This window comes from Argentina anserina, chromosome 1 (assembly GCF_933775445.1).
Source record: "Argentina anserina chromosome 1, drPotAnse1.1, whole genome shotgun sequence".
NCBI lineage: Eukaryota > Viridiplantae > Streptophyta > Magnoliopsida > Rosales > Rosaceae > Argentina > Argentina anserina.
Window position 1 is genome coordinate 12,980,624 of NC_065872.1, and position 72,089 is coordinate 13,052,712.

At 37.9% G+C, this 72,089-nt stretch overlaps 5 protein-coding genes, 1 long non-coding RNA gene, 1 other non-coding gene and 2 pseudogenes across 8 annotated transcripts; 3 read left to right on the forward strand and 6 right to left on the reverse strand.

Moving 5' to 3' along the window:
* Positions 1-1,305: 1,305 nt before the first annotated feature.
* Positions 1,306-2,822, reverse strand: LOC126797530 (polygalacturonase-like; annotated as a pseudogene).
* Positions 2,823-17,856: 15,034 nt separating this feature from the next.
* On the reverse strand, positions 17,857-17,930 carry TRNAV-CAC (transfer RNA valine (anticodon CAC)). Its single transcript has one exon. It is a non-coding gene; the product is annotated as a tRNA-Val (tRNA).
* A 1,213-nt stretch (positions 17,931-19,143) lies between these two features.
* On the reverse strand, positions 19,144-21,396 carry LOC126797509 (pentatricopeptide repeat-containing protein At4g38010-like). Its single transcript, XM_050524141.1, has one exon. The coding sequence runs from the start codon at positions 21,356-21,358 to the stop codon at positions 19,463-19,465; it is 1,896 nt and encodes a 631-aa protein (XP_050380098.1). The 5' UTR covers positions 21,359-21,396; the 3' UTR covers positions 19,144-19,462.
* A 419-nt stretch (positions 21,397-21,815) lies between these two features.
* On the reverse strand, positions 21,816-22,766 carry LOC126802080 (transcription factor TCP19-like). The gene is made up of 2 exons (XM_050529625.1): positions 22,750-22,766; positions 21,816-22,620 (listed from the first exon to the last, which is right to left on the reverse strand). The coding sequence occupies exons 1-2, from the start codon at positions 22,764-22,766 to the stop codon at positions 22,029-22,031; spliced, it is 609 nt and encodes a 202-aa protein (XP_050385582.1). The 3' UTR covers positions 21,816-22,028.
* A 68-nt stretch (positions 22,767-22,834) lies between these two features.
* On the forward strand, positions 22,835-27,295 carry LOC126802090 (CLIP-associated protein-like; annotated as a pseudogene).
* Positions 27,296-34,263: 6,968 nt separating this feature from the next.
* LOC126797558 (uncharacterized) lies at positions 34,264-36,900 on the forward strand. Its single transcript, XR_007672441.1, has 3 exons — positions 34,264-34,406; positions 34,671-34,815; positions 36,229-36,900. It is a non-coding gene; the product is annotated as an uncharacterized LOC126797558 (long non-coding RNA).
* A 2,902-nt stretch (positions 36,901-39,802) lies between these two features.
* On the reverse strand, positions 39,803-41,238 carry LOC126797540 (transcription factor TCP19-like). Its single transcript, XM_050524184.1, has one exon. It carries the CDS (start codon positions 40,961-40,963, stop codon positions 40,016-40,018), a length of 948 nt encoding a protein of 315 aa, XP_050380141.1. The 5' UTR covers positions 40,964-41,238; the 3' UTR covers positions 39,803-40,015.
* A 4,249-nt stretch (positions 41,239-45,487) lies between these two features.
* LOC126797518 (UBP1-associated protein 2A-like) lies at positions 45,488-50,356 on the forward strand. 2 transcript variants are annotated; one of them, XM_050524153.1, is made up of 2 exons: positions 45,488-46,858; positions 50,201-50,356. In XM_050524153.1, exons 1-2 carry the CDS (start codon positions 45,513-45,515, stop codon positions 50,274-50,276), a joined length of 1,422 nt encoding a protein of 473 aa, XP_050380110.1. In that variant the 5' UTR covers positions 45,488-45,512; the 3' UTR covers positions 50,277-50,356. The 2 variants fall into 2 exon arrangements, with proteins under 2 accessions (XP_050380110.1, XP_050380118.1); XM_050524161.1 differs by lacking the exon at positions 50,201-50,356 and adding an exon at positions 47,816-48,032.
* Positions 50,357-57,156: 6,800 nt separating this feature from the next.
* On the reverse strand, positions 57,157-59,633 carry LOC126797549 (uncharacterized). Its single transcript, XM_050524196.1, has 3 exons — positions 59,472-59,633; positions 58,869-58,982; positions 57,157-57,922 (listed from the first exon to the last, which is right to left on the reverse strand). The coding sequence occupies exons 2-3, from the start codon at positions 58,962-58,964 to the stop codon at positions 57,458-57,460; spliced, it is 561 nt and encodes a 186-aa protein (XP_050380153.1). The 5' UTR covers positions 58,965-58,982; positions 59,472-59,633; the 3' UTR covers positions 57,157-57,457.
* Between the last annotated feature and the right edge of the window lie 12,456 nt (positions 59,634-72,089).

Here is a 72,089-nt window from a genome sequence, read left to right on the forward strand (position 1 = left end):
AACGGCGGCGGGATGGCCGGAGTGAGGGTAGGGGTGGTGGTGTACGGCGGCGGCCATTGAGAGAAAGGGTTTTGATAAGAACCAAAAAAATAAATGGACCTAAAATTAAAATGAAAATAAATGGATATAAATAAATTTCAAAAATAAAAATTTTAGAAAAAAAATTCGGTAACAAAGAAATACTATAAATATCAAATATTGCGACGACCAAAGTTTGTTGCTTAAGCTCTAAACATTCGTCACTAAAGTCTTGAGGTGTCGTCGTGTAAAGTAAATAGGTTCATCGGGAGAAATTTAGTGCGACGAATTTTGATGTTGTCGCCTCATCAGGTTAAAGCGACGAACATTGATTTTGTTATCGCTTCAGACCTGGAGGGATGGATTTTAAGCGACGACCTTTAAGCGATGGACAGTTGGTCGCTTTAAGCTCCTAGCGACGCTATTCCTATTTTATGCGACGGGAAGTGTCCGTCACTTAAACATATTATGGGCGTAGTGTATGATATATACTAGAAGGTTGTCATCCATTGCCTGAATTCGGATGCTGCTCCTCCCTGGCATGGAGACTTCTTCCTAGGAGCGTGTCTCAGGCATTTTACTTCGACCTCTTTGGGGTCGTTGTTCCAGAGGCCCATCTTTGTATTTCCGTTCCTTTCGTATCGAAAAAAAAAAAACTATGATACTAGAAACTTTCTGGATATCTGTTACACGCATCTGCGGTAATGGCTCGTGATTTGTGAATCATAGATCGAATGTATATGCGTTCAGTTTGCTAGAGGGTACAGTTTACCGCCTTAGTTAATTCGATATTTTCCCTAGTTGCTCCTTTAGTTCTTTACTTCTTTTCCATAGTTAGTTGACGCGACTCAACCTTTACTTTAATGTAAAACGAAGTAATAACATGAACAATGATGTATTATGTTAGTAACGAACACTCGTCTCAAATCAAGAGGTTTTACATTACTATTGCACGTATAGTGAGTAAACCGTCTTCAACAACATTACTATTATACACTAACTTTGATTCTCTTACTACATTACATGATACAGACACCAACTAGCTAGGGTTACGTTTATCTCTTTGGGACTAGACAATTCAAATCGAATAGCAAATTTGCAAGGCATGGCCGGTGCCACCTGCTCAAGCTTTAACAGTGTAAGTATTCATATAGGCCATTGATCGACTTACTACAGTAGCTAAAATCTGCCTATACTACAGGATAACCTTTGTTTTTTATATGGAACACTTCCGTCGATACTTCATGATAATCAAACCAGTATACGACCTTGTGTTTGCATCGTATCCTACAAACAACTTGTAGGATGAACAGTACCCCTCAGCTGTTCCACCGGCATGGCTACATGAAGCTTCGGCTGCTTCGTTCTTGTAACTGAGCTTCACATCATCCAGTGTGATCTTGCTACAAGGGTATTTAGAACTGCAGTCGAATTTCACAGCAACTTCTGTTGCTGATGTGCCGTGGATGTCTTGATATGTCACGTCACTAATTTTAACTCCGGAAACCTATTTGAAACAGAAAAATAAAATCTATTATCAAATGACTGAATGAAAAAAAGGAATGACAGCAGAGATGAAACAATAACTAGCTAGCTGGTTGGGAAGAGAAAACCTAATTTTTTGTGATATCCATCTATAATAGATATAAACAATATCTGACCTGACCGGGACACCCTTTTTAGCCGGGGCAATAATTTTGATCAATAATGATCGGATTTCGAACATTAACCATGACAGCGTGTTGGAAAAGAATGTTTTTAGCAAACCCAGTACTAGGTCTTCCCCATGACTTAATTCTTAGACCATTTTGAGTACCGGTAAATGTAACAGTTTTGACCGTTACATTTTGCACTCCATCCTCCTGCTGGTCTTTGCCTAGACTCCCAATGCTACATCAACCAAACCATTAAGTGTTAACATATTAGGAAATAATGAAGCAAACCAAAAAAGTATTCAACGTTTAGCTAGCTTAATTCGCTTGCATATTCGTATCTGATTCCATGGCCAGGTCCGCAAGCAACGTTTTCAATCCATAGGTTAGTTGTTCCCGGACCAATTGAGACACAGTCATCACCGGTTGAAATCTTAGAATCGAGAATGGTGACGCCGGAAGACTTTTGGACGTGGATTCCATCCGTGTTAGGGCTATTACCCGAGGCAGAAACCTTAACACCTTGCAATTTCACATTGTTGCAGCCGTTGATGACTATATGGAACATTTGGCTGTTTAGGGATGTCACTCCGCTCACGACAATGTTGTTGGAGTTGGAAAACCCTAGTGTCTGCAAAAAAATGTCTGTGCTTACAGGATTGTATAAGTAAACGCTCGTTCGACTTCTAAGATTTCTCACGATTAAATGAAAGAATATACAGTGTGAGTAACTTACAGTAGCTCCGCTGGGGCAACCCTTGCTGGAGGCCTTACAATCCCACAGACCTGTGCCTTGTCCGTCAAGAATTCCACCAGAGATGGTAACCCCGTTTACATGCCTAAAGAAAAGCCAGTTGCAGGCATTTCCTATGACCTGGTAATCCGAAGGGGCCACGAGTGTGCCGGCAATGCGGAACGTAATGGCCCTGTTATTGCATGGTCCGTTGAAAACCGCACTGCGAAGCAAGAACCTTCCAACCGGAACATAAATGACCGAGGGCTTGGCCGAGGCACAGGCTTGGTTCCACGCAGAAAGGAAGGCTTTGGTTGAGTCTCTCTTGCCACATTGTAAGTGACGTCTGCAGTTGATACAGCTGAGTTTATGAAGACAATAAGAAGTGAGAGAAAAATGATGCTTCTGGGATCTTCCATTGAGAGAGAGAGAGAGAGAGAGAGAGAGAGAGAGAGAGGAGTTGAAGAAGTGCAGGTTGTGGTGGTGGGGAAGTTGAAACGGTATGAGCTGTATTAATAGGCAATGAATTGCTGCTGGTTTGGCTTTCTTCTTCTGTCCATCTCATTATCTAAATGACATGCAATAACAGAAACATAAGAAGTAAAACGGAAGGAAGCGGCACCGCAAAGACCCTAGCCTGTACTTAATTAGGTTATTACTGTGTAAATGCTTTTCGTTATTTTCATCAGCAGCAATTCTTGCTCTTGCTTGGATCAGAAGACATTGCTTTCACCTTTCATATATTTATTTGTTTCGTGTTGAATATTCCTCCCAATAGGTGCTTATATGTTATTGGCGTTCATGCTTATATATTTGATCTGTTGAACAACTTAAAGCGAGATCAATGCATTTTTTTTTTGTGAACTCAGAGACGGAAGCAAATTTATAGCAATCACAACTACATATCCAAGAACTTTCACAGTTTCACTCTTTCAGCCTCATCGCTTTTAAAACGGCAAATGCATCAAATTTCTATCTATAACGTTTCATTATCAGCCACCAAATTCTACTAGCTATCTGATGGAGTTAGATATGTTAAGTGGTGATCGAAAACAAGATATTAGGTAAGAATTCGACTAGATTAAAGTTTGATATACTTCGATGAAGAAATATGGAATGAAATGGAACTGAGATGAAGAAGAACTTTGAATGATTGAATTTCAATCTATATTGCTTGATAGAAAAACAGTGGCTTCACACATCCTTTTAAATCAGAGAAGAGAAAAGCTAAGCTAACAACTCTAACAACTACACCATACAATCTATTGTGTAAAAGCTAGCAACTAAATCTAATCACTGTACAAACCAGAATTTAGGAATAGAGATCAGATTAGGGCTGTAAACGGTTCTAAAACCGACAAAATACACTGGAACCGTAAACCGAACCGTGTTATTTAAACAGTTCGGTTTTTGTGTTTTTCAGAGTATGAACCGAACTAAACGGTTCCGGTTCCAAAACGGTTCTTGCAAAACCTGTAGCTAATCTAGACATTGAATACCTGCAAATTGCAATCAGTACATACAAATCTCAAATTCTTAATATAACAAAACACAAGAACAAAAAAATGGGCTTTATCCACAACAACTTGTATATAAAACTATCAAAAGCAAAGTCCAGACACAATTACATATCAAATTAACCAATAATTCAATACGAAGAACAAAACTTCAATCCAAACCATCATTATTGAAACCAAAAGCCACAAAATGCAGTTCAAGATCACAATTGGATTTCTCAATCATGCTACAAACACCAAAATTGTAGTTATAATTGTTAGACATTGAACTCTCTGATTAATGAGGGGATGCATTAAAAGTATGTAAATGAAGAATTGCAGAATTTCATGATTGTTAAGCCTACGACGGAACAATCAAATAATGTGTTTGGTGTTAAACTTGATGAAACTGCATATTAGAAACAAAACAATCGAATTAGACAGATTCAATTAACTGACAGATTCAATTGTTTTTGTGTTTAACTTGATGAAACTACAGAAGGCCCATGAACAAGACTCATCGGCCTCTGATGAAACGTAATCTGTAATCCAAGTCTTTAACTTGATATTAAAAACCTAAGAGACCACCTCTTGTGTGTACATAGAAAACTCAGGGCACTCACAAATATGATGCCATATACCGCCAGACTAAGTTTCCTGAAGCAGTTTTTCAGTTTAAGCTATCGTCAATCAAAGCCAACACTCTAAGGCTATAAACCATAGCAGCAAGGTTTAACTTTGAAGTTAAAAATACAAATCACCACCATCTATCAATGAACACACACATGCTCACACTTGGCTCCGTCCATATTCTCACAAACCCAGACAATTACAAGAATCTATTAAAACACAAACCTTCTCTTGTCCCAATACTAATCTACAAATCAAATACCAAAGCCCCCAAATTGTCGGAAATGAAGCATAAACCTATTAAAAGTGAGAATGCAGTACCTCTGAAGTAAAATGGCTTCCTCAAGAGCACAGTGGAGACTGGACTTCTGGTGGCCGAGTCCCTCACAGGATTGACAATGCCTTTTGGGGCAGTTGATTCGGCTCCCCAAGTGAGTTGATTGACAGATTCGAAGCACCAAAGCTCAACGAGACCAGCAAAATCTCCACCTTCAGGTTGCTGGGTAAGTCGTGGTTTGGACTTTGGAATGTGGAACAAGAATGGAGATGATAAGCAGTGGCGAACTGAGCCGCCGAAGCGCAGATCCGGCCGGCGCAGAGAAGTTGAGGGAGGGAAAAACGAATGAAGACGAAGTCAGTTAGACTGTTAGAGTGAGAGAAATCGCTGACGAAGACGAAGACGAAGTGCAGCTGTGTGAGAGTGAGACTAACTGACTAACTACTTACCCTAACATATAAATCTAACGGTCAAGAATACATATCTATAGATCCAACGGTTCATGTCGATTTATATTATGCTAAACCGAACCGAACTATTTAAAATTTACACGGTTCGGTTCCACTGCTTTGTGCACTATTTTGTAATAAAAACCGGACTGAACTAACCTTAAACAGTTCGGTTCCAACGGTTCTTTCTGGAACTGGGACCAATTAACAGCCCTAGATCAAATTGATTTCATAGAGGGAGCCTGTAATAACCCGATTTTTCGGAGTGAGTATTGGATTGTTTTAAGTTCATAAATTCGTGAAATTAATTCAAGACGACAATTGGTGGTTCGCGACATTTCGAAATGAAAACGGAAACGTTCTCGGATGGTTTAATTAGAAAACGTAACGTTACCACAACGTATAGATCGACTTTTATTTCGTCGCTCGGTTGCGAAAACGTTCTTCACGAAAGTTGTAGAGCTTATTGATACGAGTTCGTGAGTATGTGACGCGTTCTAATCGGACGCCGGACGTGGAAGTTATTAACGTCGGAAACTAATTTCCGATTTTGGAAACGAGTATATAAAGAACTTTTTCTGTTTAGGGTTTCCATTTGTGGAAATCCCTCTCTCTCCGCCTCCCTCTCCCTCTCACCAGAGCTCTCCTCTCTCTCTCGGCTCTCACCTTCGATCTCCCTCCTCCGAGGGAGGTGTTCCTCACCGCCGGCTCCAAGGCGCTCAGCAGCTCGACGTGTCGTCCCACCGAGCATGGCACGAGCTCCAGCGTTGTCGGGAAGTATCGTCGAAGCTCAACGAGCCCAGCAATGACGGGTTCCAGCCCTCCGCCGTTCGAGCAGTCCTCCGCCGATGCGAGCACTCAATCCTCACCCCTCTCCTCCCTCCGACGCCGCAGGTGAGCGAACACAACGCAACTCGAGCCGAGGCAAGCCCTCCTTGAGGGATCGAGCTCCGCCGACGACCCATCCCTCTCCGATGAGGTTCCAACGGCTCCACCATACAATCTAGGTATGAAATGATGAATTTGATGTTTGTTTGTGGTTGTTGTGATGATTTTTGGGTGTTTGGAGTGACATCGGAGATTCAATGGAGGAGGAGCGTTACCGCCGCATAGAGGCGGCGCGTGGGGGTGCGTGTGTTATGCTAGGGGTGGTCTGAGACCGTAGGAAGGAGGATGAGGAGGAGAGGAAGGGTTTTGGGGCGGAGGTGACGTGATACGCTCCGGTGTCGGAGTAGGCGTGTGGGCCCCACGCGCGGTCGCCAGCGAGTGGCGCGTGTACCCCACGCGCCGCCATATGTGGCGACGCGTGAACAGTGAATCGACACAGTAAATTGTAAAAATTTATTTTACGACGGTGAATGTAAAAAGGTGATTTACGTATGGTAAATGTAAATTTATTTTACGTACGGTAAATGTAAATGTAAATTACTTTCAGTAAATATAAAAAGTAATTTCAGAAGGGTAATTCAGTAATTATTATTTACTAAGACAGTATTTACATTTGAATGGTATTTATACGTACAGAAATACGTAAACAGTATGTACTCGTACACGAATACGTAATGGATGTGTATTTGTACAATAATACGTGAATAGTAAATACGTGAATAGTACACATTGAATAGTACTCAGTGAACAGTAAATTCGTAAACCCAGAAATTCTTGAACAGTAACAGATTATTGTTGTTTCGGCATTTAAAGGTTTATGTAACGATTCTAAACTCTTTTCTTATCTTTTCAAGGTGATCGTTAAATCAAAGACAGGAGTTATTTTCGGAATTGTGGAATTACGCACGCGTCTATAAGGTGAGTAAAATCTCACATATTTACGAATCTACCCTTGTGGAGATTCAAGATGTTGCAAGAGTTTTTAATATTGAATTACGACATGTATACGATATAGTGGATTACATATATATTGTATAAAATGGTAATAAGTACATATATATATAGTTTGTTATATTCTATACTGTTATGAATTCATTGGAATTGGTCATTTCGATGACGAGAATTAAATATTGAGCATGTGATTTAATTTGTACAATATGAGGTGTGATTATTGTACGTGGTTTTAACATGGTGTTTGTTAAAACGTTTTGTCTTCGGACGTGTTTATGAAATATGACATGTATATGATATAGCAGATTATATATATATTGTGTAAATGGTAAATAGATACATATATATAGTTTGCTATATAATATACTGTTATGATGGTATCGTGATGATGTCATTTTGATGATGAGATTGTATATCGAGCATGTGATTTTGATTTGTACAATATGATGTGAGATTATTGTACGTGATTTTAACATGGAGATTGTTAAAATGTTGATTTGTTTTCGGACTTGATTTTTGTACAATATGATGTGAGATTATTGTACGTGATTTTAACATGGAGATTGTTAAAATGTTGATTTATCTTCGGTCTTGATTTTTGTACAATATGATGTGAGATTATTGTACGTTTTTGGCAAGTCGGAACCTAGCCTTTGGCCGGGCGAAAGTTACGATACAGTTAGAGCTCTAGTCTGTCTGCCGGAGTACTGCATGTGAGGTAACAGGTGGTTATCGGCTCATGAGTACTCATATTGATTTGATGTTAGGTAGCAGGTGGTTGCCCAATATCGGCGGTGTACTACGTGAGGGGTAACAGATGTGTACCAGCGTTCATTAGTACCTGTATTATAAATGCATTTGGGTAACCAGAAGGGTTGCCCGATTTCTCATGAGGACTTTCGTTTTCATATTTTGGACAACCAGACGGGCCGTCCATCGACTCATGAGTGCATTTATATTTGATGTTTTTGTGGATTTTCATATATATTGATATGTGAGTTTTATTGTTGTTTTTACTCATACGAGCTGTAAAGCTTACCAGGTTTGTGTTTACAATCCCGGTGCACCAATTTGATGGTGTAGTGGATACTCCGCAGGTGTGGATTAGCGGGAATTGACGGACCGCTCAGATGACTTGAAGATATTTAGTTCCAGCTTGTGTGAGGATTATACATTTCTATTTGTTATAACGTCGAATTATAATTTGGTATGTAATAATCAGTTTGACTGAGTTGTATTTTAAACTCAGAGATGATCCGCTGTGGCATTTTAAATGATTTCGATTCATTGAGATTGTTTTGGTGTTTCACGACTTTGGAATTTTGAGTTTTTACGCTCGAAATTTCGGGGTCGTTACAGTTGGTATCAGAGCCTAAGTGCGTATTTGGCGATTATCAATATCATCCGGGAGCGATGATCTGACTGCAGGCGGGCACCCATCACATGCTCCTCGGTATTGATATGTTGTCGGGTACGCGAGAGTGTTAGGTGCCATACCATATGGTTTGGTTCTCTAGGGAGTATCGTGATGATACTTCGATGATTCATCTTATTCTGAAATTTCATGTTGATATCTGTTGATATCTGTTTTGGTTGAATTCGAGACTTCACTTGTAGTGACTAAGTGTTTCAAAGTGATGAATATAGAAAAGGGTCGTGGACAGGGTCGAGGACGGGCGAGAGGTCTCAGCCGAGGTATGGTTGTAGGCGGAGTCCGCGATGAGGAGAACCTTTGCATGGAGGCTGCTCCACGCAAAGAACAGTTGACATGCTGCTGTCATTAGAGATGATAGTCATGTGATGAGTTGAACAATGACTTTAATGGTCTATCAGCGCCGTTATTTCATGGAGGCCTGGATCATATGGTAGCGGACCACTGGATCGAGAACATCAGAACCTACTTTGAGATGATTGAGTACTCTGAGAAAGAGAAGAAGATGATATCGACACTCTTTTATTGTTAGTTCGGTGGAGGAGATGTTAGGATTGATTCCTACATCTATGAGAAACTCTTTATGTGTCACTTCGCGTTTGGACTGTTCCTCGAATTGGAGACAATGAAAAGCTTGTCCTATTGTGATTAGAAGTGGAGAGTTCTCAGCTTATTTGATCATGATTCCGGATCACACCTATGATGTGATCATAGGAATTGATTGGTTGAGTCCGCAGTACACGGTGATTGATTGTTTTGACATGGTGGGTTCTTTCATAAACCCAGGAAACCAGTGTTCGTTATCTTTGCCTCAAGTCGGATAATGCCATGAGAGCTTGAGTCTTGGCAATGGGGAGTCTGTGGATCAGGAAGTAGCTATCACTGACATTGTTGTGAGATCCGAGTACATGAGATACTGAGTTTAACTTCGGGAGAGTTGTCGATTCTTTGTTAATGGTGTAACTATTATAACACCTGTATCGAAGGCGCCTTATGAGATTGGGACATAATGAGTTTAAAGAATTGGAAGCACGGATAGATGGTCTCTTAGACCTAGGTTTCATCAGACCTATTGTCTCACCTTGAGTTGTGCCGGTGTTATTCGTGAATAAGAAAGTAGTCTCATGCGGTTGTGTGTGGATTATAGGGAAATGATTATGGTGACCATCAAGACTATGTATCAATTTCTTAGGATTGATGAATTGTATGATATGTCCTTAAGGTGGTAATACAATTATTGAATTGAGATTCACATTTTGTCGACGTGGCATTCCAACTTGTTTTGGTTTGGCTATAGACAATTGATGTTACGCATTGTTCATGGCCGAGCAAGAAATCTAAGGTGATGGAGAAATCTCAACGTGGCGACATGAATTAATTATTTGCTAGATGAGCATTAAATGAAAACGCTAATCTCTCAGGATTTAATCATTTTGGTGTTGGGGATTGGAACTTCACAATACCACAGGTCCAAACGAGACGCAATGGCGGTGAAGTAACTCTATTGAAGGTAAGGTATGAGATGACCTTAGCTTAGTGGTGTTCTAACGAATTTGTCGTGACAAGCACCTTCCAACTGGTAAAGAAATGGTTGAGGACCAAATTTCATTTTCGAGTGCAAGTGGTGTTAGTGTTGGAGACTTAGAGGTTCTTTTCCCTCTATGCATCAGATTTTTATTGTTGGATAAGGCGAAGTTGACTGCAATGTCAACAAGGGATAAATTTTACGATAAAGAGTAATCAATTATATTGCTGCTTGCAGAGAAGTTATTTTGGCCGAATGCGTTGGCCATGAGAGTTCTTAATGAAAGTAAAGAAACAACGGTTTAGAGTAGTGGTGTAGTAATCATTTTGGGTTAGTTTGAAGAGACAGTGGACCCAATATCCGGCTTCTGTTGTTGAATTGATTGCAGAACTTATTAGTACTACAACGGTTGGGGAAACCAATACTTTAGATGATGCCACTGGGGCGTTGTGTGGGGCTGTATGTCATGCATTGAGGCATGTATGAACCAGGGGGTAAAGTATATCTCAGTTGTGGTCTTGTTGGATTTTGCGCTGTAAATTCACTTAATTTTCATGTCCCAGCGTTGGGGGATGAATACCTCCTTTGCTTGACACGTAAATTGTGGCACATCACTTATGGAAGCAAGAAGCTGAAATTAATTTTTGACGGTAAGTTTTGATGAGAGTGGTAGGATGCGTGATGCAACACTCTTGGAGTGGCGGTAGAGGTTCTCTACTGCCTTGTGATTATATTAATCGATACTCTGGTGTGCTGATCGAGAGTAATTCTTAGTCCAAGGTGGTGTTCTGTGGTGGTCGTGGACTTGATGAGTTAAGACTTCTTTATCGTGTTGCCAGTACAAATATGGTACTTAGATGGGTATCATGCACGACAACTTTTAATGGTTTTAATAAGATAATTATGAAAGCAGATTGTTTTGTGGATTGGAAGGAATGGTAGGTTCATGGTTCTTGCGATGTATTGAGGCGAAGTCTTAAAGAAACTGATGTGGATAAAGCGCGATTTCATTGAAAACCAATGAGTGTGAGGTGAGAAGTATGCATCTGTTAATCATTGATTTGACTCATGTAGATGTCGAGAGTTTTTTACCATGCTTAGTGGTGGGGGCTAGTTCATGACACTGGTATTGTCAGATTTTCGCAAGGGAGTGGTGAACTAGAATAAAAGAGGGTGTCGACACCTCCATGTTGAAAACATCATTATATTTTGGATGGGTCACAGGTGGCTATTAAGGTTAGAGCATGTGACAAATTGTCTGTTGGGAGAAGTTTGAGGTAATGGAGGATATGTTGAGAGCTTATACGCTGATTAGTAAAGGTAGCTAGGAAGATCATTTGATCATCGATTGAGTTTGCATACAACGACAGTTACCATTCTAGCATCGGCATGGTACCTTATGAGATTCTCTATGGAAATTCTCGAGAAGGTGAAAGAATTAGCATATCTACTAGCCTTGCCTACTAGCATGTCGGGCGTTCACAACGCCTTCCACATTTCCATGTTGTGAAAATAGGTATAAGATGAGTCGCATGTGATCGATCATAGCACCATTGAGATGAAGGAAAATGCAACTTTTGTTATTAAGCCGGTTTGTATTTTGGATAGATCCACAAAGAAACTATGGAGGAAGGAAGTAGAGCAAGTCAAGTGTTGTAGAGCTATCATGATGAAGATGATGAAGATTGGGAACTAGAGTCGGATATGAAGACAAGATATCCACAGTTGTTTGTTGAATGAACTTGAATTTCGGGACGAAATTCTTTTAAGGGGGATAGAAAGTAATAACCTGATTTTTCGGAGTGAATATTGGATTGTTTTAAGTTCATAAATTCGTGAAATTAATTCAAGACGACAATTGGTGGTTCGCGACATTTCGAAACGAAAACGGAAACGTTCTCGGATCGTTTAATTAGAAAACGTAACGTTACCACAACGTATAGATCGACTTTTATTTCGTCGCTCGGTTGCGAAAACGTTCTTCACGAAAGTTGTAGAGCTCGTCGATACGAGTTCGTGAGTATGTGACGTGTTCTAATCGGACGCCGGACGTGGAAGTTATTAACGTCGGAAGCTAGTTTCCGATTTTGGAAACGAGTATATAAAGAACTTTTTATGTTTAGGGTTTCCATTTGTGGAAATCCCTCTCTCTCCGCCTCCCTCTCCCTCTCACCAGAGCTCTCCTCTCTCTCTCTCGGCTCTCACCTTTGATCTCCCTCCTCCGAAGGAGGTAATTCAGTACTTATTTTTTACTGAGACAGTATTTACATTTGAATGGTATTTATACGTACAGAAATACGTAAACAGTATGTACTCGTACAAGAATACGTAATGAATGTGTATTTGTATAGTAATACGTGAATAGTAAATACGTGAATAGTACTCAGTAAACAGTAAACTCGTAAAACCAGAAATTCCTGAACATTAACAGATTATTGCTGTTTCGGCATTTAAAGGTTTACGTAACGATTCTAAACTCTTTTCTTATCTTTTCAAGGTGATCGTTAAATCAAAGACATAAGTTATTTTCGGAATTGTGGAATTACGCACGCGTCTATAAGGTGAGTAAAATCTCACATATTTACGAATCTACCCTTGTGGAGATTCAAGATGTTGCAAGAGTTTTTAATATTGAATTACGACATGTATACGATATAGTGGATTACATATATATTGTATAAATGGTAATAAGTACATATATATAGTTTGTTATATTCTATACTGTTATGAATTCATTGAAATTGGTCATTTCGATGACGAAAATTAAATATTGAGCATGGATTTAATTTGTACAATATGAGGTGTGATTATTGTACGTGGTTTTAACATGATGTTTGTTAAAACATTTTGTCTTCGGACGTGTTTATGAAATATGACATGTATATGATTTAGCGGATTATATATTTATATATTGTATAAATGATAAATAGATACATATATATAGTTTGCTATATAATATACTGTTATGATGTTATCGTGATGATGTCATTTTGATGACGAGATTGTATATCGAGCATGTGATTTTGATTTGTACAATATGATGTGAGATTATTGTACGTGATTTTAACATGGAGATTGTTAAAATGTTTATTTGTCTTCGGACTTGATTTTTGTACAATATGATGTGAGATTATTGTACGTGATTTTAACATGGAGATTGTTAAAATGTTGATTTATCTTCGTACTTGATTTTTGTACAATATGATGTGAGATTATTGTACGTGTTTGGCAAGTCGGAACCTAGCCTTTGGCCGGGCGAAAGTTACGATACAGTTAGAGCTCTAATTTGTCTGCCGGAGTACTGCATGTGAGGTAACAGGTGGTTATCGGCTCATGAGTACTCATATTGATTTGATGTTGGGTAGCAGGTGGTTGCCCAATATCGGCAGTGTACTACGTGAGGGGTAACAGATGTGTACTAGCGTTCATTAGTACCGTATTATAAATGTATTTGGGTAACCAGAAGGGTTGCCCGATTTCTCATGAGGACTTTCGTTTTCATATTTTGGACAACCAAACGGGCCGTCCATCGACTCATAAGTGCATTTATATTTGATGTTTTTGTGGATTTTCATATATATTAATATGCGAGTTTTATTGTTGTTTTTACTCATACGAGCTGTAAAGCTTACCGGGTTTGTGTTTACAATCCCGGTGCACCAATTCGATGGTGTAGTGGATATCCGCAGGTGTGGATTAGCAGGAATTGAGGGACCGCTCAGATGACTTGAAGATATTTAGTTCCAGCTTGTGTGAGGATTTTGTGCGACTTTCTTATGAGGATTATACGTTTCCATTTGTTATAACGTCGAATTATAATTTGGTTTGTAATAATCGGTTTGATTGAGTTGTATTTTAAACTCAGAGATGATCCGCTGTGACATTTTAAATGATTTCGATTCATTGAGATTGTTTTGGTGTTTCACGACTTTAGAATTTTGAGTTTTTACGCTCGAAATTTCGGGGTCGTTACAGAGCCCTTCACACAATCTGCACTTAATGGTCAGTTTTGAGATCAAACGACATAGAAGCAAGCAAACGACCACAAGGCAATAAAAGAAAAACGACACCAAAATTGAGGAACGACAACCAAGACCTACAGTCCCTGTGAGCTCTCTGCCTACAGCTCTCTGCAAACCAGCCCTGCAGACCTGCATAAATTCCATAACTTCAATACTCCCCCTCAAGCTGGGTCAAGGGAGTCTCTTGAACCAAGCTTGAACAAAAGACGATCAAATTTAGCAGTAGGTAAGATCTTTGTGAACACATCTACAAGCTGCTCACTAGAATTGATATAAGCAGTGGAGAGAATTTTATATTGAACTTAATTGCGAATAAAATGACAATCCACTTCAATGTTGTTGGTTCTCTAGTGAAACACATGATTTGCACCAATATGCATTGCAACCTGGTTATCACAATGCAAGATAATGGGTGAAGAGAAAATAATGTCAAGGTCACTGAGAAGAGTTTTCAAACAGATAAGTTCACACGTAGCTGAGGCCATGACCCTATACTCTGCCTCTGCACTTGATATAGCAATCACTCACTGTTTTTTGTTTTTCCATGTAACTAAATTTCCACCAACAAATGTACAAAAATCAGTTGTGGACTTTCTATCAGTGACATTTCCTGCCCAATCCCAGTCTGTATAACCTTCAAGATTAAAATGACCATGTTTTTTAATGAGAATGTCTTTAGTCACAATCCCTTTAAGATATCGAAGGATACGCTTAACAAGTTGCATATGGTATGAATGAGGGGAATACATGAACTGACTAATCATGCTAACTGCATATGTAATATCAAGCCTAGTAATGGTAAGATAAATTAACTTTCCAACTAATCTTTGGTAAAGTGAAATATCAGTGAGTGCCTCACTCTCAGTATCAAGGCTGAGATTGCTTGGCAGTGGAGAACAAGCAGTTTTGGTGTCTTGCATACCGGCTTCTTCAAGCAAATCACAAATGTACTACTTTTGATTTAAAAATAAACTACCCGGAGCTTGATCCATTCAATGCCAAGAAAGTAGCGCAGCTGACCTAAATCCTTGATAGTAAAAGTAGAATGAAGTGATGTTTTTAGTGCTTGAATCTCAGTAGCACTATCTCATGTGATACTGAGGTCATCAACATACACTAAAACAATCAATCTTCCCATTGTTCTTGTACGCACAAACATGGATGAATCACCATGACATCTTTTGAACCTTGAAGCAAAGAGAACAAAGCTCAACTTCGAGTACCATGCCCTTGGTGATTGCTTCAAGCCATATATGGCTTTATGTAACTTGTAGACCATTCCTGCCTCTTTTTCTGGTTCATGGCCTGGAGGCAGGCTCATGTACACATCTTCTTCTAAATCTCCATGCAAGAAAGCATTTTTTTTACATCCATTTGGAATAACTTTCATCCATGATTCACTGCAATAGATAACAAAACACGAACAATGTTCATCTTAGCAACTAGATCAAAAGTCTCCTTATAGTCAACACCAAAAGTTTAAGTGAACCCTCGAGCAACTAATCTTGCCTTGTGTCTCTCTGTGGTTCCATCCGAGTGAGTCTTGCTTTGCTTCTGTTGAAGAAAGGAAGCAAACTCATTGAGAAGAGAGGAAGTGAGATGCTGAGAGGTGTTGGTGTCAGCAACCTCAACTTTGGAACTGGAATTTGAACCAGACCCAGAAGATGAAGAGGATGAAGTAATGTTACCTCCAGCCATAATGAGAGCAGTAGAACAAGGAAATTATGGAATGAAAACAGAAGCAGGTCCTATAAGGATTACTGCTCTGATACCATGAAGAAATATGGAATGAAATGGAACTGAGATGAAGAAGAACTTTGAATGATTGAATTTCAATCTTTATTGCTTGATAGAAAAACAGTGGCTTCACACAGCCTTTTAAAACAGAGAAGAGAAAAGGTAAGCTAACAACTCTAACAACTACACCATACAATCTACTGTGTAAAAGCTAGCAACTAAATCTAATCACTGTACAAACCTGAATTTAGGAATAGAGATTAGATTGATTTCATAGAGGGAGCCCTTCACACGATCTTCACTTAATGCTCAGTTTTGAGATCAAACGACATAGCAGAAAGCAAACGACCATAAGACAATAAAAAGAAAACGACACTAAAACTGACAAACGATAACCAAGACCTGCAGTCCCTCTGTGAGCTCTTTGCCTGCAGCTCTCTGCAAACCAGCCCTGCAGACCTGCATAAATTCCATAACTTCAATATTCGACGTATACATAACCCAGAGCAGAAGAAGAAGAAAGGCTTGCATGCATGGCTGGAGGCTAGGGTAAACACATTAGCCCCTCCGCATCGGATCGGAGCTTAATCAGGTACTTAATTAGCGGTGGACATTCTTGATCTTCCTTAAAACCAGGCTTCTCCCTACCGTCTTCAGCTTAATCGGGTATAATGGAACCAATATGTACGTACATTGCGTCCTTCACTTGTGTAGGTTTGCGTTTGGCTAAAGTTGATGCACGCGGTCATTCTTTTCCAAAAACTGCCTTACGATAACATCAGGCAAGTGAGCAGCTTATTGCTTTTTGTCACTTTTTATTTGAACGACCAGCTAGATAGATTTGCAAGAAATTATACAGTGGAAGCAACTAAATGGGTCTTCCAACCTTGTTTGGCCGGTTATATCTGCACAGTTTGATATGGAAATATGTTGTCCAGATTATTGAGATTAATAGTACGTACATATATAGCTACGTAACTGAATTATATATGTCGTAAATTTTTCAAGGATTTGAATTTGAGACATCTACAAGAAGATTTTCTACATGTATATACTAGGATCGATGTAAATTGGAGGCATATATAATGTTTTTCCGGGTTAATTTTAAAAGCGTAGTACGTCAGATCGATATATATATCTCAAAACATATCACGGACCATAACATATACCGTATATCCTACTTGTACTCATGTAGGCCACGTACTTGGTTATAATTCTACATATAGTAATTCCATTATAATCGTTTGTTCTATCATATGCAAGACTTCCTGCATGAAGTAATTTTATATATAGTCAAACCTATCAGTACGTAATTTGATTGTTTGAATTATCAGAATCAAATTGGACCCTGAGGGTTTATGGGAATTTTGTCACCGGCCTACTTAAATATTGCATATACAATCCTCTTTCCAGTTCCCCGAAGACATTATTCTTAAAATCCGGATTTCGTGGTCTGCAAAATAACACTACCGTCACTACGCACCCAAATTCTTTGTTCGTCGTTAACACAAAAACTTGAACATGCAATCGTATCAAAAAAATTAAAAACTTGAACATGAAATCGTGCATTCATGCGTCAATAACAGACTAAAACAATTATTCTCTCTTTTCGGCTCTTCGCTTAGGTTATACAGGAGAATAATATAATCATTTTGTTGGATCTGCACCACTCGTATAATTTGACTTAGCTATTATTATATGAACTTCTAAATCATTCGACAAGCTAGCTAGCTAGTTTGGCCGGGGACGTATTGAGAGAAAATCATGGCTCTTTATGTAATGTCTAAGTGGTCTCTGTTTAGAATTTAAATCATAAAATTACGCTTCAATTTGTAGTTTATATGGAAAAATCTCCACATAAGAAACAGTGCTAGCTAGAGTAAGGAACAATTTGAAACTTCTTATCGGGTTGTTTCTCAAAACAGTTTGGATGTTTCAAATTCTCCTTCATGAGTTTCATCAACCTTTTCAAATAGAACCTGAAAATGAACCAAAAAAGTAAAGAACAAGAAAGAGAGAGAATGGATGAAAAAAAAAGTAAAAATATGTCTGAACCCAGGTTCGAACTGGGGACCTCTAGTGTGTGAGACTAGCGTGATAACCGACTACACCATCCAGACTTGTACAATTGATAAATTACAATCTTTTTATCATAACAAGCTTTGGCTAATACAGATCTAGTGTTTTTTTGGAATGTACTGTATCTTGGCATTTCGGTATAGTTTTTCTGTGTGATTAAGTTTGAGCGTTACCATCTTATGTATCTGGTTATCCATCTCTAGAAGTTGGATGCCAATGCTGGTGATCGAGTGGTGAAGGTTTTGTATACATGGTTCTCATATTATGAGGTGCATCAGTCATAATCATATTATGAGGTGTACAACAATAGTCATTGGTTTATGGTTAGGACTAGAGATCGATGCAGACTTCTTAGTTTGAATATAAGGTTTTCAATTCTCTGTGGAAACAAATCAATGGCCTTAATTGATTTGTACAAGAGTTCAGATGATGTCTTTGTCCACCATTTTCATGGGGCAACAGTGCCCACCTGCCCGGCGACCTACCTAGATTTCATGTCGCCTCTTAAACTTCACAAAAGTCTGACATGCAATTTTCCATGTCCACATTATCACCGTCAATTTTAGGTGTCTGTTACGAAAAGAGGGTAATATTTTCACCAGATTTGTTGTGAAGGTTCTCCTCCTTATGTTTCTGAAGACACTTGTTGACATACGTTGTTGATGAAATGCAATATCATACATCAAAAGTTGTGTCCTCCTTTCTCATTTCATTGAACTTCCATTGTATGAACACTCAGTCATGGATCAAAGCCAGTTACCATTACACTGGTGAAGTATTCCGTCTCTACTATAGATTCGACATTGTTCACTCATCTTATATGTGGTTTTGCCTAAACTCTTCCACTCACCAGCTCTCAATCAACTCTCCACCCAACAAAAGTTCTCCACTTTCACAACTGTTGTCAAGCGCAAAAACTCAGAAGTCACAACCTTGCTATCCATCTGGGGAGGCAGAGAAGACTATTCAGTCTATTCAGTGTTGTTTTCATTGCTGAACCAGTCTTCTTACCGGAAATCTCTCATTGAATCTTCAATAACAACAGCTAGACTTTATGAGTTTGATGGCTTGGACCTTTGTCGGGCTGTACCAAGAACAAGCATGCACGTCTAGTACAAAATAAGGATTAGAAAAATGATGATCTGATTTTTATTAAACATGACATGATACCAATGGTAAAACTTTTGAACATTGAACAACTTTGATGATCATTGACAAAAGATACAACTGGTAAACTGACTATGTATTCTGGTAAACTGACTATGTATTGAACGAATTTGATGACAATTAGTCACATTTTCCTAAGATATGTTGGCATCAGTTAAGAGCTTGAAGACTCGCCATCTTCCACAGTTGGCAGGGCATATCGACACACAGGGCACAAGTGACTTCTCACCAACCACTGATAAATGCACTCAGCATGAAAATGGTGTGCGCAAGGTTATCTGACTTATGAGACAATATTATATCCTAATATATAGATATTGAAAAAAGAAATACAGGAAATGTACTCAACTGTGAAAAGTTAAAATCTTATACTTATCTCATCAGGAATGGATGTAGAAAATCCCTTTTAAGACTGACTTGTATTAGCAAGGATGTCTAACACTACATGTATATGCTCATTCTGAGGGTGGCTAGAATCCCCAACTAGAAACTCGTGAGCCTTACCGTCCACCTCTATGACACTTGAGCCGGGGGCCTTTTGTATACCTCTCTTCTTCATCAACCTCCTTATTCTAGTTGCATCAGCCCATCTCTTATTAGCAGCGAAAATGTTTGATAGAAGCACAAAAACCCCACTATCTTGCCACTCAAGTTGCACGAGACGGTCTAATATTTCTTGAGAAAGCTCAGCATCATCTTTGGCCTTGCAAGCACTTAGAAGAGCTCCCAATATCGGCACATCAGGTTGCATAGGCATGGTGTTTATCAATATCTGAGCTTCATCCAAGAGCCCACCTCTACAGAGCAGATCAACCATGCATCCATAGTGTTCTAATCTTGGATAAAGACTATGAGGTGGACTTATCATCTGATAAAAGTATCCACGACCTTCATCAATCAAACCGGAATGGCAACAAGCTGTCAAGATGGCTAGAAAAGTAACTGCATTTGGTCGGATGCCAGACCTAGTCATTTCTTCAATTTTTTTGAGTGCCTCATTCCCATGTCCATGCATGGCTAAACCACCTAGCAATGCATTCCAAGTAGAGACATTCCCACAAGGCAATTCACTGAAAGTATGCAATGCCATGTTTATACAGCCGCACTTGGCATACATATCGATCAGAGCTGTTCCAATATGCACATCCCATTTAATACCCTTGCGATCAATATACTCATGCACCCATCTACCATAATCAAGAGCCCCAAGACTGGCACAAGCTGAAAGCACACTGGATAGTATAATCTTATCAGGCTCTATTCCTACCGTCTGCATTTCACAAAACAAATCCAGTGACTGCCTCGGACGTTTACATTGCACGTATCCACTTATCAAGCTAGTCCAAGACACAACGTCTCTTTCAGGGAGCTCATCAAAAACCCGCTTTGCGTCACACAGATTCTCACACTTCACATACATATCCACAACAGCATTGCCCACCACCAAATCCATCCCCAATGAATGCTTCAAAATCAATCCATGAACCCCCTTCCCCAGATTCAAATACCCAATCCTTCCACACGCCACAACCACACTAACAAAAGTCGCCACATTCGGCTTCACATCCATCCTCATAAACAAAGACACAGCCTCACCATACAACCCTGCCTTCACATGCCCGGACAACAAACCAGTCCAAGACACCACATCTCTCACACGCATTTTATCAAACACCTTACAAGCATCACCACACTCACCACAAACACTATAGAAATGAACAAGCGAGTTCTCAACATACACATCCCACTGAAAACCCATCTTCACAACCACACCATGAACCTGTCTACCCTGGGCTTTCCCCAAAAACTTGACACAAGATTTCAACACAGCAGGAATAGTATACATATCAGGCACAAACCCATCTCTAACTATCCTTCTATAAACCAAAACCGCCTCCCCGGACCTTTCACCATTAGCATAGCTAGAGATCAACATGTTGAACGGAAAAGAGTTCACACGGCAATCAACTTGTTTCAGAAAATCACAAGCGTAATCGAAATGGGTTACAGATTTTCCCAAGAACTTGACAGCATTGGTGGCAACCAAGTCATCGCAAGCCAGACCTGAAGTTACAATCTTTGCATGGATTTGATTGAAACAACTCAAGGTTTTGCATTGACCAATCAAATCCAACACAACCCATTTCAGAGAATGCATATTACTACTTGTATCAGCTATAAAGTTTTCATTTTGAGGGAGTTGAAGGGTTAGTGAAGCTGAGATTCTGAGAGAAACTTCAAAACTGGACACTAATGGTGAAACCGTGAAATCATTGTCTTCATTTTGAGGCATTGTTACCATGTGACATGTATGATCTATCAAATCTTGCACGGGTCGAATGTGAAGGGAATTTCATACTAATTCGTAAACCTTTGATAATGGAAATGAATTGATGATTCAAGAGTCGCAATGTGTAATGGTAACATACAAATGGTACTTTTGAGTTTTGATTGAAGTTTTGAGTTCAGTTCGAAAGTAGAGAACTTTAATCAAACTCTGCCTGCTCTGAAATCTAAATTAGCCAGTACAAGCAATATGGCCCGCGCGGTATTGCCTAGTTTCATTGCCTAGCATAGAGATCTTAGTCATCTTACTCTCTTTTTATATACGAATGGTAACATCTCTTTGAATGGGGTTGGTGGAACACCACTTTGACCCAATTCACACGTGCAACACAAGCTATTCACTCAATTGCCAATGCCACTAGCTTTGCCAATCAGAAAGGTTTGTATCCGAAACTGAAAAACAGATGAACCAAAACTGAACCAGCACATCAGATTACGAATTGGCCTTGGATTAGATTAGTATAAAACATAACCAGTTCATGTGCTTCATTACAAAATGGCCAACAAAATCTAAAACGCTACCACTAAAACCTTAGATCGTCGAGTCAAAACCTCAAGGCCTTGAATACAAAAAGGCCTCAACAGGCTTAAACCCTACTACCCCTAAAAGCTAAAACCCTCCTTGTCTATTGAGCTTGTGAATTTCCACACAGACCACCCAAGAACTGAAGCTCCTTCTTATCCCAAGTATCCAAAGACAAGTCCCTCCGCAATTGAGTATGACTAATCGGAGCAGCTGTAGTGGCGCTAGTGTCACTACTAGTAACCGCATTACTATTACTGGCACCCAAACTAGTCGAACAGCTCCCACCACCACTCGAAATCGAACCAGAAGTGGCCTGCACATCACCACCACAAGTACCTTCAACTCCAGATTGCAAAACTGTCACCGGGAAGTTCGATAAGGGCCTCCCCTGCAAATCGAAAATCGTCTGCCCCGAAACTGACTCCGAAGGAATAGCCCAACCAGAGTTTGGGAACATGAAAAACGGCACAGCCAGAACATTGCTTCCAAATTGCCACATAGGCACCAAACCCCCACCACCACCGCCATAACTCACCGGCGCCAAACCACTCGAAATCGACCTCAAATCCTCAAAATCAACAAACTCACTACTGCAACAGTGCCGCCTCTTCTTCCTGGGAAGCTCAGAGACCTCTCCATTCGGTTTCGCCAGCGAACTCGTTGGAATCTTGAGCGCTCCACCAACGGAGAGCCTATTCCATACACGGACCGCTCATATACACGGTTCAAAAAATCTGACGTGTCCGTTGAAATTGAGCCAAATGGAAGAAAGTCTTCCGTTAGTGGATAGTTACGCCTAGGATTATTATTTTGTTACCTGCATGGAATAAGCTCTCATTTAGCTCTCTCCTCCATCAAGTCTGCAACTATTGAATCCCGATCCAGAATGGAACTCATCCACAATCGATGTCGAAGGCAGTAAGTCCACATAAATGGCGCTGCAAGAATCTTACCCAGTTTGTTGAAATTATAATTAATCGGAGAGCTTGAAAGGTACGAATTAGTCCTAAAAATGGCTGTTGGATTGGCCAATCTGTCTCTGCGGGTCAAACTGGGTTAATTTTGCTTTTACCAAGTGGAGATAAATCTGAGGAATCCCCCGACACCCAAACTCCCATCAACCCAAATTTCTTCCCTCTACCAAGCCTATGAGATTTTGGCGAAAGGGCGTTCGCTCCCTTTGGAGAGATGATCGAACCAGGGGGTGGTGGCGTGGAGGCGACATGCACCGCTTTGGCCGTGCTCCCTATCGAGGACGCCGTATTCGTAACCGGAAGAGCTGGGAATCTCGGCTAGGATGAGGAATAAGTTGAGGTAGGGATTGGCGGAGGGTGGTGTCAGTGGTTATGCCGGTACCATGGTGGCGAAGATGATGTTGGATGATTAGTTCCAACAAAAAGGCGACGGCTGCGGTTGCGGGAGGAAGAGTGTGGAAGGGTTTGTGGGTACATGGTGGGGTGAGGTCTGGATCCTTTGGCTTAAGGTTAGTGCTTGTTTCTATAATATGATGGATTCATGTTGGTTAGCAATCGGAATTTGGCTTTCTGAATATCTTTATTAGACTTATTTGCTTATTGATATGGGTTTGCTTGCTTTTTTTCAGCTTTAGAGTTGATAATGTGATGATTGATGATAATATAGCAATTGCAATCGGGATCGCGTTTGTTTTTTGTATCATATGTTTGTTCGATTCATGTTAAATACCGACTGTGGGCTCTAGTGTTGATTATGCCATAGATTTGTGTTAGAGAAACATTAAATTGGGAAGAACAATTTTGTAAAACATGTTGTAAAACTTATGCCAGAAACATGTTTTCTGGAACATGTTATAAGACTCGTGCTGAATGATTTGGGAAGTTGGTGGACTGATATCGTATTGCATTTAAGTTGGAAAGAAACGTGTCTTGCCTTGAATCATTTGATACAATTTCAGATTTCGATAAATATTTTTCAAAGACAGCCTAAAAAAATCCAGACTTTACAAACTAAAAGAGCAAAACAAAGTGAGACAGTTTTGTCTTTGAAATGTGGGTATTGAGCAAAAGCTCCTCCTTTTTCTTCATCCATGATGGTGGCTAATTCACTCAACCTTCATTGAAGCAGACAAAATTTATTGGGAAAGCTTTTTAGCAGGGACAAATTTGGTCTTTGAATCAATCAGGTACATGGGTTTTAATTTCTTGCTATTGGGTTTGATCTGCTGCAATTGATTCTGGGTTTATCTGATTTTGATTTTTTGGATATTGTGTCAGATTAGGGTTTAACTTCATGTCTTTGTGTTTGTGCATTGTGTCTGAGATCCCTGAATATAAAGTTGAAGGTCAGTTATTGCAGTTAAAGATTCAATTGGTTTATTATTTGGTCAAGAAAATTTCTGTCAATCCAAGTGACAAGAAAGAATAGTAAAGAATTTAATTTTTAATAGAAGTTATATGCGTTTATAGTGCTCTTAATGTAAAAACAGTGATTTGACTGCCAAAGGCACTATTTCTTGTGGTCCATTTGCTCTGATATTTTGTTTTTTATTCCTATAGGATAATGGATTCTTATCACTAGTTTAATTTGTTTCTAGGCTTGCCATCTGTTATGCTTTTTGTCGAAGGAGCTATTGGGAGATTTTGAGGCATATGCAGAGATTTTCATTCCAGTATGTTGATATTATCTTACCAATAACAATCTTGATCTGGTCACCAAATAGGAAGGAAAAAAAATTAAAATCGTCAAGTGAAAAGGTGGTACTCTAATTTTATCATATGTAACCAGGTCCTTTTCAAGGTGGTTGTGATAACTGTACTTGTAATTGCAGAGTCTGCAGATAACTGCATAAAAACGGTAATTTCAATTCTATTGACCCTTTTCCTGCTACCTTTACCTCTCTCTCTCTCTCTTTTTTTTCTCTTTTTTGTTTTACATAATATTCATTTATGAAAAGTATCTTTCTGCTTTCCAGATGTTACGTAACTGTAAAGTTGCTCGGGTGCTTCCTTGTATTGTTGATTGTGCTAAGAATGACCGTAATGCAATACTTCGAGCAAGGTATATATATGACTCCAGTTTATATGTGGCCGCTTGTCAAACTTTTTTTCTATTTGAGTCACTAATATGTCTTGTATTGTAGATGTTGTGACTATGCACTGTTGATATTAGAGTATTGGGCTGATGAACCTAAAATACAGAGATCAGCAGATTTATATGAAGATCGAATAAGATGTTGTGTTGCAGATGCAATGAGCGAGGTATTCATATAAAAAATCCATATATTGTATTTTCTGACTGAGATGGAATGGTTAAATGTTATAGATTTCATATGTGAACCTTCCTGTGTATAAATTGACAGGTCCGTTCAACTGCAAGAATGTGCTATAGAATGTTTTCAAAAACTTGGCCAGAGCGTTCCTGACGATTATTTTCACTCTTTGACCCTGTTATTCAATGGGTATGTGCTCTTAATCTTAAGGATGACGTGATTCTATCTTACAGTCAGGTTCTTATTTTTATGTTAAAAAAAATTTGCACCAGTTAATCAATGAATAGGATGGGGGGATACATAGGCGACATGCTTCTCCTTCTGTTTGTGATAGGGGTACACCCGTCTCATTCACTCCCCAGCCATCTGCATCTTCAAATCTACATGGATATGGAACTTCTGCTATTGTCGCACTGGATAAAAGTTCAAGTTTATCCTCTGGGGCTTCTTTCTCTTCAGGACTTCTTTCTCTTCAGGACTTCATCTTTGACAAGTGAAGTCAGTTGCTAAAGGTACTGAGCGTAGTCTGGAAAGTGTGTTGCATGCAAGCAAACAGAAGGTCAGTGCAATTGAAAGCATGCTTAGAGGTCTGGAGTTGTCCGGACATAATTCTTCTACTCTCCGGTTATCTAGTCTGGATCTAGGTACCTTATATCTTGCTTTCTTTCTTTTTTTTTCACCTTGATTTAACTTATTGATTTTTAGTATGCCAAATTAGATAATCTATGTATGTAAATTGTTAAATTCCGGTTCGTTTGTGAGCGGCTAAATTGTTCTTTTTTTTTTCCCTAGTGCAGGAGTTGACCCTCCATCATCTCGTGACCCACCATTTTCTGTTGCTGCCTTAGCTTCTAATCATCTTTCAAAGTCTCTAATTACAGATTCAACTACTATCAAAGGTAGTAACCGCAATGGTGGCCTGGTTTTGTCTGATATCATCACGCAAATTCAAGCTTCCAAAGATTCTGCTAAATCATCATATCGCAGTCATTTGTCAGCTGAAACACTGCCAACGGTTTCATCCTACACCATGAAGAGGGCTTCAGAGAGAATCCACGAAAGGGGTTTTATTGAAGAGAATAATGAAAGCAGGGAGGCTCGGTGAACTCTGAATCATCAAGCTGACATGCATTATTTGGACTCATCTCACAGGGATGGAAACTTTAGGGATTCACATAATAATCATATTCCCAATTTTCAAAGGCCCCTCTTAAGAAAGAATGTGACAGGAAGAATGTCTGCAGGCAGGAGGATAAGTTTTGATGATAGCCAGCTCTCACAGAAGATGGCAAATTATGTAGAAGGTCCAGCATCACTAAATGATGCTCTGAGTGAAGGGCTGAGTCCTTCTTCAGACTGGTCAGCTAGGGTTGCTGCATTTAATTATCTTTGGTCTTTGTTGAAGCAAGGCCAAAAAGGAATTCAAGAAGTGATTCAGAATTTTGAGAAAGTAATGTAGTTGTTTTTCCAACACTTGGATGATCCGCACCATAAAGTTGCACAAGCAGCACTTTCAACACTTGCAGATGTTATTCCTTCTTGCCGTAAGCCCTTTGAAAGTTACATGGAAAGGATCCTACCTCATGTTTTCTCACGGTTAATTGACCCAAAGGAGGTAGTTAGGCAGCCTTGCTCAACAACTTTGGTCATTGTTGGCAAGACATACAGTGTAGATTCCCTCTTACCAGCTTTGCTCCGTTCACTAGATGAACAGCGATCACCAAAGGCTAAATTAGCTGTTATTGAGTTTTCTATTGGTTCATTTAACAAGCATTTAGTCACTGAATTTCAGTGAATCCTGAAGGCTCTGGTAATAGTGGGATTCTAAAATTATGGCTTTCAAAGTTAGCTCCGTTGGTCCATGATAAAAACACTAAATTGAAGGAGGCGGATATTACATGCATAATCTCTGTATACTCCCACTTTGATCCAACATCGGTGTTGAATTTTACTCACAGATGACGTGTATATTTTCAAACGTGAGAGAAGAAGACTAGTTTCCTTCATGGTACGGCTTCAGACGTGACAACCACAAATTTGGGTTTGAACCATTCATTATTGGGATTCGCGGACGACAAAGCCCATATGGCTTTTAATTACGTGGACGATGTCCCTGTACGAAACGTGTACTGACAACTTGTTCTTCTCTGTCCCTTTGAGAGAGTTACCCACCAGCTCGTATTCTCAATCAAGACCAAAAACAGCTATTTGTCATTCCCTCAGTGCCGACGCTGTGCGAAATTAAGTCATAGATGAAAAATAAAAAATTATTAATAAAAATAAATATTTATTATTAAATAAATAAAATTTAAGACCCTCACATTTATAATGGAATTTAATTTATAATTTATATATCAAATTTATGATCTCAAGAGTCAAATATCAAATTATATATATAAAAATAGAAAAAACAATACATTTGATTAAGATTTAAGCCCACAAAATTTGGTAATTGTAATAGTTATTAAATTCTTTTAATAAATAATTGAAGAATATGCGAAAAACAATAGTTAATTTTGGACCTAATAATTAATTACATATCAATTTTTTGTTAATTTTTATATTTACAAGTAAAAAAACCCTATTTATTTCGGGCCCTATGTATGGGCCTGCTTTGTTTTGGCACAGGGTCGGCCATGCATTCCCTATTGCCAACTAGAACCCAGAAGACCAAGACCCTCATAGCTAGATTTGGCGGCAAAGGAAAGCGATTGTTTTTCTTAACCATTTTCTTTTTTATGATTATTGATTGGAATTGTACATGATCATCATTAGTAACTCTTGAATATGGATCGTCAACGAGCCGGGCTGGGCCGGGCCTTAGTACATTTAAATAAGTGACTCGCCTAGCTGGGCCGGGTACTTTCACAAATAAGAAGATTTAAGCCCGCCCACTTAAAGCGGGCCTTGCGGGTTTTTACAGGTCAGATCTTGCGGGCTTTTACAGGTCAGATCTTGCGGGTTTGTATTAGAAAAAACACAACACTCTTATTTGAGAGTTTGAAACAATAAACGAATTATTATAAAACATTCTTAAAAAAATCACAAATAAATTCTGGTTTCGAAATATTGTCGATCGACACCAGTAGATGTGATCGATATATATATTTAGGGACCATGTAAAAATTTCGTCCGTTTTGAACATGGTTTGACTGTCCATACCTACAATCAACAAAAAAAATAGGTGTTTTGACATAATAAAACCTCATTTAGCGAGACTTTACCAAATGAGTTTCCTCGTTGCGACCGCTTACGATTGGTGATAAAATTAGATGATTTCAAATATGTAAACAACTTTCAGCATTCACATATTGGTAATGGGTCATCCCTTAAGAGATATTAGTGGTGTTTTTGGTTTACCGGAAATTCCGACGGTTAAACGAGGTCCGAATTAGATGAAATTTTTATAGGATCACTAAATATATATATATCGATCACATCGGATGGTGTCGATTGATCTCGATAAGTTTCCTTCATATAGTTGTTTCATAATGCAATAGTTTTATTAAAAACCTATATAAAGGTTATGATATATTAGTGAACATTTCGGCGATCGACAACTGTAGTTCGAAATATGGTCGATCGACACTAGCAGATGTGAACTGTATATATAATTAGAAAACCCGTAAAAATTTCGTCAGTTTCGGATAATGATTTTTCAGCTTGAAGAAAACTAATACTTCATACATGCCATCATTCCACATGAGCTACTTAAGGCATAACAAATGCAATATAATAAAGGAAAGGAGTTGATATGGTGGTATTAATTTAGACAGATTTATCAAATTCTAAATATTCATAGATCTAATCTCGATCAATCAAATCTTCTGCGAAGTGTTCCAATTCTACATTAGAACATATAGCTCATGGTTTTTAACGATAACGAGATTTAATTACATAATTAATAGGAACCGGTGATGGATGTTTATTTCAGATAATAAGAATTTCGAAATTAAAAAGATAACACTCAGGTGGCTGGATCTATTTCCTTCTCTGTTTTTATTGAGATTTTTGGGATGTGAAGGGGGCATGGTACCAAAACAACGTTTGGTGGACTCCAAGGGACATTTCAAATAATATATTCTTATGGGCAAAAATGCTTATGAGACGCACGTGCTACGTTTGTGACTACCATGCCAGCTTCATATGCAGTCTGCTCACTGGTCTCCTGCTACTCACGTGCATCTATACGAACCGTCGACAAATGATTAACTTCAATTTTCTTTTTCTTTTTCTTTTTTACTGTCCTTGTTTAACAAAGTGGGTCGGGTCGGTGTTAACCTATTCATGCCTAGGGTCTGGTTGATCGTTGACGGGTACTACTTAAATAGGCTAAAGACCAATTGATTACTTAACCGATGTGGTTAGCGATGAATGAAGATAGTTAAGAACGGTAGGTAGTAGTTATAGGCAGTTGTTTTGAAATAATGTGGAACACGTGATTACTTAAGGATTTTCAAGAACTCTGGATTGATGAGGGTGAATTGGTTGGATTTGATTCAAGCTTACTTAGGAAAGCATTTTTGATTAGATCTATGAATCTCTTTGGGTATAGTAGAGGCGAAGACTACATGATGAATGATTTGTGATAATTTACTTGGTGCACGTCTGAAAAGAGGGGTTTCGTGTAATGTAGTAGGAGATGGATCATAGTTATATATGATTTTATATCGATAAGATGAAATTAAAATATTATATACTTGATGATTTTTGATTGATTTGATAATTCTGACCTGAATCAAAGGTTAGACCAACCTCCATGCATAATAAGATATCATTGTTCATTTTCTTAAAATACAAGAAAGTAAGAGGTTAAATTTATATTATACTTAAAATGGTATGAACACGCTCGATTAGATATTTAGACCACAAGGAAATTTCTAAAGGTAAATTCTCACGATATCAAAATGATAGCGCATAGTCTCCTTGGTTAAGTAGGGAATTGTGAGTTCATAATTATAACATTTAAAGTAGGTTTTTAATTAAAATGTACATGTTTACTAACTAACTTTACAGCCGAAATAAAATATGGAAAAATCGACCGTATGATAACGTCGTCATAGTGTCTTATAGTTGTGGTAGACAATTCATCAGTTTTCAATAATATTAGGATCTCGATCCACACAATTAGCTCTCCATTTCTCATTTCTTTCTAAGAGCGGCTGTGTAACCCAAATATAATTGTCTGTAAAATTTTATATGACTAGATAGAGCGCGTCACTGACAGCGTGTAGTAATTTTGGCATATTTTTCAGACACTTGAGCTATTTTTAAAAAGTTTTTAAAGGTGCGAAATCAATTGAAAATTAAACACAAAATGAGGTGGACAAATGGGTGGCCAAATATGTACCACATGTTCTTTGTTGGACTTTTAATTATTTTCAAATGATTAGAAGTCTTCTTATCATCATTAAAAATAGCTCTGACATTCAAAAAATTGTCCGAAAATTACCAGGGTCTCATCATAAGCCGTTTTATTGACGCATGTCAAAAAATATAAATAGTTTTTACTGCGCACAGGGCTTCCTTTAGGGAGGTATTGTGTTAATTAGGGTTGACTAAGTAGATCAACACCCGAATTAAGACGAAAGTCTGTGAATTTCGTACGTTAGCCATATTTCAGTGTGACGATCACATCTAAAGGGTAGAGTTTGATATTCTGAATTTTAGTCACTTGAATCGCAACATGCTACTAGTGTAATATAACTTTTATATTCTGTTTTGTGAAAATTTGTATGTTTAAAAACTAACTACACAGCCTAAATAAAATTTGAAAAAATCAACCGTATGATATCATCTCCATAGTGTATTATAGCCGTGATAAAAAACTCATAATATTTCGATCCACACATTTAACTCATTATTTCTCATTTCTTCCTAAGGGCGGCTGTGTAACCCGAATATAATTGTCCGTAAAATTTTATATGACTAGATAGAGCGCGTCACTGACAGCGCGTAGTAATTTTGGCATATTTTTTCAGAGACTTGAGCTATTTTTTAAAAAAATTTAAATGTGCGAAATCAATTGAAAAATGAAACACAAAATGAGGTGGACAAATAGGTGGCCAAAGATGTGCCACATGTTCTTTGTTGGACTTTTAATTATTTTCAAATGATTAAAAGTCTTCTTATCATCATTAAAAATAGCTCTGACATTCAAAAAATTGTCCGAAACTTACCAGGGTCTCATCATAAGCCGTTCTATTGACGCATGCAAAAACATTTAAATAGTTGTTACCGCGCACATGGCTTCCTTTAGGGAGCTATTGTGTTAATTAGAGTTGACTAAGTAGATCAACATCCGAATTAAGAAGAAAGTCGATGAATTTTGTACGGTAGTCATATTTCAGTGTGACGATCACATCTAATGGTTAGAGTTTGATTTTCTGAATTTTAGTCACTCGAATCGCAACATGCTACTAGTGTAGTATAACCTTTATATTTTGTTTTGTGAAAATTTGTATGTTTACAAACTAACTACACAGCCTAAACAAATTTTGAAACAATCAACCGTAGGATATCATCGCCATAGTGTACTATAGTCGTGATAAAAAAACTCATAATTTTTCGCTAATGTTTGGGTCTCGATCCACACATTTAACTCATTATTTCTCATTTCTTCCTAAGGGCGGCTGTGTAACCCGAATATAATTGTCCGTAAAATTTTATATGACTAGATAGAGCACGCCACTGGCACCGCGTAGTAATTTTGGCATATGTTTTCAGACACTTGAGCTATTTTTAAAACGTTTTTAAATGTGCGAAATCAATTGAAAAATGAAACACAAAATGAGTTGGACAAATGGGTGGCCAAAGATGTGCCACATGTTCTTTGTTGGATTTTTAATTATTTTCAAATGATTAGAAGTCTTCTTATCATCATTAAATATAGCTCCGACATTCAAAACATTGTCCGAAAATTACCAGGGTCTCATGATAAGCCGTTCTATTGACGCATGTGAAAAATTTTAAATAGTTTTTACCGTGCACAAGGCTTCTTTTAGTGAGGTATTGTGTTAATTATGGTTGACCAAGTAGATCAACACCTGAACTAAGACGAAAGTCGGTGAATTTCGTACGATAGCCATATTTCAGTGTGACGATCACATCTAATGGTTAGAGTTTAATTTTCTAAATTTTAGTCACTTGAATCGCAGCATGCCTACTAGTGTAGCATAACCTTTATATTTTGTTTTGTGAAAATATGTATGTTTACAAACAAACTACACTGCCTAAATAAAATTTAAAAAAATCAACCGTAGGATATCCTCGCCATAGTTTACTCTAGCCGTGATAGAAAACTCATAATTTTTCGCTAATGTTTGGGTCTCGATCCACACATTTAACTCATTATTTCTCATTTCTTCCTAAGGACGGCTGTTTAACCCGAATATAATTGTCCGTAAAATTTTATATGACTAGATAGAGCGCGTCATTGACAGCGCGTAGTAATTTTGGCATATTTTTTGAGACACTTGAGCTATTTTTAAAAAGTTTTTAAATATGCGAAATCAATTGAAAAATGAAAAACAAAATGAGGTGGACAAATGGGTGGACTTTTAATTATTTCAAATGATTAGAAGTCTTCTTATCATCATTAAAAATAGCTTCGACATTCAAAAAATTGTCCGAAAATTACCAGGGTCTCATGATAAACTGTTATTTTAACGCATGCAAAAAAATTTAAATAGTTTTTACCGTGCACAAGTCTTTCTTTAGTGAGGTATTGTGTTAATTAGGGTTGACCAAGTAGATCAACACCCAAACTAAGACGAAAGTCGGTGAATTTCGTACGGTAGCCATATTTCAGTGTGATGATCACATCTAATTGTTAGAGTTTGATTTTATATTTTTGTGTGGAAATCTGTATGTTTACAAACTAACTACACTGCCTAAATAAAATTTGAAAAAAAATCAACCGTAGGATATCCTCGCCATAGTGTACTATAGCCATCCTAGAAAATTCACGAAATTTGGGTACTCTTTATGCCTCGATCCACGCAGTTATCTCTTTATGCTTCATACCTTCCTAAGGGGGATTGTGTTGCCCAAATATCACTATCCAATAAAATTTATAGAAGTATATAAAGCACATTAATTGGAGAGTGCAGTAACTTTCAGGGAATTTTTCGGACACTGAAGCTATTTTTGAAATTGTTGAATCATATAAAAGGTAAATGCACAGTCATAATTGTGCCACGTGTTCCTTCTTTGTTTTTTAGGTAATGTTAAATGGTCTTAAATCTTATTAAAATCATAAATAATAGCTATGACGGTAAAAACAAAAGCTACAAAAATAATAGCAATCTTAGAATAATCCATTGTATCCCGTCATATAATATTTTTAAAAAACAATTATCCACACACAAGGCTGCTTATAGAGAGAGATGTGTTAATTAGGATTGAACGCATAGATTAAGACCCGACCGAAAATCGAAAAATTGTTGAATTTCGTACCATAGCCGTAGTTTAGTGTGACGATCACATCTAACAGTCGAAATTGTATTTTGTGAATTTTAGTCACGTGAATAACTACGTGCCTAGTAACACTATACAACTTTTATATTAGGTAATATGTGAATGTATTTGTTTATAAACTAACTATACTAAGAGAATAAAATCTAAAAAAATTGACCGAAGGATATCATCACTATAGTGTATTATAGATCTGATAGAAAATTCATGAAATTTTGATATTGTTTGGGCTTCGATCCACACAGTTCTCTTTACGCCCTATATCTTCCTAAGGGCAACTTTGTTACCCGAATATCACTATCCAAAAAAATTCATACGAGCAGATAGAGCGTATCAATGAGAAAATGCATGAATTTTCACAGAATATTTCGACCACTCGAGCTATTTTTAAAGAATTTTTGAAGTCGCCGAATCATATAAAAGGCAAATGCATACTCAGAATTGGGCCACGTGTTTCTTTTTTGATTCTTAAATAATTATAAATGGCCTTAACTCTTTTTAAAATCATAACAAATAGCGATAATGTAATTTGTCGTCTTAATTGGGTGTTGTCTATAGATGCTTAAAGAAAATTGGAAACTAAGACGACAAAATATTGTCGCCTATTAACCGAGAAAAAGTTCATTTAATAGCCAAGATCTCATAACACGCCTCCCTTTCGCACGATCTGTACCCAAAACCCAGAGGAAATCGAGATCTAAAGCGATTATCTGCCTCTGAATCAATGGTCATCAGCTCTAGCTCTATACCATGCTGGTAAGCGTCTTTATGAATCAATGGTTTTGAATTTTGTTTTTTGTTTTTGGGATTTACGGTTCACAATTGGGGGTTTTGTGTTCGCCATTTGGATTTGGGATTGTTCATTTTTTTTCAAATCGATGCTTGCTTGGTGTTAGGATTTTCAGCCTTTGTATGTTTTGAGGTCTAGGGTTTTCGATTTTATGGATTTGGGATTTTTCTATTCGGTTCGTTAAATCTATGGCAACAATTAATTATGTCCGTGTTTGTTGCATATTGGAGGTGCTGGTGTAGTTGTTGGTGTTGTCAACTATTGGAGTTGCTGGTTTGAAGTGCATATCAACTGTTTGAGGGGACACAAAGGATGTAGAGGTGAAAAGCTTTATTCTGGCTTGTTTGCTATGGCCCTTGTTTCGCATTCCATTGTGTGAGTGACTCTTTTATTTATATTTGGTTTCAGTTGTTGCTTCCCTTTAAATCTTATTTGCTTAGAATGAATCATGGTTTAGTGATATGGTTTGGGTTGTACCTTAATAAAATGGTATGAATTGATCAATGCTTCTGTATGGAATGACGTGAATTGGTATGATAGGTAGACACATGAACTAAAAAAAAAAGATGTCGACTCCTTCAGTTGAGTTAAATTGAATTGGTGATAGTTTTAATTCTTTCAATCCTTCCTCTGTTTTTTATTTTGATAAGAAACTTCATATGTTTCATTTATATGCTGTGTCTTTCAGTCTACTCAGGTTTCTTGTAATCTTGTTAGTTTGTGCTCTTTTTCTTGTGGACAATCAAATTTATTCCAGACTAAAAAACAAGAATCTTATGCCTCTAAATATTAGACAGGGAATTTTATTAAAGTCTGTTGGTTCAAGGCGCTTATTTGAAATCTGTTTTCGTTTTAAAAAAATATGGAAATTGGGTTGGTTCTTCAGTTTGCTATCATTACAGCTGATGTTCTTACTCCCCAGATTAATTAGCTATGTCTTTGCCTGTGATGTTCTACCTATTCCCAAACATGAATTGTGGTTATACAAATATTTTGGGATAGCAGCCAACCTTTACACAATGATATCCAAATTTATACTTGGTAATCTTTTGAAACTCAGCCCCTTGGCGTTCCTTATATCAATATCTTTACAGTTTAGTGAACTTTTCTTCTTCCCTTCTTTTACAAGTTTGCAGTAAAGTATCTTTACCAATGTTAGCTGTGTTAAACAAACAACTAATTTTTAGTTATACAGAGCTCATACTATTTTCAATTAGTAACTAAATTTTAGTCTCATTGTGACTCATTTTTGCTGTGTTGTTTTATGTCAATGAATTCAACTATTGTTGACTTATTGAGCTATAATTTCACGCGTTGCCTTACTGCTCTTCCTGTAATTATATCTTTGCTTTCTGTCCTGAATAGAGTAGCTACATCCACCCTTGTTCTTGCACGAAATGAAATTTTTGAGAATCTAAAGGAGACTACCTGGCTATGGACCTTTTTTCTCCAAAATTTAAGTCACTGTAATGATATATAATGATATACATATACATATTATGTATTTATTGCTCCAAGTTCCAAGTTATACTGCTGCAGTCCATTCGTTCTTTGTCATTTGTTATGTTCCTGAGATTTAAGCTTCATTCTTGGAACTCCACTCTGGTCTTATGAATTCTTTTTATAAATGTAAAAAGGTAGTCTTTATATTCTGATAAACTCAACTTTAAGTCTCCTGATTTCAAAAAAAATAAAAAATTAAGTCTCCAAGTTTCTACATATGTTTACTGATTTCAAGCCTCGTTCAATTCCATGTTATCTTCTAATTGTTTTGCTTATGTATTTTAGATAGCACTATCTAAAGTTCTAAACATGAAGAGAGCTCTAGAACAAATTAGAAGAACGTGAGATGCGAAGGTCAGCACATTTCCTACAAAAGAAGTCTGCACATCTCCTGTGAAGAATACCACATCCCCGCATATTCAAAAAAAGAGAACTTGAGAAGAAGGTCACATCCCTAGAGAAGAATGATTTGTCAAAGAGGTCTGGATGGGCACAAGAACTTAATTAGGAACTGCTTTTGATCATGTTGAATTGTATGCAGTATCATGTTTCTACTCTCTGGCTAGCTCCTTAAGTAGATTGCAAGTTTTTGTTTACGCGAAAGTTGTAATCAAAAGTATTTTAGGTTCTTTTTTGGTTCTCCTGATCACCAAGCGAGGTGGAAGTACTGTTGGATGTGTTTAGGTGATCTGTGCGAAGCAAAGTTTATTTGATAGCTAGCCTTTGGTGTAATTTTATGGCTGTGAACTGTGTCGTCGTTACATGGAGATGGCGACCACTTATACAAAGGTTACAAAAATGCGAGGGTTTATAATTGCATAGAGACATAAACCGCTTATACAACTGACTCCTATTCTCCTATAGCGACTTTTTCTTGCCCTAACATGATCATCCTTACAAGATTTAAGAGTATCCTCTTTCGCTCTTCCATTGCCTCTTGCAAAAGATGAAATAACTGTCCGGCATTTCCCTAAATACATAAACAACAATGAGCAAACGTAGCAGTGAAAACTTGCTGTACTTCAAAGGAAGAACTATCATATGCTTCTCTTATCTCATTATTGTTCTTGAGATTTCTAAAGCAAAACAACACTATGTCCCAAGAGATGCTGCATAAAGTGAAATAACACGAGTACAGATATTCATATCCGATTTACAAGTGCACAACATATAAACATGCTTTACCAAATAAAAAAAAATCAAAGCAAGCCCGTCATCAACCGCCGCTTACTTCATCCTTGCTGCCTTCAAACCTCGCAATGTCATCTCCGATAACACTCAAAGTTGCAGTCAATGCCCTTCTATTACCTCCACATGAGAACAATATCTCACCCATACTTCTAAGCAAAGCTCTGTCAAAAAGTTTAGTATTGAGTTAGAAGGCCTTCATTAACCATGGAGAAGAAAAATTATCAAACTACCAACATGAATCAAATATTTTTTGCAGACTCCAAGCTATCAGAGTATCATCGATATTTAACACAATGACCTAGCTGAATTTTTTGCTTACATGAACCTAGCAGATCTCACTAGTCACTACCATGCTACCCTGGTTTCGAAAAATAGAGTTCAATATATATCATGGTAAGTTCCATAACTACTATCACAGCCAAAGTCAGGAGTTGGAACAATATTTGACAACAAATTGACTCAAGTAATAGACCTCAGATTTCATGGTAAACACTTGAAAATGCCACCCTCGTTCCAGACATTAATTCAGAAAGAATAAGAATATGAGAAGCTGTGATATTGTCCACATATTAACTTATGAAGGAAGTAAATAATGAAAACAGGAGCACACACACACACACACACACACACACATCTTTTCTAATGTGCTACCGCATGTTTGGAAATTTAGTCATTGTCATACAATGTTACAGATATTTCATTGCTAAATGCTGAGAGTTCCAGCAGGTGTTGGCTTGCATCCAATCATCTTAGTAATTAACAATGCTGCACTCCACTGTTACCATATTTTCCAGGATTCTCATGATTTTTTTCAGTTTGTGCCTCACAGGCATACTATCCTGAACAGAAATAAAGAACATAGAAATGTTTTCAAGATGCTCATATAGATCAAATTTATACCTTGCTATACCATACTTCTATGTTTCAAAAAAGTTTTAAGGGATCCAACCAAAAAAGTGCCTATATACTTTTTAACATAATCACTCGTTACATTAATCTTGTTCCTCAGCCTCCCTTAAAATCCACAAGATTTTTAAGATGAATATGAACTACTATTGTTCCATCTATATCAAGAACACTATAAACGCATGAGGCATTCGTTGCAGCTTTAGAAGGAGTCCTTTACGAGATTGAATGGAAGAGAAAAACTGTAGTGAAGCACACTAACCTGCCACACAGCTTCCTTCCAATGTTCATGCCATACATTTCCATGTGCATCACGTCCCAATTTCTATGAACCAAGCTTCTTGTGGCCTAACTCATCTGCAGCTTCCCAGTACTTCTCTTGCCACTCGGTAACTTGGTCGGCGCTTACACCTCTGATCATTGTCCACCTGCACGTCACATCTTTATTTCCTTCTGTCAGATTGCCCGTATGTCTTCTACAAAAAAACAAAAAAAGCTCGTATGCATTATATCAGTACAACTTTCCTACGACAAGATCAGATCACAAGATCATTTGTATAAAACACTCAATTCACGCATGAACAACCCCACGACCTGCTGCCCTTTGTACACTACCCAGTACCCAGAAACAAAGAATTCAAACTAAAAAAAGAAGAAGAAAGAATTAAATTGTCTCAATTCAACCCATAATTCTACAAATCATGAACAAGAAAGCCTCATAGTAGTAGATAGCGGACAAAACCTCCATAATTAAGCAAAGGCCGACTCTTGTTTTCCCAAACAACCAAATTCAAAAATCTTCATGCCACAACCCTTAAACTAATCAAAACCATCGAATCAAAAAAAAAACCTACCCAATTTCCATAACTTCAATCCCTAATTTAAACTACTCAAATACCTAAATTCAAACAGCCCAGTACTAATTGCTGCCCAAGATTCCAAACACAATGCATGAACCTCACACCAAAGTGAAAATCCACTTCAGAACAGAAAAATCACAGCAAAGAATGATACCGCAGCAGCAAAGTTGTGAGGCACCAGAGAAAGAACATTAATAAGAATGGAAAAAAAGGAAAGGACATGGAACAATTGGACAACCAATCCACCGCCTACGCTCACTTGGATCTTTTTTATTAACAACCCATCTCTTTCTGGTCAGATTCCCGTCTGATTCCCAACCTCAAACGTGCCTGTCGGGCCGCTGCACTTCATTCCATCGTCATTCAATGTAGAGGCAAATCCCTAATCCGATCACTGCAGCTGCAATCTCAACCCAGATCGGTCGTCCGCTCTACCTCTACATAGATTCTCCCAAAACACTCAACTACGGTCGAACAATTGCAGTTCGCGACTACACAACCCCATCTTCTCTCTTTCATTTCTATTAACGTTTTTACCCTACCAAACACAGACGCCCGTCAATGCATATAATTCTATTGCGTTGTCCACGCGGCAATTTGGACGGTCCAGATGCCCCGTGTATTTGGGCGGCCCGTGTATACAATAAGTTTCGCTGCTCTGAAATCTAAATTAGCCAGTACAAGCAATATGGCCCGCGCGGTATTGCCTAGTTTCATTGCCTAGCATAGAGATCTTACTCTCTTTTTATATACGAATGGTAACATCTCTTTGAATGGGGTTGGTGGAACACCACTTTGACCCAATTCACACGTGCAACACAAGCTATTCACTCAATTGCCAATGCCACTAGCTTTGCCAATCAGAAAGGTTTGTATCCGAAACTGAAAAACAGATGAACCAAAACTGAACCAGCACATCAGATTACGAATTGGCCTTGGATTAGATTAGTATAAAACATAACCAGTTCATGTGCTTCATTACAAAATGGCCAACAAAATCTAAAACGCTACCACTAAAACCTTAGATCGTCGAGTCAAAACCTCAAGGCCTTGAATACAAAAAGGCCTCAACAGGCTTAAACCCTACTACCCCTAAAAGCTAAAACCCTCCTTGTCTATTGAGCTTGTGAATTTCCACACAGACCACCCAAGAACTGAAGCTCCTTCTTATCCCAAGTATCCAAAGACAAGTCCCTCCGCAATTGAGTATGACTAATCGGAGCAGCTGTAGTGGCGCTAGTGTCACTACTAGTAACCGCATTACTATTACTGGCACCCAAACTAGTCGAACAGCTCCCACCACCACTCGAAATCGAACCAGAAGTGGCCTGCACATCACCACCACAAGTACCTTCAACTCCAGATTGCAAAGCTGTCACCGGGAAGTTCGATAAGGGCCTCCCCTGCAAATCGAAAATCGTCTGCCCCGAAACTGACTCCGAAGGAATAGCCCAACCAGAGTTTGGGAACATGAAAAACGGCACAGCCGGAACATTGCTTCCAAATTGCCACATAGGCACCAAACCCCCACCACCACCGCCATAACTCACCGGCGCCAAACCACTCGAAATCGACCTCAAATCCTCAAAATCAACAAACTCACTACTGCAACAGTGCCGCCTCTTCTTCCTGGGAAGCTCAGAGACCTCTCCATTCGGTTTCGCCAGCGAACTCGTCGGAATCTTGAGCGCTCCACCAACGGAGACGGCGATTGCAGGGACCTTGCCGGTGCCGGTGGCTGCGATTATCGCCGGCTCGGCGTGTTCGAGAAGCCACCGGATGGTTTCGCCGTCGGACTTGTGACCCAGTTCTCGGGTCAGCTGGAAAACCCGGGCCGCGCAAGCCGCCGGCAATCGGACCCTCCGGCCGCGGCCCTCCACCTTCGTGTGGCGGTCCTTGGTCGACGACCGCTTCACAGCCAGTTTCGCCGGTGCCCGAACCGGAACCAGACCCATCGACGGCGACCCTTCTTCGAACTCTTCTTTCTTCGCCACCGCCGGAAATTGTTGGCCGGAAATCGAGGGGTTGGGTTCTTCAAGACTCCGCGTTTGATTTTCTTCCATCAAAAAAGTTGCTCGATTTTCGCAGCGAAACTCGAAATTGAGAAATTTGAAGGAAGCTCAGGTGGAATCGAACAAGAACAAGATGAATATAGCAACAAATTTCACGAATTTAAGAGGATGAAATTTGAGGGAAGTTGAAGAAATCGAGCAAGAACAATAAAGATGGAAACTTTGTTGGAATTTTGGACTGAAAATTGGATCATGATTAGATTAGAGGACTAATTGAGCAAATGGAGGACAAAAATTGAAGTTTTTGGGTAATTGGAGCTTTAGGTTTTTTTTTGTTTGATACGTGGAGCTTTAGGCTATGAAATTGAGAGGGACAACACAACCCTAATGAGAGAGAAGAAGGAGAGGCGGCCCCCACACTTATCCTATCCTCTTGTATTTTGCCAACCCTACCAGAGAGGGACCCCAGAAGGGGTTCTAATCAACGGTCCAGGACTGGCCACGGCAACATGTGACCTTGAGATGGTGGCACGTCGCGTAGGATTTACCTAAAGCTAACATCATATAACCCAATTGTAGAGCAACAAATTTCACGAATTTAAGAGGATGAAATTTGAGGGAAGTTGAAGAAATCGAGCAAGAACAATAAAGATGGAAACTTTGTTGGAATTTTGGACTGAAAATTGGATCATGATTAGATTAGAGGACTAATTGAGCAAATGGAGGACAAAAATTGAAGTTTTTGGGTAATTGGAGCTTTAGGCTTTTTTTTGTTTGATACGTGGAGCTTTAGGCTATGAAATTGAGAGGGACAACACAACCCTAATGAGAGAGAAGAAGGAGAGGCGGCCCCCACACTTATCCTATCCTCTTGTATTTTGCCAACCCTACCGGAGAGGGACCCTAGAAGGGGTTCTAATCAACGGTCCAGGACTGGCCACGGCAACATGTGACCTTGAGATGGTGGCACGTCGCGTAGGATTTACCTAAAGCTAACATCATATAACCCAATTGAGACATCGTAAAATAAGCTAAACCTCTCAGTTAATGTAAGAGCGTTGTCAAAACCAATCAGTTAAATTTCGATAAATGAATGGTTGATAAATTAATAATTTTAATTAGGTAAAAAAAATTCGGTTTAATTTCGGACCAATGCATAATACTTGAATCTTCACTAAATGCATAAGATAATATTTTTTCTGGACATCTTTTAGGTCTCAACGAATTTATAAATTAATAATTAGTACATAATTGAATAAAATATTTCACAAAAATGAATATTAAATGTTGAAATACATAAATAAAATTTATAAAATAAATTAAGAAAAATGATCATCCAAAATTTATTAAATTACCATTAAAAGTTACATTTATGCATCATATTATACTACATTTAGAAAGTGTAGGATTGGAAAACCAACTAGAGATACACGAGATAGTCATTAAGTTATGTAATTCACTTAGAGATAACAACAGAACTCTCTATATAATATTATTATATTTTTTTATTAATAATTTATTCATTTTATCGATAGTATGATAATTTTGTTAAAATAATTTTTTTCATGGTCTCCACATTATTCATTTAGAGAGGTTTTACTGTATTAGCATTTAAAATTTATGTCTTAACTTCCAAATTTACCTTTGTTCCCAATTACTTCAACCTATCCAATTTATTCCTCTCCCTCTCGCTCTCTCTTTTCTCTTTATGTTCTTCTTTTTCCTCCTATTTCTGGATCTAAGACCTTAACATTTGGTACCAGAGACTAAACCGCTCATGACAGGGAGAGGTCGAGGGGCTGGAACAATTGGCAAACCACCGGTGGAGACTACACCTTCTGTGGTGGTCTCGGGTGATTTGACTTACATCGACAATGAGTTGCAAGCTCACCGCGAAGAAACCCAGGCACGTTTGCAAGAGATGCAGACCATGCTACATAAATCGTTGGATCTGTGTCACTACTGAAATTCCAAGAGGCTCTCATGGATAAATTCCAGCAACACATCTCTACGATGAAGCTCGAGGCAAGCTATATTCCTCTGAATCTTGGATCTGTGCATATCGGTCCAGGCAAGGTTACTTTGGGTTTTCCGCAGTCGTTGACTTCGCCGGGAAGTGGTTCTTCGTCTACGTTGGGTAAATCGGAGGCTAATGACACTCAACTCTCTTTTAATGGCTTCGATGTTGTTACTAGCTTGCTATTTCCTTCCACTACGCAATCTGCAACAGGGCCGAGCAACTTTATACCTACAACTACGACTATATGTCACAATAGGGGCTCTATGAGCAACTTCATATCTCTACCTGTGTTTGGTACACACCAACCTGTCAATGGTGCTAGTACAAGTTCCGTTTCGGGTTAGCCTCCACAGTTTCGCAACTCCATGAACACACAAGCAGCCCCTACCTTCTACTCTAAGGGTGCCAATGATTTGTTCTCCATGAGTTATTCTAGTGCTTACACTGCCTCGGCCGTGAATGTCAATATGTCTCAACCTTCGCTGACTTACACATTGCAGGTGCAACAATTTGGCACTGCAGGACATACTTACACTACATTGGTGAATACTTCACACTCATTGCCTCCTCCTAGCCCACATGAAAACCACCAACAACACCAATCATATTGTACGATGCGGCAGGGTAACAACAGTAGCAATAACATTCACTACTCTGATAGTAAAATGACTAATGAGATTGGAGTTTAGTACTTTTGGTGGTGGTGATCCGGTGGAGTGGCTTAATAAGTGTGACCAGTTTTTTTAGTTATATCAGATACTTGAAGATAAGAAGCTTTCCATTGCTTCCATGCATTTGATTGATAAAGCATCCGATTGTTAGTACATGTTTAAGCACGAGTTTCCTCCTACTTGGCAGGGCCTTGCAGACCTCTTGATGATGGAGTTTAGTAGCTACAATAGAGCGGACTACTATACAACTTTTAGCAAGAATGAACCAAACGGGGAGTGTTAAAGATTTTATGGAAAGATTTACAAAGTTGTTAAGGCGTTGTCCAGGTTTACCTCAAGATTTGTTAGTCTCTTTTTTCATTGGAGGCATACAGAAAAACTTGAGGACCTATGTTCAAGCTTTCAAGCCTCGTTCACTCTATGAAGCTTGTGATCTTGCTCGACTGTTTGAAACCAACAATGATAATAGCAGGCAAATTTTGAAACCTAATGGTGCTACTTCAAGGTTTATAGTGGTGAACTAACAAGGGTCTACATCGATGCAACATGCGCGGCAGACTAGCTCCAACATACCCAGAGCTGTGAGTTCCCCACAATTGTCATCAAGACCAACACAAGAAGCTCTTGTTAGAGTTACCCTCACTGAGTTTGAGTTTGAGGCTAGAAGACTAAACAAACAGTGGAGGTTTTGTGGAGGTGCCTTTAATGTGGGACATAAATGCAGGAATGAAAGGTAAGTTAATGCACTTGGAGAGTATTCCTGATGAAGGTGAAACAAGTGGCAGCAATGCTGAGCAAGATGATATTGGTGATGATAAGGAAGTGCCACCAATTACTGATATCAATGAGCCACTGATTCGGCTGCAATCTACGGGAGGAGAGGATTCTTCTACTATGCATTTAAAAGGGAAGTTCAACAATAAGTTGGTACATGTGTTAATCAATTCCGGAGCTACTCACAACTTCATCCACCCTCAGTTACTCAAGGGTACCAAAGCACATATTGACCATTTCTCACCTCTCAATGTTCTACTAGCAAGTGGAGCTAAGATGAAGACTAGTGGAGAGACGAAAGTATCTCTACAATTGCAGGGCTATGAATTCACTACCGACTACTATGTGTTGCCTGTGACTGGTCGTGGTATTGTGCTCGGCACAAAATGGCTGAAAACTGTAGGTGATATCACTTGGAATTTTGAAACTATAAACATGTGGTTTAATGTGCAGGGAACAAAAAATCATTTGGTGGGAGAGACCAAGTCTGAGACTACCACAATTATTGTAAGGCTATGACCAAGTTGTTAAAGAAAGAGAAGAGGGAAGGAAAATTAATATAATTTCATAGATAGTTTAATTGAAGATTTATACTGCATATAAGATACATAACTCAAGCACGTGGACTAAAACGTAATGTAATTCATAACAATCTTCACTTTTCTCTTTTACTAATTGTAAAATCAGCATCTGACTACTTCAGTATAACTGGGGAGTAACAAATTTGATAAGCGGATTATGTCATGGTATCTTGTCTAAAATATCGCATCAGGTTAATAAGGCCATGCATTGCATATATAGTTATGAACAAATAGCACAATAAATCCAAAATTTCAATAGCTGAAAATATGATTACGGTCTTAATTGTAATCATTTGGTACAACTTGTATTTGTATCACACACTAGAACTCCAGAGAAGGGTACACAAGTGAGTTGCATGCATTCATAGAGTAAGTTCGAACTGGGGACCTCTAGTGTGTGAGACTAGCGTGATAACCGACTACACCATTCAGACCCGATTGTTCATCAATAATATAAAACCATGATAACCCAACAATCTATAACCCTCCTTGTGGCGCGTGTCCTTATATAAATTACTCCACCAAAACCCCTCTTCACTCCAAACCCTGAAGAAATGGGGAAGATCCAAACCACCAAGAAGCGCCGCCTCGTCAAAACCGCCGATAAAAACCTCGACAAAACCCCCACCACTCCTAAACTCGAACCAAAACCCCAACAACCACAACCACAACCACAACAAAACGACGACGTACAAGACCTCCCCCACAAGCAGCCCCACCAAACCGGGTCGGGTTCCGACTCCGACTCCGACTCTGACTCCGAGTCTCTCTCTCAGCTCCTCGAGCCCTTCTCCAAGGAGGAGCTCATCTCCCTCATCACCTCCGCCGCCTCCGCCGACCGCTCCCTCTGCAAACGCATCCGCCGCGCCGCCGACGCCGACGTCTCCCACCGCAAGATCTTCGTCCACGGCCTCGGCTGGGACACCAACGCCGAAACCCTCGCCGCCGCCTTCGCGCCTTTCGGCGAGGTCGAGGACTCCAACCTCGTCATGGACAGAATCACCGGCAAGACCAAAGGCTACGGCTTCGTCCTCTTCAAGACCCGCCGCGCCGCCCTCGACGCCCTCAAGGACCCCAAGAAGTCCATTGGCAACCGCACCGCCTCCTGCCAGCTCGCCTCCGTCGGCCCCGGTACCAATTCCAATTCCAACACGGCGGCGCAGCCTTCTTCGTCTTCTAGCGGTCACTCCGACATTCCCGGGAGGAAAATATACGTCAGCGGCGTGCCGCACGACGCCGACGCCGATAAATTGAAGGCTTTGTTCGCGAAATTCGGAGAAATCGAGACCGGGCCCATGGGGTTCGATTCGCAGACCGGAAAATGCAGAGGCTTTGCTTTGTTCTTGTACAAGACTGTGGATGGTGCGAAGAAGGCATTGGAGGAGCCGGTGAAGGTATTCGAAGGGCAGCAATTGAACTGCCAGAAGGCCGCCGAGGGCTCGAAGAACAAGAACAACAACAATGCAGCTGCGCCGCCGCAGCAGCAAATGCAGACTCCACCGCTGGCCGCCGTGCCTGGTGCCCAGAATTTGGCGTTTTTCGGACAGTATCCGGGGTTTAATCCAATGTATGGTGGGTTGATGACTAATATTGGAGCTGCATTGGTTCCAGGGGCTGGTAATATGATTGCGCGGCCGTTGAACCCCGGTTTACTAGCAGGGGCGTTGAGTACTGGTGTTTTCCCAGCTGGACAGTATGGTCAGGTGGCTGCTGGTGGGTTTGGTGGTGTGTCTCATGGTATGGGGAGTTTCGGTGCCGGAGGGTCGTTGCTTGGGTCATACGGGTCTATTGCGCCAATTCCCACAATGCAGGGCCTGCAGCAAGTTTATCCAGGTTCACAGACGGGGCAAACAGCTACGGTTAGGCCTCAGGGGACTAGTGGGTACCAGCCTTATCTGTGGTATGATATTTTGGACTTGCATTTATCATGTCATAGTTTTGTGCATTTGTTTATTCATATTGTTTATGCTTACTCGGTTGTAGTATTAAGCGCTTCTTTGGTAAAAGAATTCTTGTACTTTGATTTATATGAATGTGAATTGTTTAGTGTGTTGCATATAGTTGGGTTCTGACTCACCGTTTCCAGTGTTTAGAGTTTTATGATTTTTTTTTTACCCAAGGTACTTTTGGTCTACCACGATATCATAGGTTGTTAAGGTTGATCATTTCTTTAAGCTGAAATGTACAAGTTACCAGATCTATAAAGCTGTTAGCAAGTGGACGTAGTTATTTTGGTGGCAGGTGAATATTATCAGATAGAAGTAAAGCATCAACAACAGATTACATAAAAAGGCTATATAATTAGATGGAACTCTTATTCTTTGAAACTAACACCTTGCTATGGACCTACTATACCCAAAGAAAATGCCCTCCAGTCTTGTTAATCTTGTATATAACCTTTATCAGCGTTTCCATTGTTTGTCATATTCAAGGTGTTACAGTTTTCTGTTTTGTATTAGACATGTTTTTTTTTGGTTGCTTTCTTAAAAAGTTTTGGTTATACTTCTGTTCTTGTACGTTTGGTTTTGTAAACTATTTCTATATATGTAACTTTTCCATGTGTTGGTGAAGTCAAAAAATTTCATTTATTTATTAATACCTTACAGTTTTAATTTTTTTAATATTCTTTTCTAAAGGTCCTAAATTGAGGAGTTTCACTTCTGTCCACCCATTCCAATGTAAATTTGACTATTGTTCGTTGTTTTTTTTTTTGCTACTCAGTTGAGCACAAGTGTTTTACTTGCTTTTGGGGTATTGGTAATTTAATTCTTAGGTGTATAGAGGCTTTAGGATTATACTTTATTTAATGGAAATTTTAGTGTTTTCTGCCATCACATTTTGGGCTGTATATTTGCAGAGTAAGTGTGGCTGAAGTTCAGGAGGGATGATCAATGACTCTTGGGAAATGTTTATCCTAAGCTTGCTTTTGGTTGATCAGTTTTCCATAGGGACGAATTTGGAATTAAATATAATTTTCTCATGGTTCATATCTTCCTCCTGCTTAGCAATAACTTGATGGATGTTCCTGCTATTATTTTATTTTTATCTTTAGTCCATCAAATCATCTTTCTCAAGCTTTATCTTGTAAGTACTTTTGACATCTATTTTCACTTTTATGCTTAGCTTTTATTTTAATCCGGTGCATATCTTCTTTATTAAGGCCCATCTTATTTATCTCCCTTTTTCCTTGGGCATGTGCTTAATGATCCAATTTGTTTTCCAATTCTGATATAAGATGAACAATTATCAAGACCATTGGTAGTTTGATGAGATCCTAATGTTTTTCGTAAAGTTAGTTCTCCATTTTCAACGTATTAATGTGAGTTTTACTTCACATTACCGGCTTTTACATCAAGCTGCCTCCTTTTAGTGCATGGGCAATCAAGGTTCTTTAATTTTTGGCAAAAATTCCAATTTGCACCACAAACTTGGCCATAATTGTCAATTTGCACTCCGAACTTGCATTCGAGTCAATTTACCTCCTAAACTTGGTAAAAATTGTCGATTTGCACCTCATATGTTAAATTTAATGTTTTTCATCCAATTTTAAGTCATATATCATGCATTTGAGGGGCAGTATTGTCATTATATATTTATTCATATTTAATAATGAAATAAATTAATAAAATTACCTAAGAGGAACATTTGCTACTATGTTTTTTTTATCTTTTTTCGAAACATGTTATTGATTTATATATTTATTATTTTACATGATATGATATGTTAAAAGATATTAGAAAAATATAAATAAGTACATAAAAAATTAAAAATAAATGTGTACATATAAAAATATATACATACACAACACTATTTGAATGAGTAGGTATGTTGAATATATAATTTGAAGTAGGGTTAAGTATGTAAAAAAATGTAAATAAATACTTTGATTAAAAAAAATCTTCCTTTTAAAGAATATCTGTATTTATTTTAAAGAAAAATATAAATAAAAAATAACAACATTACCCCTCATGTACATGACATGCAAATTGGATAAAAATAGTTAAATTTAACGGATATGGTGCAAATCAGCAATTTTTATTAAGTTTAGGAGGTAAATTGACTCAAATACTAATTCGGGGTTCAAATTGATAATTTCAAACTAAGTTTGGGTGTATTTTGGCAATTTTGCCTTAACTTTTATTTTTGTGTGTGGCTTTTTATGGCACTATATAATTTGAAAATTAAGGTTTATCCTATTTTGGTCTTAGAAACAAAATTTCAAATGTTTTGACATGATGTTTAATGTTTGTTGCAAATGAGTTACTGCAATCTTGTTAGCATTGAAAACAAAAAAGCTAACTCTTTGTAGGTTCTTAATCATAATTTTTACTTCTGTACTAAAACTTTCTTCCCTGAGATATATAAGCTAGATACGTTTTTCTAGTGGCTGTAGGGGTAAGAAAAAGCCCATTTAGTTGAAGGTACAATGTCTATTGATGGTTTAAATGTGAAATTAACAAAAATTTTAGGTTCTTTTTTCTACTATGGCAATCTGAAGTATGATTTTCATTTCATTAACCGCAATTTCGAACTATGCGGTTATTTAGTGTGGGGGCACATTCAACCGTGCAAACTCAGTTTCCATGGTTGTAGCATTATAAAGTTGCAGTATATATATTTTGGAGGTGAATAAGAATCCCATGAATAGGGAATGAGCTACTGACCCCTGTTGCCTTCATGTTTTTGTTGCATTGGTTCTATTTTAAACTCATTTCAACATTTCTATCTTCAGAATCTTGATCTCTGGTTCTTGGATCTTACTCATAGTTTCATCTTATTTCTTTTTAACTTGTTTTTCTCAGTTTGGGCCTTTTATTTGAACATTTCTTGTTTCTTATGTTTATTTTTCTTCTTCTCCTCCAAAGATCTTTTAAGCAATGTGCCAATCCTGGCAAATATACATTAAGCCCTTAAGGTACCTTCATATCTCAGAAGGGATGTACTAAGTGACGATAAAGCCCTCCTGTGTGTTCCTAATATTTCATTAAGGGATGCACAGTAATTCATTAAGTCGTTTGTGACTCTTGTATAGTTGTTTCCTGAAACAATCTTTGGTCAGCAGACAAACTGATTCATGTAGTCTTTGAAGGATCTTATGGCCAATGATGCTTCCATGTCCAAACATATCTGGTCGCTACCATGTGATAATTTGATCAAAACGTTTTGCACCATAAAAATATATTTGGTATGTGTAACAAATGAGAATGACCGTCTTTGCTGACCAGCCTCCACTATTTTGTAGCTCTTCCATAATGGAATCTGCCGCTGGCACTCTTGTCATACAAAAACAGACGGCTGATCAAGAGACTCACTATTAATTTGTTATATATGCAACCTGACCCACCTGACAAAGCTTCTAATCATCATTTTGATAATGTTCAGGTGATGAAACTCGGATTGATCTTTTGTTAAACGTTATGAGGAAAATAATTACCATCTAAAATGAGCTAGAGCATCATTTGACGGTTTTAGAGATCATTTAGACTTGAGAGTACTCCTCTACATCAGATCACTGAGATTGGAATAATCGATACCAATTGTACGGGTCGTAGAGAAAAATATGATTCAAGATTATTGAAACAAACCTTAAAAACACCAACATTTGGAGAAATGATACATAAGGACTAGAATAAGATCCTTTTCAGCATTAGTGTTAGAATGATATCTCAAACAGCGATGGTCAAACCAACGGTTTAAATATCAAATCTTTTCCTTTTACTAGAGATTTATTTTCATCCAAGGCAATAAGAAATGGGAAAATGGGGGCCTGAGATGCTTCAAATGATTTGGTAGTTTATTATGAAGCATTTGGACATTGGTCAGAAACCAAATATATTTGTTACCCTACGGCCAAGTACTAATTTACCAAACGAGTTTTACATAGAATGATCAAAGAGGTGTGTGAAAAATTATTTGTATGCAAAACTGATGGTCTAACTTCTGAAAGTAAAAACAAAATTAGTCAAGAATCATATTTCGGTGATAATGATATAATTTATCGATGTTGTAGTCAAAGATTATCTAGAAAATTAAACCATTACAGATAGATAACGATATCACCAAAACTAAAAATGTTCAGATCAACAAGTTCTTGGAAAGAGGCTTTGAGATCGAGTATGAGATTGGCACCAGTTGCGCGTGCATGCAAGAGGAATCACAACGTTCTAAAACAAGAAATTTTATTCAACAGATATTCGAGTGTACTATAGATTACTACTATTGTTTCCATTCCCATTACAGTCGAAATCTCAATTGCCAGTGATAGTCATCGCTTGGATCTCCCACCATTGCCCAATAAGAGCCTACTGTTGAATCTCCATCAAGCACATACCTGTATATATCAAAAGTTATACGTACGTATTAGCCATCAGTCATATACACTGAAAAGAGATATATAAATCAAAAATTGAGAGAGTAAGTAGCTTACTCGGTACAGTCGATGTCTTCCGGGATAGCCACCGGCGGAAGCTTAACGGAAACGTCACAGGCGGAGAACAGAATACCAAGTGCAGTTATGTTCGGAGCCACCCCTGCCGTCGTCAGTGATTCCTTTAGACAGTAGCAAAGGTTCATTTGAGTTATTTTGTTAATGAGGGGCGCCACAGCTTCACAGCAGGCCGATGCAGGCTTCGAGGGATGTAGCGGAAAGCAAGGATCCAAGCGATCCAAAGAGAGCTTACATGTTAGCGACGGCGGACCAAGGAAGGTTCCAGCTGGTACCGGAAAAGGCCAATTAGCAACGGCGGACGAGAAAACGGAAACGAGGAGTATATATATCACGGTGGCGGTGATCATGTTGGGTAGAGCGTTTGGTCTCATTTCTAATGGTTTCTCAGTTCTCATGCACACAACCAAGATTTAGGTGTCTCTGTTGGTTTTGGCTGAAGTCTAGACCTATATACACGATATAGTAAAGTAACGTAGCATGTACACCATTCATATTTGATGCATGAGACGTATTACTCTATCGTTCATGTCACGTATTACTCATGCCTCGATGCCTCAACAGAAGATTTCAGGAAAAGAAGCTAACAAGGAACAAGTGAATTAGTAGCAAAACGAGTAGCAGTATCAGTGGAGTTGCTACATATATACCATTTGTACTCCATAAGCCCCTAAAGTAAACTACAACTTCTTGAGATCAGTCTGGCATATTAATTTTTGGCTTGTAAAGTTGGAGTTTCGTTAGGTATGGTGTTGTGTTGTTAGTAATAGAGTAAACAATTCATACTCGTACTAAACGAAATAATGGATTTCCAATTGTAAACTTTATTGCGACATGAACAATGGTCAAGATTGCTTATAGGGAGTTCTCTATATATATGAGATTGATCCCTTACATTTTATTGATGGAATGATAAATGAGTTGAAGATCAACACGGCAACGGCACTGGATATCACCTGATTCTACTTGTTTGCACACACCTCCTCTTATATCAGCGTCTTTTGTACACCCTCTTTTCTCAGTCTGTTGTGCAATAAGCCCAACATTTTCCAACTAGCTTTGGATTGTCATCTACATGATGCACACACTTACCAAGCTGCGGTTGAACAACAATACAACTTTCTTGAGCACTTGCTGTCAATCAAAATGATATTAGTCATATTACAATCAAATTAGCCATTAGTTTGTTCAGTATTTATATAGTTAGCCATATGATAAAATTGATCACATATGTGTACCATTCCAATGTTTGGTCACTTGGTGGATGGCAATAGTTCCTAGCTACCCTTCCCAATTTCATAGTCCGTTACTTTAAGTGTTCAATAATCAAATAGTCTTGTTATGATGATGTTTGGATTGGAGAGGCACTGACTATCATTGAGGATGATTGAATTGGTTGCTGACTAAGTGACTATAATTGGAATAATACTGTTTCTGAAGACTCTCATGAGTCATGGCCGCCCAAGATCTAAAGGTCACAATTCACAACCTTGAACCCTTTATTCATTGGATAACATTTGGCCATTTGGGTGAAGAAACTCTCATTTGACTTATCAAAGATTATCAATAAAATTGCAGGTGATTGCTCCTGAAAATGGGCTAGGTGTTGAGAAGGGTTTGGGGAAAAGACTGTTCCTTTGATATCATACTATTGAGACTTAGAATAATTGATACACAGACAACAATAGTGGGAGAGTGCAGAACATAGAACAATATGAGTCAAGATTATTGGAAGTTTGAAGCAAACCTGTGCCCAGGAAAAGCACCAACACAATGAGACTGTTGGTGCAGAAATGCAGAAAAATTCACGAGGCTATTGTCTCACCAACTTCTATTAATTCTCAAGGAATGAAAGATCTCGTCGGGGATATAAATTGGATTACTTTTCTCGTAAGTGAGGGTGTATTATATTTGGATTTGTGTGGGTTTATTTTAATTGATAGACTTTATAGAAAGTCCACAGACTCCTTAAAAATTTCACAAACTTTCATAGAATTGTTAAAATCACTGATTTCAACTATAGACTTTTGACTGATTTCTACCGATTTCTATTGATTCATAAAATCCACAGAATTCATATTGATCGACTTCTACAGATTTTTTAATACTCATAAAAAACTTAAACTATATTTTTTGTTAGTAAAAAAAAATATAGTAACTGATTAGCGTGCATGAAAAATAATTATTGGCCTTAATATTTTAGGCCTCAAAGGCCTTAATTTTATATGGCAAATCTAGTCACGTTGACCATGTTTGTCAATTAGAAGCTTAAGGTTCTATTTGCTTCATTGCCCATGGTTTCATGATAATTTGCTTCACTCTTGAGTGAGCCTTAAGCATCTAGATTGGCATGTGTTCTTTAATGTCTCATGGGTGCTATTAAACGGGAACTTAATGCATGCTAATAAAAGTTTCTACATAATATTTTTTTTGTTCTAAGCAAATTTATTGGTTGTGTCTATTACTCTCAACTATTTATAAGAAAGTAAGAAAAACACTTAAATTTAATCATTTCTTCTTACGTACTTATTTCGTCGTCATTGTTTTTATTGTTAACATTGGACATGTGTCCATAAATGAGAATGATGTTTTAGGAAGCATAACGATACAAGATAAGAACATAACATAGAGAAAAATATAACAATCAAAGGTTGAATAACCATGTTGGGTTGTAGGAAAAATAATTGGTAAATAAAACAAAATAAAGAAAAATAATGGAGAATGAAATCTTTAATTACAATGAGAAAGTCCATGGAAAAGTTCATGAAAATCTTTAGTCTAGAGGCTAGACAATTTCTGGATTGTGGAATGTATAATTAACACTAGAAAATCCATGAGATTCTATCAGTTTATAATTCCATAAGTATGAATCTTTAAAATATTAATTGAATACACCTAGACTTGTATGAATAATTAAAATTATGTATTGAATACACATAGAATTCTGAATTCCATGAATTTCTTAGGAGGGTATATTGTATATAGATTTGTGTGAATTTATTTTTATTGATAAACATTATGAAAACTCCGCGGACTCTTTAAAAAGTACACAAACTTTCATAGAATTATCAAAACCATTAATTTTAACCACAGACTTTTATTGATTTATGAAATACAAATAATTGATATTGATGGACTTTCATAGAGTTCTTAGTACTAATAAAAAAATTGAAACTACTGTTTTTTTTGTTAGTTAAGAAAATAACACATAGTAATTGAATAATGTGCAAACTATGTCTTTCAACTACAAATCCACGGTTCCGTGATAATTTGCTTCTTTCCTAGGTGGCCAGGTGCTATCATAAATATCTAGGTTGGCCTTATGGGTTTTCTGACGCCTCGTGTGTGCTATTGGACGGAGATTAATGCATCCTAAGAAAATTTTATACGGAATTATTTTTTTCTAAACAAATTTATTTGTTGTGCCTATTAACAAATAAATTAGAGAATTTTAATTATTTAAGAAAATTTAAAACAAACCCTTCATATTTAATCTATCAACAAATACGTACCAAATAAATTGAAATAAATAAATTATTCGGGAAGTTTCAAGCTAAAGAAGTCGGTGTTCATCAAACATTGATTTGATTATTATTCTTTTTTCTTCTTACGTACTTCTTTCATTGTCATTGTTTTTATTGTTAGCATTGAACATGTGTTCACACATGAGAATGATGTTTTAATAAGTGTAAAGATACAAGGTAAGAACATAACATAAATAAGAAGAAAAACAATTATGGGATCATAGGAATAAACATGTTAGGTTGTAGGAAAAAGAATCAGTCCATGAGATTCCATGAGTTTATAATTCCATAAATATGAATGATATTTTGAATACCCTCATAATTCTATTCATTTAAAAAAGTCCGGATTGAATACTCCCACCCAGACTTTCATGGATTCCATAATAACTTTTAAAAATCCTAATTGAATACACCTAGACTTGTATGGATAATTAAAAATCTATATTGAATACACATTGACTTTTAAATTACATAGATTTCTTTAACACTCCCACTAATTCCATATACAATGCACCTCTCCTTAAACTCCTACTAATTTCATATACTATCCCCCTAAGTGTTTGGAAAAGAGGAATTTCTGGGTTTGGTACTTTGAGATGCGAGTTTCTATGGATGTTAGTAGGATTTTTTTTTCATGTCCTTATACATCCTACTCTGACGCTATTTATAATCGAACTTCGATACCTCCCATACTTAGTGTGCGTCGTGGTATACTTCAACGGTAAGTTTTGCGTTAGTGGATCCTCGACGCCTTATTCTTAGCATCGTGAGAGATAGCTCCGACCACTATTTATTTTATCCCTTCTTACTTATCTTCACAATCTGACTCAACTACAATATGTTTGTGCTGCGGATATCTACGTGCAACTCAATTTCTTTGTGACACAATTTGGTTGAAACCCAAACTCTCCATCACTTGATTTAGTTGAAGCCCAATTTAGCTGTGTAGAGATTTGCTATTACTCAAATAGACCGTGGGGTAATTTACTATGGCCCATTATGAGCACGAAGCATTTTGTTCGTTGCATGATTTACATCATCAACTCTGTACCTAAATTAGAATTTGTTGGACCACCATGAAATTTCTCTTTGGCGCGGAACTTAAACAAATAGTCCCATTCTCGAAGTGATCCCATTGTGAAAAATATTCACCCCACGGACATGATGCAGTTGTGAACTTAGCCATATCCGTTTTTTGTAGTATCCACTTCACCGCTTCTCCTAGCTTATTTGTGTTGAACAGGTTGCCACAATGTGTGCAATCTATATACAGAGAGTCAAGAGCTAAAATAAGAGATTATTAATTAAAATGAAATCTTAAGTGGTCAAAATAAAGATTCATATATCAAATCTTTTCTTTTTTTGTGGATATTTCTTTCCTTTTACTGCAGTAAGGTCTGTGATAGAAAAGGTTTATGAAGCATTTGGATACCTGAGATACTTCATATGTTTTGGTAGTTTATGATGTATAATGACCAAGGTTCTAAAACTCGCTACTCGGTAGTCGGTCAGCCGGCCAGTGAGTAGCGAGTAGAGGAGTACTCAACCGAGTACTCGGGGAGTACTCGGATTCTAATTTATGGATTTTTTTATTATTTTTAAAACATATAATCTAATATATAATGTCCAAAATAATAAAAATAGTCAATAAAATATTACAATATTTAAGAGATAATAATGTCTAAAAAATAAAAAACAACCATTAGTCCATTACAATAACATAAGTAATAAAAACGTACCAAATTCAATTCTTGCAAACAATCCCAAGCATATGTAACTATGCCTCAAATTCTTCTTCTCTATATCCATCTTGTACTCCCTCCGAATCCGACTCAAAATCAAAACTCAAGTCATCTATTTCCTCTTCATCATCGGATATAAAATCATCCTCATCAAGTTCTCTAATTTCTTGGATTTTAGGACATCTCCTAGGTTCTAAGCTACCATCCACTCCTGATTCCTCTCCAACCCTTTCACTAGTAAGATCCGAAACAACCCTAAAATCTTACTTTTTTTTCTGACCGAGTTGGACCGAGTACTCGGCCGATTTTCTTCCCGCCGAGTAGAGGCACTGAGTAGGTCAAAATCGACTCAGTAACTAGCCGAGTACCGAGTACTCACCGAGTACTCGGCCGAGTTGACCGAGTTTTAGAACATTGATAATGACCATGGTCCGAAACAAAATCTGTTTCCATCTCTTTCTAGAAAAAGTTGGATAGTCTCCTAACATCTGAATAAAAATTATATTTGCCTAGTGCCTTTATTGTAGAACAATTCTCAACTTCGAAACAGTCACGAAGTTATGGTAAAAACACTACAACAGAACATCACAAAGGTGACTGGACAGAACATACTGGGGTGGTTACATGCTCTCTACTTGTGAAATGCAAACGTAGTCTGTTTTATCACTAAACACAACGAAAATTCAAGTAACAATTAAAACGCCATCCTAAGAAACCCTTCCTCATCTAGATAAAGAGTTAGAAAGCAAGTCACAATCGAGGAGAGGCTTTACTGTTCTTCTAACTCTCTACTTCTTCCTCTTCTTTGGGGGCTGAAGTGCTTCCTCATCTTCATCTTCATCTTCCTCCTCCTTCTCCTCCTCGACTCCTTCCTCATCCTCTTCTCCTCCATCATCATTGTCGTCGTCGTCATCGTCATCATCATCCTCATTGTCTTCCTCATTCTCATCTTCTTGGTCATCGCCATCTTCTCCATCACCCTCTTCTTCTTCTTCTTCTTCTTCTCCATTCTCTTCAGCCTCACGTCCAGCTTCATCTTCTGGGGCCTTCTTTGAGTTACTCTTATTGTTGTTGGGTTTGTTGCCATACTCTTCTCCTTCTTCAGATGACAAGTCCTCTTCGCCTTCTTCAAGTCCACCATCATTGTCCCCATCTTCATCATCTCCCTCGGCATCAGCTGGCTTAGATTGACACAGAGTGTGAGGATCTTCTTTTATACCAGCTCCATTGTTAGGTAAAAACGCAAGGGGATCCTGGAATCATATTACAGAATGGAAGAGAAATTAGAAAACGAACTAATTACAATTTGTGAATCCAAAGTTAACAAATGGTAACACCACGCATTACTAAGTGAAGAGACTTTTAGACCTGTTGAATTCAAGAGAATTATGTTAATTTGACGAAAAGATGTTGTGCCGTCATCTCAGTGGTTATAGAATGATAATATGCTCTGACAAGAAAAAGAAAAATACTTTAAGGACAACAACTCAAGTCACACTACTTCACTTTGGATTTGCCTACCACAATCACCAGACAAGCAGAATATGTTCTACATCTGGAAAAAGTATTAATGGAATGGGAATAACATCACCAAACAGTAGGCTGTACCATCCCCATCCCCTTTACAAGTTCATTTGTAGAAACAACGCAAGCCGAATCTGGTTTCGAAAGTGAGAATCAAACTGGCTTTACAGTTTCACACCAACCCGACCGAATTCATTTCTAAGCCAAATTGTGCACAGTGAGCCATCACAGCACAACTAATCCTAGTTCCCGGAGAATAACTTGACCTAATCCTAGTGCCGGAGGGATGAATAATAGTGCAATTTAAAGACTTAGACTTCAAGTTACAACTTCAACTAGGGTAAATGTAAAAACCATGTAACCCTTTTCAGAAAATGAACCAATTTTGCAACTTGTAAAATACAGGAATGGTTCATATAGCATCAGCAACAGGATATTATCTACCAGGAAGTTTCCACGTTTACTAATTCTCCACAACACGACAACTTAGATTTCACCAACCATCAAAACAACTGGACCCCACACCCTTCCAAACTCCCAAACAGACCGCAACCCAACCCAGGTCTTTCTAAACCCGAGTTAACACGACCAAACTTACGTCACCGGATAAATAAAAGACGGTAAATTTTGAACAAACAAGAAACAGTTAAACAGTGAGAAGAGACTTGACTTTACCAGAGTTCGGAGCAGAGCCGAGCGCAGCAGAGCGGCCAAGGCCTCCACGGCGCGTGTTAGCGGCGCGCCGTTAACTAAACCGTAGTTAGTTTCCATTTCGCGGCAACCAGACACCTGCAAGGACCAAACACCAATAAACAGTCAAGCTTCTGGCCGTCCGATCTCGCTCCCCCATTCTCTAACAGCCGTCCAATCTCTTGCCAAATAAGTCAATCACAGAAGAATAAATAAGGGAATGAAAATACGAGTTTTCTATCGGCTTATTCTCAGAACATGACAAAAGACGACTTTCCGTCTACTCAAAGTCGCCGGCAACGAGGTTATTACTGCTTTTCTCGCCGGAATATGAAAAAATCCGACAGAACGACTGTTTTTGTACTCAAAAGTATTGCAAACTACGTAATCAACACAAACATAGCTGAATTCTGCGAAACTAAGCTGCGAGAGTACTCAAATTGCCGGAAAATTTATTTTCTGATGACAAAATTGCCGGAAAAGTTTAAAGAGCAGAAGCTGAAGAGTGTGGGAGGTGTAATAGCTAAAAGAGAAGTGAAATTACGAAACTAGACATGGAATAGAGAATCAGAGAGGTTAGAAGCGTACCAGGAGGAGAGATCTGAGGGTTTGGGGGTCGGAAGCCTCTAGAAAGCAGCGGCGTTGGCTCCGTTCATTTTGGACCGTCGGATGGTGATCAATGAGAGGCAGAGAGAGAGAACACAAGTTATAGAAATATCAGAGAGAAAGAGGAGGTAGGAGGAGCAGAGAGAGAGAGAGTACTGGTGAAGTGACTGCCCGTAATTCTCCAGTCAAGAGTTTCGGGCAGGATGGGCAGAGAAGTCTCTACTAACAGTGGCGGTTTGGAGCTGCCCGGAGAGTAGGTAAGGACAAGTTTGGGTTTTTAAGGAGCTTTTTAAATATTTACTTTTAAAAATATTTACTTAAATGTTTGTCAAGTTTATATTAATTCCTTAAAGACCCACTAGACTTGGGTATATTCGAACGAATCCAGTCGTCTTCGAAATGTTTTATATTTAATTTTCAGTCCTCCGGTGATGTTAATTTTGCAGGATTTCCTCTTTTACAACGGGTTTTCAATTAAAACAAGGTCCTGGGTTACGTGTCGGGAATTAAATGGAGCACGTGTCGGCCAGAAGTGAAAAGCAAGTTGTGGTCCAGCTGTGATTAAGTAGGTTAAAAATTAGTTACTGTACGCAGTATTGTTGCAGAGGAATAAGGGAAGGGAATGATGAAGGGGTTAAATTGTCAGAGCGTGGCTCAAAATGTGATTCGGTTCCAAAGATTTTTTGTTTTTTTGAAAACGATGTGAGTTTTGTTTTTTGAATGAATACGACTAAGATAATTTAAATAACATTTTATATATATGTTAAATGATTAAAATAGGTACATGTAATAATTCAGAAAAATAAATTAAATTATTAAAATTAAGAATTTATTTTTTAGAAATAATTAAAATAAGAAAATTTACAGGAAAATTTAAATTAGTATATATTTGGATGAAAAATTAAGTGGGAGATTCAAACAATCAATTTATTCCTTAATTTTCACCGAAAAAATAACATTTCTATTTTTAGAGTCCCAAAAAGGGTAATTTATAAAAAAAAATATGATTTTTCATCCTCATTAAATTTCATCTTCATACATTCTAAACAAAGAAATGTTCATCTTTTTCAAACAATCAATTCATCCATTTCTCTGATATATATATATATATATTCTTCATGTTGTTTATCATTTTTATGGTTAAAGAATTTAAAAAAACAATTACAATCTATAATGATTCGTAAGAACAAACAAGAATCGATATGAACATCTATACAATGTTAATATATATATATATATTAATATACTAATCACTGTAAAAAGTAGCATTGTATATCTAATAATGACATATTTTGTGATATTTTAATTCAATGATATTTTAAGTTTTTTATGTGGTGTATTTAGTAAAAATATTGGAATAAGAATTGAAATAGGTGGTGTATTAAATATGAGTATGTATTAAGAGATTTGGAGTGTGTATTTAAAATCTCTCTAGGACTAAATTGGCTAGTGGAATTTACCGGAAGTGGTAAGTTTTGTTCTCTATCAAGTAAGTTGCGTCTGACCGTTTGTAGCTTCTTGTTTTTTTGTTGTTGGTATTATCGGTTATTAAGTTATTATTGTTTGGGGAGGAACAAAATAAGAATAATAACAACGTAATGAAACAGAACGTAACTTTTTATTGATTGATAATGGAGTATATATATAGACATTACATCACCTAAATCCCGTAAGATTCGGAGTCCTAATCTATTACAGAGATGCGAATATATCTCTAATAGGAAACCTAATAAGGCTAAGACACACACTAGGGTAGAATAATAATTCTCCCGGAACACTCCCTTTTATGTCGCATGCCTGAGTTGCATCCTGCACACATCGTTGCCTCGGTAAAAATCTTGTCAAGTAAAATAAAAACCTCTTGGGTAAAAACAAAAGCTTGATCAAAGGAAAAAAAGAGCACAACACACCGTCTATATTTGATAGCATCATATGAGGCAGACTCCCCCTGAAGTCTACGAAACAACTCCCCCTGATTAGTGTCATAATCATGAAGTACAAAGAACAATGTATACAACGTTCATTATATGCTTCTCAAATGTAGTCTTGGGCTACTGATTAATCATTAATATCGCCACATATTCTTAGATCATACATGTTATACATAGCCAAACTTAGATCTTAAGAAACAAGATTGCATAACAACTCAAAGCAAGAGTTTGCAATAAAAATCAGATTCTCGGGTATAATGACCTTCACTCAGTTAAACGGCCATAACTTCTTCGTCACAATAGGAAAGTAGACACCCGTGGCTTTCCAGTGACATAAAGTTCACAACCTAATTCGATCAGAGCAGTTCACAGTGCTCTGTCGAAGTTAACTGACTTGCAAATTTCTGGACAGAACTGTCCTACTTTGCTAAACGGCCATGACTCACTCAATATGATAGCTATGAACAAATGGTTGGTGTCCCTGAGACACATAGACCTTTCTAACGGTACCAATTTCACTATATTTCATTGAGTGAACTGTCTTATAGGTCTCGTTGAAGTTGACCTACGAAACTGGACAAATTCTGATTTGTCACATTCAATGTGTCTTTCACAAAGGAATGGAGGAATAGACCAATGAAGGACTAATTTTGGTCTGAGATGGAATCATACGTATCCTTTATGCTACCAGTGTCAACATTAACACTAACGCTTACGCTAGTGTGCATGAGTTGCTGGCGGCGTTGATGTGAGAGGAATGTATTGATTCGCTAAATGTAGAACTAGACCCATGTCAATGGAACAATGCAAGTCTAATGACGATGCATAGGCGCATAGTTAATCACATCATAATGAAAGCAATAATGTCCCAACAGCACTAACATGTATGAATGTATAGCTCATTGAATCTTTTCATCATCTATACTTAGACGAAATCGAGAATCAAAAATTAACTTTCATATGAACACATATGGGTATGAGTTCTTGCAACCGATTGTACTACATTTTCTCGAACTTCGCAATCTCATTAAATAAGCTCTCCGTGATCTGGAGGCATTTAAAGTCCCTCAGGCACTCTCATATCTGCATCAAGATCCATTTGCAGATATTCTATGACCACTATCATATGCCGCAAATCAGTTTTCATGGACACTACTGATCAAGTAAGGGAAAGCAATTATGTCCATAACGAGAGAATATAACTCATCGTAGTCAATACTAGGATAATGAGACAATCTTTGCGCCATAAGTCCTGCAAATATCGCATGACTTCATCTTTCTCATTACACTTACGAAAAACGACCAACACAACAAGTCTAGTTCAGCCTGTATTGATTCTTTCCACTTCGGTCAAGTTGCTCATCGTTGATACTTTACAACAGAATAAGAGCATAAGCGATTACATCATCAATCATGGGAGATCAATCCATTAAAAACAAGCGCGCGGTTATACGATCAATTGAGAGATTTCTTTTCTTCTCTAACATCAACAAAAGGAGTCTGTAGCGTTCCACAGAAACTTAGTTGATAACATGTTTAGAGAATATCTCTTGATGATGGGCGAAATACTCGCCTACGCACCTCGCTTGTTTCTAGTTTTGATTCCAGAAAATAATGGTCTCCCCCTCATCTAGGCAGGAGCCAAGACCGAACCTATGACCCTTACTAGTCCATCATTGCGTTTGCCGCCCTTGTTTTGTAGTGCAATACCACAGGCACCGACAACACCACAGCGTACAATGGTGTCATCGTCGGCTTCCTTCCCACTGTCAGGGATGGTGCCAATGGTGACCAAGTCATATGAAATTCTCCCATATTCTGAGAGTTCCAACCTTAGCGGCATATCACAGCATTTATGTGATCTCGTCACTTTCGCAATATCGGTAAAGTCATTAAGCATCGAATCTTTGACTTTCTGGAGGTTGATAATGCTTGCACGTATTGCTTACTCAGAGTAGTGCGGAATCTTAATGAGACATAGTGCCACACCACGTCAATTCCTAGCGTTAAAACCGGAATGAGAGCATTCCATATCTCCCCCTAACGACGAAAAGTATGCCTCATTAAAGTGACCGTCTGTTAATATCGCAGGATAGAGATTCATGGTTGTAGATTGGAAATAGCGGACAAGTGTTGGTGATTCATAAATCATAACCAACCAAAATACTTAATCGTTTCAAGTAGACCCATTGAGATTACTACAATAGAGGCACATAAACAACTTAACCAAATAGGCGTTAGTGAAAAGAACGTTGGGACCGTATCCAGTGACCATTTGGTACGCACTAAACGCTTGACAAGTTGTGGGTCTGAAACGAATAAGTGTCGCTGCATGCAACATTATTTACATATCCCCATATAAAAATTGGCAGGTTAGTACCCATAACCAAGTTCGAGCTCTGCTAGATCGTGCAGTGAATGAACATGAGGAATAATATGTTCAACAACAATCCCAGTAGACATGCAAAATGAAATCTTCAAAAATCGTGGAGGTGAACTCTCCAACGGTATCAATCAAATAGATTTAAGAGGATAGGAATGGTGAGAAGCCCTTAGTATGATGATCATGGCTAAAAACTTACCAAAGCAGCGTTCAATGTGGAAAGCAAAGCGATATGTGACCAATGCATCGATACTCTTAACCTATACCATAAAAATATCGAAAATTTTCCGCATTCGGTTGGATAAGGTCCACTAATGTCACCTTAAATACTTTGTAAGAATGGAATATGCTCAACAAAAGAGTCATCAATTAAGCAAGTTTTGTCAGGAGGCTGTGCAGGAGGGCCTGCGGGCTGCATGGGCTCCAGGGGGTGCAGGGCTGCGAGGCAGCTGCGGGGTTACGTACAACCAATTTGTAGAATTTCTGACAAAGATATTCCTCTCCATTCTCAACATAAGTATCAAGATGAAAATGTATCATTGACATATATGCCATTTTAAACGTGGGAAAATGTGGCAGTAAAAACTTCTGGAAATATGCCGGAAAAAATGACGAGAAACAACGAAAACTCGCCGGAAACCGGTGGTAGCGATTGCCGGAAAACCGGCCGACGGTGGTCGGAGCTGGCCGGCAAGGAGGCCGGGGCTGCATGTCCGATAGGGGACGCCGGTAGGAACCGGATGGTGGCGCCGGAAATGCCGGACAGTGGCCGGAAGGCAGCCAATATGCCGGTATAACGCTGGAAAACCTTCCGGAAACGTCGGAACAGTAACCGGGAAAAATGACGTCAATTTTGACGTTCCGAGGTCCGTTTTTATTTTTCAGGTCCAAATTCACAATATAGTACTATTGGAGTCTCATGTAACCTAAAAACGGCCAATTTAAAAACCACGTGAGTTGCAAACGTTGACCATTCATGCTAGGTTTAAGGCAAATAAAATTATCACGAGTTCATCTAAGGAATACAAGAAATTTTATTGAATATGCCAATATTTAATACAACACAAACAAGCTTCCAATTCCAATAGACGACTTAAGCTAAAGTCGAGCAAGAAACATGGCAATGCCAACGTCATACTTGAAAAATAGTAAACAGAAAACATAGTCAAAATAGATTGACTAATCAAAAGTCCGTAGCAACAAAACCTTGCATATCGGATCGGGCGGAGTTTTAGCCTGAGGTTAAAAAATGTGCTGACTTTAGAATGGAAGAATGTTACGTTTCCATCTCCAAAATTCCCTCAAGAAATAGATACATGTGCCAAAAATGGCGTTTCTTGGATGTTGAGTATGCATCAAGGTCAACTATGATAATACAACATTATAGACGTTCAATAAATCACTTTAAGTGTCCCATAGAATTTTGTCAGCAAATAGTGCTGGATCAGAGTAATGAATTTCACTCAAATAAATAAGTACGTAGACCTTGAGATTATCATTTATAGACATGAGTTTAAGAAAACTCAAATATTCAAATAATAGTCGCGATGGCGACGCATCCATGAGAAACGAGGGTTATATAGGTTTCGAATAATCGAAACTATTCAAGTATGTAACCGGAATTAGAAGGGTTGTAATGTATATGGTCACAAAATAATCGATGCATATCGGCGATTCTCATGATCGCACCCAAAACAGCAGTGCATTCAGGCGACCACACGAAATCGATTTCTTCCCTTTAAATAATAACGTGACCCCTCCAAGACCGTCACACGAAAATGTCAATCAAGTAGGGGAAACATATCCCTCTTTGGTCTCATCGACGTGATAAGAAATGTCAGAAAGAAGACATAAAGAAGGCTAATAGCGCCCGATAATTTATATATATATATATATATATATATGTTCAAAATCAGCAATTTAAGAAAAACATACTTGTTGGTCTGCCAAATAGACCGCATATAATTAAATTGTTCTGAAAATTGATCCTCTTACAGGAAGTTGCTTGATGTATTTCTTTTCGATTGTCGTACTGATGTCATAAATTGTGCGTGAGTAACGTCTGTCTCAGGCATGAATGTCATCACAGTGGTACGACAATTGATCATTTTTCCTATATGAGTACGTGAAATGTAGTTAGAAAATTAAAACGTGCAAATAAACGATGTAATAAATCAATAGGAAAAGAAAAAGAAAAAAAGTTTAAAGGCCCATAGGGCTATCGGGCTCGTCGCTATAGGCCCAAATTCGAGATAGGTCGGCTTGGGGTTGACATCGGGTCAGACAGGTCGAACTCCACAAAACCGGTCGATGCCAGTTTGGAGATTGCAGTGCTGGGTCACCGAACAGAGAACGGCATCGTTGTCAGAAGCTCAAGGCGTCGGCGATGTGATGCTGCCTGGGCTGTTGACGACCCAGAATAGACGTCGTAGGGACGTGAAGAAAGTCGTGATCGCGGATTGGGAAACCCACCATGCGGTGACACTAGTCCAGGGCGGAAGATGTATGGATTTTGGGCAGAGGCGCACGTCGGCGCTCGTCTGTGGTCCCTTAATGATGACAAGACGGCGTTGGGCGGGCAGCCAAGGAGGCTGGGGCGGCGCTATTCCACCGGAATCAGATGCGGAAGAAGAGGATGGGTTCCCATAGCAATTATATGGGTGCCCAGAGCAGATTCGTCCCCTTTTTTTTTTTTACTTCTTTTGCCGACAACAAATTGTCCGGAATTGTTTCGAATTTCCGGCTTTGCCAAAAGAAATGTTACCGGAGATTGGGATTTCAGGGTTAGGATTTTTCTGGTGGCCTCGTCGCTTAGACATTGTAGAACAAAGTGCATGATACATGTTTGAGGAGGAACGAAACGAGAATAATAACGACGTAATAGAACATAACTAACTCTCTATTGATTGATAATGGGGCATATATATAGGCATTACGTCACATGAATCCTGTAGAATTCGGAGTCGTAATCTATTACAGAGATGCGAATCTATCTCTAATAGGAAACCTAATAAGACTAAGACACACACGATAATAGAATAGTAATTCTCCCGGTACAATTATTTAAAAAAAATTATTGAAACTCAACTTGAAAGATTACAGAAGTCTTCGTAAATGACATAATGAACACGAGAGCTTCATCTAACGTTAGGTCTATATAATGGCCTCTATTAGCAAAGTGTCTCTCTTGTTATTAATTTAGTGACATGGCCTCTGCTAGCAATTCGCAAAGTTCCACTTGTTATTAAGATATTTTTCTACACTTGTTATTTTAATTTAGTGACATGACAAGTTTCTACATACAGTTTGGAACTAGTATCAAGTCATTTCATATTTTGTACGATATGAAATCACAAAATCAAAAGCGGACTTGTATTGGTCGAAATTGACAGAATGGAGTTGGTGGGGTGATAAACTCTGATGTGTAGAAGACAAATATGGGTGGTGTGGAAACAAGGAACATATGATCCTTAGATCATACTAGTCTACCACCTATGCGTAATTTCATGTTTTTTTCTATAATTTATAAATACCAATCATTATACTGTTATAGTTAGTGATAGATGAAAAATTAATAGAGTAGCATGAAACATCTTTTATAGACTAGACTCATACACGTGCGATGCACGTGTTAATTTATTGCACGGATTATTGTGTAAAGATGACGAAAACAAATTTTATTTGTCTTTACATGTTCAATTTTTAATTTTTAAAAACTTATTCGTTTTGATTTTTTAAAAACAATCCTTTTGTGTAATTGTGTTTAATAAAAATGGAATTATAGGCAAAACATAATTTGGTGATTTTTGAAGGGTGCTGACTTTATAATAGTAGAGATAAGTAGTTACAAACTTTTTTGTATTTATTGTTTTATCTTTGTATTTTCATTAATTACAATATTCTTCTAATATTTAAGACAATTTGAAACTAATATATGATCTAAGGGTCTTTACGTAATTTCACATATGTTTTAGTTTATAAAGTGAGTTTGCTTAAATAATATAATAGATAGTCATATAATAAAATTAATGTTATAATGATGTAGCATATAATCCATTCATTTTGCCACAATAAAACATGTGAAATATTATTGGCCTTCAATTTTATTTTTCGATGTTATTCCTTTAATCCAACCACACTAAAGTATATTACCATTTCTTTTCCTTGCGTAAGACAGAGGCAAGGAGTGAAAAATCAAAATGTATATATATATATATATATATATATATATATATATATACTTTTTTGGTCTGACACATGATTCAAAATCTTCTCGATATTTCTGATATATTTTCTGGTATCTCCTTTAAAAAAACAATAAATTTTAATGGGTAAATATCTTATTTTTTCCCGTATCTGTGATATTTTTTTGATAACATAAAATATCTCTGAAAAAATTCACTTAATTTTTTTTAACTCAACTTGAGGATTCTCAGACTCTCAGAGATGAGTTTTCGAGTCTCGAGAGATATAAAAAAGAAGACTAGAAGAGTAGTCCCTCAATTGGCTAATTTTAATTTTTCGTAAAAGATATCTGGATGAGTAGTGAAAGTTCAACTATTAACTCTTAAGAGTCAAATCATATCAGTGACAAGTCTCTCCTTGAACTTGAGCATGGTTCTAAAAATCCGCACTTAGGCGCTAGGCCTAGGCGGTGCCTCACCGTTCTGATTATAGTCTAGTCCTCGAAGCTAGGTACTAGGCTGAAAATCGATCGACTAATCCGCCTAATTGACGCTTAGGCGGTTGACTAATTATGCACCATGTTTTTTATGTTTATGTCTCTAACTTGTAAGTTTTATGCAGTCGACCAATAATAAATAAATAATTTTTGAACATGAACGATATTGTTTTTCCATTATCACCGATATCTCTATTTAAAAAAAATGATATATCTACCGATACCGATTTTGAACCTTGGTTTGACAGACTGAAGAAGAGGTCCAAAAATACCAAGTAAGAAGGTTTAGATACTTGGGACTCTGGTGACCAACTTTTGCAATAACATTTAACTAGGATTGTGTTATAGAAGAATGTAATACACATCGAATAAAAGAGAAGTATCATCTTTATTCATTGATAATGAGGCCTTATATATAAGCATTACATTGAGTATCATGTAGATTCATGCCTTATCATCTTTATTCATTGATAATGAGGCCTTATATATAAGCATTACATTATATAACCAATAATGTGTCATGGTGCATAACCGTTGCCTCGGTAAAAACCTTGCCAACCAAAACAAAAACCTCTTGGGTAAAATAAAAACTTGGTCGAAGAAAAAAAAGAGCACAACGCACCAACTACAATTGAAAATAACATGTAGTATAGACTCCCCCTGAAGTCTACAAAACAACTCCCCCTAATTGATAACTAAATATCGGAGTTTAGATACATAGCGTATACGAACGCTCTTCACATTCTTCAAAAGTAGCAATGGGTCAATCATTTTAATATCAAATCTTGCCAAAAATTCTTAAATCCGACATGTACACTTATCCGTACATGGATCAAAAGAAAAAGAATTGCATAACAACTCAAAACAAGAGTTTGCAATGAAAAACAGATTCACGCGTGGTATGACCTTCACGCACTTAAATAGTCATAACTTCTTCGATACAATAGGTATGGATGAACCGTAAACATTTCTGAAAAGTAGACACTCGTGGATTTCCAGTGATATATGGTTCACAACCTAGTTCATTCTGAGCTGTCACAAAGCTCAGTCGAAGTTGACTTAGCTGTAGTTTCCGGATATATCCGTCTTATTTTACTAAAACAGTTATAACTCACTCAATATAAGAGATATGGTAAAATAGTTAGTGTCGCTGAAAAATAGACACATAGAGCTTTCCAATGGTACTAAATTTACCATTTTCCAACAAGTGAGCTGCCGTATAGGTCCTGTGGAAGTGGACCTACAAATTTGGGCAGATTTTGACATCGCTTCATTAAAGTGTCTTTTGTGTTGAGATATATGATTTGATGTCATAACGTGCTGTGATCAAGCATTGACATGTGTGTGGGAGCACTCAGCCATCATCTTGGCCTTATGAGTTTAAACCGAATGAGATGTCGAGTCATGCATATTACAACAAGTACATGCTCACACATATTGTATTTAAATGTGGAGAGTTTCATCTCTTAAGACTTATTATCGCTCATACGGCAGAAACACGTCCTTTATGACTTCGACTGATTCATGGAATACTTGTAGGCATTAGTTTAACGTCCTTGTTGCTTTTAGTCAGCCGATGAATAACATCATCATTAACGGTCATCACTTCGAGACCTAGTATTCTCAAGATCCTTTCATTCTAAGTACAGCTGCATGTAATATTGCATATCCCCAAATAATTATGGGTAGATTACTTACGCGTAACGAGGGCATTAGCTATAAGGTTTAACTGCTTAATTGTCGCTCATGCTCATCCATGCATGCAGAATGAACATGGGGTTACAAGGATGTCCAATCCCGGCTACACAATAAAAAGTTTTCGAAGTGAATTCTCCTGCATTGTCAGGGTGGTGAGCCCTGAGTTTTGAGCAAGGAGCTTCAAAAAACAGCATTTTAGCTCTTAGTTCATCAAGAGTCCATCACACTTCATTTTACTATCCACTATCCATACCTTAATCAAGTTATTGCACTCTGTGGTCTGGAGGCACTTGAATTAGGTTAAAACAAGTACATTCAGAATCTTTATCTACATCTCTTAACTTAGTCCTAATAGAGACGATATGTGACCACAAGCTGCAAATTCAGTTGATTTGGAAACCACTTAACTGACAAGGTATTATGAGAACAAGCCATCTCATATGTGATTCCAGGGCGTTTTGTTAGAGAGTTTGCGCCATAAGGTGATTCTAAACTCTTCCCTTTCTCACTACGCCTAACAAATGTATAATCAATAGGATTTACATTTGCGGTGTTGGCATTACTTGATCAATGATCTATCTCTTTGTTAAAACTGGATCCTACTGCTTTCCAGGAGGTTGTGGCAGCGACATGGGTCGATCATCACCATCAATTCCTACCGGATAACACTTTCCATGTAGGCCAATCTACAATGTTGGAATTTTGCTTCAATAAAGTATGTATAGTTCGACATCAAACTCATTCAACATTATTATTCTTCAAGATCTCTCATTTGGATTAGTATTGACATTGAGACGTCCCCCAATAATAACCATCATCCAAGATAACATGCAAGTGAGTATCATTGATCATAGATCAAGTTGTGCCATAACTTGCATTCAGCAAGTATATCGAACAAAGTGGTCTCTCTACACTTCCGTAAGAGCCATGGCCTAGTGACACCATCTACCACATTTCTAGAGTCACCACGTCACCAACAAAGAGTGACTACATGTCCATTTGTCGGACATCAATCCTTACAGGCATAGTTGCAGCATGTATCTCTAATCTCATCACTTCCATTTATAGGACTATTAGGAACATGATGAGGCGCAATAGGACAAACTATGACAAAACTAAGTTGTTGAACTTGAACAACCTTGTTCTTCTCTCCCCCTAACAACGGGGAGATTGGCTCATAAAAAGTGACTAAAGGAGATCGCATGTTAAGGTCTTTATATAAACGGACATATGTGGAAGTTCATGTCTTATTCAAAGACAAAATTCAACACCAAATAACCCATCATTATGCACTTGTGGAGGCGCAATTTGACACATAAAATATGTGGACGATAAACCGTTAACATAATCCGTTAACAAACATGCATATTTTAGACTTGAAACACTAACATGCGAATCGTTGCAACCTTAACGTCAATGATGGTGGTATATATGGATACCGTAAAACAAGACACGCTACAAGCCGTAGCTTATGGTTTGAATTGTTGATTCGTTGGAAACCTAGGCACATCAATGACCAATACATGACCTCTGTTTTACACTTCCGTGAATGGTTCACTGACTTTCCGAACCCCGAATACTACGAAATTTTAGGAGCAAGTAAACATGGGTGTTAATAATCCAATGGCACCAACATCATTGCCGGAACCGGTCGGAAAGGTACCAAACTGGCCGGAATACTCACCGGCAGTCATTGACCACTTGTGTCGAGCGGTTCACCATGTTTCATATCTCCAAATTGGCTCACATTTTGTGAGTAGGTAGTCTTGGATGTTAGGAATTAGTGACTGCAAGTATCACCTCAATAGCCCATCTAAAAGTAAGTGAATCAGTCCTCACAATGACAAGTCTACAATCTGTAAATCCTGAAAATTTAGGCTTTTTCAACTTTTATCATTATTTTGGGT

Bases quoted from the DNA above. Each gene is read 5' to 3' on its own strand.
- LOC126797509 (XM_050524141.1), bottom strand. From the start codon at position 21,358: ATGGTAACAATGCCTCAAAATGAAGACAATGATTTCACGGTTTCACCA.
- LOC126797540 (XM_050524184.1), bottom strand. From the start codon at position 40,963: ATGGAAGAAAATCAAACGCGGAGTCTTGAAGAACCCAACCCCTCGATT.
- LOC126797518 (XM_050524153.1), top strand. From the start codon at position 45,513: ATGGGGAAGATCCAAACCACCAAGAAGCGCCGCCTCGTCAAAACCGCC. The intron at 46,859-50,200 runs GTATGATATTTT...ACTATTTTGTAG, and splicing joins GGGTACCAGCCTTATCTGTG to CTCTTCCATAATGGAATCTG.
- LOC126797549 (XM_050524196.1), bottom strand. From the start codon at position 58,964: ATGGAAACTAACTACGGTTTAGTTAACGGCGCGCCGCTAACACGCGCC. The intron at 57,923-58,868 runs GTAAAGTCAAGT...ATATGATTCCAG, and splicing joins CGGCTCTGCTCCGAACTCTG to GATCCCCTTGCGTTTTTACC.